Below are 72,089 nucleotides of genomic sequence, written 5' to 3'. Positions count from 1 at the left end.
CAGCATCTAACCCTGGTGCAGAAGAACGTGGGCTTCTTCCTACTCAGGTACACCAGCTGACTGTCGAATACTCAGCTTGGGGTGAGTACAGATGAGCAACCTCCCTGCCCTACCCATCAGAGCTCTTATGACTAGAAGAGGATTCATTTAATGCTTAATGATGATTTGGATATAAAATAATTACCAATTAGTCTTCTATAAACGCTTTCATTGTGGGTCTTCTTAGAGACAGTGCAGGGGTTGAAATGACCTCTTGTAATTCCGTCTTATCCTATGGTCTCATGATGATTTGTTGCAATGACGTCAAAGGGTGGAAACCATTTTCTCCTGACACTTTAGATATCAGCCATGGGAGGAGCTTTTTCTACTTCAGGGTTGTGGCTTTGCTCTGGGAGTTGACGGTTCTATTTTGAGAAATACTAAATTGTTATCTTTCATCCTGGTACCCATCAATGGCTTTGGCCCAGCAACCACTTACAAAAGTAATTGGGCTTGCAAAAGGTCCTTGGGGGAAAATGTCCTGGCTCATACTCTAATAGTCCAAGGAAACAAGAACAGCTTCCTAGCACCCCGACCTTGATGCCTGCCTTGCTGGGGTGAGCAGGAATGATGTTTGCACCGTCTTGTATCTCCGCCTTTACTCCTTTGTGTTTATTCCATTGCTGAAAGACTCAGAACATCACTTTTTCTAGCACATATTGTTTGTCTGAAAATACACCTGGAGAGCTGCCCAATTTGGAAATGACTTAAATTACAAAAAAAGCACAGCTGTCTTTAACAGCTCTAGGAGTTCATGCAATGAGCCTACAATTTATTGAGTAGGATTAGATGCTTATTGCCTATGACACTTTAAATACCATTACATTGAAGTTTATACAAGAAAGTCCAAGTTTAAAACTGGAATCTTAGCAATAACAGCTGGGCCATTTGTTTATGTGATAGGCAGGAAAGAATGACTTCTGTAATCTTCGTATTTGGCTTCAAGATTCTGCTTAGAAAAAAAAAAAAAAGATGGGGGGGTGAAGAAGCTAATTTCGGATTGTCAAGCTGAGCTGAACACTGCTGGCTAATTTGTCCCTCATGTTAAGACCTCTGCCAAGGTTCCTCTTGTCTCCTCTTGCTCTCTCACACCTGACAAACCAGCGCTTGAAATACTGTAGCCCACCTCTCTGACAGCAAGGGGTATGTCGCTAGCTAGCTTGCAGCTCTCTCCCCCAGGCGGCTCACATTCCGCATTTTGTTTCTAGCATGAAAGACTTTGTTTTAAATCATAATAGCAACCAGGCTGTAATCACATTAGAGCGCACATGGAGAACTTGCAAAAAGTCATGTGTTTTGGATTTGACATTCTGATTTATGGTTGTGTGCTCCAGTTACACAGCTGCAATCTCATTTTCCGACAAAGATGTTTTCTATTTTTCTATTACTTTGCTTCACCCTGTCTTTATGTTGGGGAAAATGAAAGCCACCAGGTGAAGTCATAACATAAGTACAAATGTTTTCGTGTTTGGGTTGGAGAGCGTAATAAATGGCGTATACCGGCATTTCAAACACAGCTTGTTATTTTTGAATAAAAGTGTAAAGGGAGTTGCTTACTTAAGGTAATCGCAAATTAAAGAGGTACGTGGAAATTTGTTTGTAAAACCCAGAATTATCCTACAAACTTTCTATCTCCGTCATCTGATATCAATTTCCTAGGAGGGAAGGGATGGCAATGTTCCATTTTAGATATTTAGGTAAATGAAGCCCCCTACTTAGTATGCTCACGTCACAAAATTCTAGTAAGTTCAGGCTTAGGAACTCATAAAGGTAACCTCTGCCAAACTGGACATTGCGCAAATAAGGAAAGTGACTCGCCCAAGGCCACACAGCTATTTAGGGACAAAGATAAGACTACAACTTAAATTTCTTTCACCTCAGTCCAATCCATTTCCCACCACTCTGTTTAAAAGCAAGTTAAACTGTACTTTTTATGGTAAACTGACCACCATCACAAATAATATTCCAAACAAATCTTCTGTTAACATATGAAAAAGAGGGATGGGATAGGGAGAGTGGGAGGGAGGCTCAAGAGGGAGGGGATATGGGGATGTATGTATACATAGAGCTGATTCACTTTGTTATAAAGCAGAAACTAACACACCATTGTAAAGCAATTATACTCCAATAAAGATGTAAAAAAAAGATTACCTACCACAAAAAAAAATAAAGGTTATACTCCATTTATATACAAAATATATATATATATGAAAGAGAAAATTCCTCTTACTCTTTTGGTTTTTGCTTCAAGTCTAAACATGTTCTTGTTGTTGTTGAGTGTGGTGAAAATTCAGACCTATACCTGGTTCATCAATACACATGGCACAGTGTTCTGTCTTGCTCTCATATTTGGAGTACATTATTGTCAACAAGTGTAGCAATCTTGAACTCAAATATGTTAAGATTTAACACATTTCAGTTCTGCATATTTGAACAATTTCAAATATAGTTATGCTTTTAGCAATTCAACAAAGTCTTGATCAAAGGATAAAAATTATTTGTATAAGAAAAATTTAAAAATACATAGTATGAAGGTACGCATGGGTACAAATGGTCTGATTGACATGGAAATCTCTAAAAAGAGTGGAAAGAACATTAGAACTCTATTGTTTGGATCATCATTTTGGTGCCCATTTTCCTCTCACATAGATTTGGTCTTTGCTTTTTTGGAGGATTTTGGATTCTGGCCATTAGGTCACCATAGTTTTTCTATAGAGAAGAAAATCCATATACATAGTGATTAAATATAATCTTTATTAGTAGGATTTTCTACTGTAGATAAGGATTCAATTTTTTTCCCTTTATTCAGGGAGTGGAGAGAGAATGAGGGACAAACAATTTTACTTACTATTTTTAGCTGAATGCACATGAGCAGATTGCTATATCAAAGTTTTAGATTCTCTTAGCTGTATGAGAATAATACTTAGCAGGTGTAGTAGACATATTTTTGGTGCTGATACCCCTCTCCCCCCAACCTCTATTCTTCCCTTTTCCTGCCAATAGCACCAAGATTTCCTTTTGGTGAAGTTCCTCCTACCTCAGTCTCATCCATGAGACAAACATCACCTTATGTGGAGCTCAAAGGGTGAGCTGATCCCTTAGGCCAGTCACCTTGTCTCACCTGCTCCTCTGTGACAGTGATGGCATATGGGTGGACACGTGACAAGGTGGGCCAAGAAGACGGAATCTAAGGGCTTCTGAGGACCTTGCCATTCAATGTGCTGTGGTGAGAATGTGAGGCCTGGAACTTAGCAGCTATTTTTTTTTTCTTCATACATTTATTTATTTATTTATTGGCTGCGTTGGGTCTTCGTTGCTGCACGTGGGCTTTCTCTAGTTGCAGCGAGCAGGGGCTACTCTTGGTTGTGGTGCACAGGCTTCTCATTGTGGTGGTTTCTCTTGTTGTGGAGCACGGGCTCCAGGCGTGTGGGCTTCAGTAGTTGTGGCACACGGACTCAGTAGTTGTGGCTCGCTGGCTCTAGAGCACAGGCTCAGTAGTTGGGGTGCAGGGGTTTAGTTGCTCCACGGCATATGGGATCTTCCTGGACCAGGGCTCGAACCCGTGTCCCCTGCATTGGCAGGCAGATTCTTAATCACTGCACCATCAGGGAAGTCCCAGCAGCTATTTTTTTTTTAATCTCAAGGGGAGAACCTGGACCTTCTGAGCAGCTAACATTGAGGAAGGCAGAATGGAGGGACAGAGAAGAACAAATTTCGTGTTATGTGGATTGAGCTGCTGGATCAAGTTTCTGCTGAAGGTGACCCTACCTGGATTTCTAGTCACATGAGATTTAAAAAAAAATATCCTATTTTAAGGTTTTCTGGCATTGTAACTGGAAGGCTCCCAAACTCCTAACTGATATACCAGGGAAGTAGAAAGAGTGAAGTTTCAATTTGAACCTAGATATCAAGATGGTCTTTTAGGAAGAAGTGCCTTTGTGGAATCTCATCTATCTCATAGCAAGGATTGCGCTTACGTACGTCATCAGCACAGTGACTGACCAGAGTGGGTGCACCTATGAATTGTAGCTATTGTTATGATGATGATGATGGTGATTATGATTGCTAGAGTATCGGTTAGAGAAATTATTTGGCAAATACGGAGAGAAGACACTGGGAAGTGTATCTTTGGCTGACATGATAAAAAAAAAGCAAGATTACTGTTAATTAAAACAATTTTACTTTACCACAATGTTTATGTAAAGACAGACTTTAAAATTTGCCTAAATTTCCCTATTCAGTATTAAAAAGAAGGTCTGCTATTAAGTTATTCTCGACCGCTCATTGTTTCTTTCATGGGTCTTTAGTGAATGGTGAGTTCCCCTTCACCCCACCCGCCATTATATTACGATAAACTTAAGGCTGGCTCAAGATCCACATTGTTCCAAGACGACAATACCCTCAAATATAAGCAGCTTTTCTTAAACCAAATCCAAAGTACTATTTCGATTGTCCTTGCATTTTTCAGGGAACGTCAGTGTGTGGTTTCTGAAGGTAGGGACACAGCTGGGAAATGCTGCAAACTCCATTAATCCCCCTATTAGTGCATGAGAAACGATTTCCATTTCCTACAGGTAATCTGCCGATTATAAAATTTGTCAACCAAATCATGTATAAAATTTGTATTGACGAACTCTTACAAATAATATAACTCTTGTTTGAAACAGTTTTGTCAGAAAATTGGAACTACCTGTATCCACAAAATCTGTGGGTCCTCCAAAGTCACTGAGTTTTTTACTTGTTTTTCTTTTAGTGTGTATTACCATGACCTACAGGATAGATAAACAGGATGTATGCTGTGTTGTTTTTTTTTTAACATCTTTATTGGAGTATAATTGTTTTACAATGGTGTGTTAGTTTCTGTTTTATAACAGTGAATTAGCTATACATATACATATATCCCCATATCTCCTCCCTCTTGCGTCTCCCTCCCACCCTCCCTATCCCACCCCTCTAGGTGGTTACAAAGCACCGAGCTGATCTCCCTGTGCTATGCAGCTCCTTCCCACTAGCTATCTATGTTTTTATCTTAGAATAATTTAGGGCAGAATCTGTATTCATATACCCTTATTTATCACCAATCTTATCACCATCATCATAGGTCGGTAATGTTTACTAAATTACCCAGAGTGTTATGTGACTTAGCTAACAGTGGATATGAGATGATTAAACCACCTCAGGTGCAAATTTACTGATATGACACACTGCACAGAGGGACTTACCAAGAAGATAATGAAACTTAAGATTTAGGACCTTATACTTGCATGTCTTTTCTAAGGACCTGAGATAGACCCTAGCAATTTTTACTTGTAATTTTCCATTTGCTTTCCTAAAAAGGGCTTCCCCAAACTGTGTAAGCCTCAGGTGTCACAGAAATAGGGAATATCTAAACTCCGTGTCTCTTTCCAGAGGTATGAGAAAAGGGGGAGCAAAATCCATTTTAGCTGGAACCCCCAGTCACGGTGACTTTTCTACGAACAGAGTGTTTAAAATACTCCCCTTTTCTGGGGGTGCAGAGAACACAGCTTCAGAAGCAGCACCTTAGCAAGCAGCTCGTGTCAGCGAGAGCAAGTTGCAAGGCTGTGCAGCCATTCCTGGCAAATAGGCAAAGCTGTGGGCTCTGCTGGGTTGTGATGGTGCATTTTATGCATCAGCTTGACTGGGGTAAGGGGTAAGCACATAGCTGGGAAAGCATCTCTCCGTGTGCCTGTGAGGGGGTTCCTGGATGAGATTCGCATTTGAATCTGTAGACTGGGTAAAGGAGAGCACCCTTACCAGTGCCGGTGGGCATCATCCAATCCACTGAGGGTCTGAATGGAACTAAAAGGTGGAGGACAGGAGAATTTGCTCTCTGCTTGAGCTGAGACATCCGTCCTCTTCTGCCCACAGACATTGGTGCTCCTAGTTCCCGGGCCTTCAGACTCAGACTGGGACTTACACCATTGGCTCCTCTGGTTCCCAGGCCTTTGGGTTTGGACTGAAACTACACCACCAGCCTTCCTGGGCCTCCAGCTTGCAGATGGCAAGTCACGAGGCTTCTCAGCTTTCATAACAATGTGAGCCAGTTCCTCATAATAAATCTCTTTCCATATATCTATATCTAGGCTCTTAGTTTTGTTTCTCTGGAGCACTCTGACTAATACATACAGAGCTGTAGAGAGTAAGGACTTCTGTGATTTGTCATCAGTCCTGGGATAGGAAAATGATAACACAGGGCGAGTGTAGCATGCAGGCGTGAGGACATTGAGAAGAGGACCCATGGAAACAGGAAGAAAGTGAGTGTAACCAGACCAAACAGAGATCTCTGTTTTCAACAGGCTTCTTAAGTGTCTGTGTCAGCCTTTTGTGAAAGGAAATTGGCAATTAGCATCAGAACCTCTGCACATCCTTTGGAAACTGCAGCTTTAAGCTAATTATATAGTGTCTGGATAGTAGGATAACCATATAATATAGTACTCTACTATACCATATATGTAGTAGAATGTATTTATCATTTTACAGCACAAGTCATTTATGTAAAACATTTCCATAATGGTATTCACATATGAATACGAGCTCACTTAACATACACTCAGACAACACAAATAAAGGAAGAGTCCACTCTGGGCTGTCCCCCTTCCTCCTACATCCCCTGTGTTAATTTCACTCATCTCCTTAAGAGGGGTAACTCATGTCATCAGTTTGTGTTATGTTCTTCCACACCTTTTAATACATAGGTTTACATTTGAACTGCAGTTCAATGTAGACATTATTTTGTTGAACTTTTAGTATCAACTTAAAAGAAATAAGTATAGAGTATACTACAATACAGGCGCTACAACTTTCATTTTAAATTCAACAATATGTATTAAAGATCTTTCCATATCAGTACATGTACATATCTTTTATAATTAACTGCTGCAAAATATCCTATAGTGTGACCATACCAATACTTATTTACATATCCCCTAATAGATCTTTTGCTCTTACAGTTCATGCTGCAATGAATATTTGTGTGTATTTTTCTGTGTATTCATGTGCGAATTTCTATAGGGAAGATTACAAAACAGTAGAATTACTGGGTCAGTGAGTCCTTATATCTTGCTAGAAGCTATCAGATTGTTCTCCAAAACTGTTGTTCTAGTTTACACACCCACCATATATGAGGGTGCTCTGTTCCCCCATCTCCTTAATAGTACATGGTGTTATCAATCCTGTTAATATTTTGCTAATTTGATGAGTATAAAGGGTTTTCTTAATATTGGATTATTTAATTTCCAAGTTAATATTTTGGAATCTTTTTAAGTTCTTCATTAAAGAACTATCCTAAGTATTTTTTTATATTTAGATACTTGTAGTTACAGCCTATCTATTATGGATGAGATTCTGGAGCCCAAAATTGCCAAAACAAGGTAAGCAGCCCTTTCAAAATAGAGACATAGCAATGTATATTTTTGGTTAGCTGGGCTGTGTATTATTACATGTTCATCAGAGATGGTCTCTACCTCAATATTCCAAGGGAAGACGGGAGAGATGCTTAAGTAACTAACTTTAAATACATCTAATAGACGTAATTAAAGTAGGTTTAATTTTACAAACATTTATTCAGCAATTATTATGTTCACAGCCCTCTGCTAGGACTAAAAAGATAAAGAGGTATGATACTTAACTCCAAGTATTTCACAGTTTACTAATGAACACTGATAGACTGAAAAATCAGTGTAATGCTAAGAATATTTCAGTAAGGATCAAATGACATATAAACTGGTTCTCCAGAAACTTCAAGGAAAGAATTGGGATATCTTTTCTTGAAGTGGGATATCAGGGCAGGCTTTAGAACTGGTGTCTGGGCAAGACCTTGAAAACATACAGATTTCATGTGGCAGGGGGAACACAGAAGGACATTCAAGGACAGTCAAGGCTGAGAGAACAGGGGAAGAGAATACACGTTGGACTATCCATCATCCTCTGTGGCCCAATGTGTGAGTGTGTGCGTGTGTGTTTGAGTGTGTGTATGTGTGTGCATGCATGTGTGGTGTACACAGTAAGAATGGGAGTTGAGAGTTAATGTAGGAGCTAAGCCTGGAAGGTGAGTTGGGCCTGGGATAGACATTATTATGCAGTACAGTGTTTCTCAAAAGGCAGATTACCAACATCTGTGAACAGGTTAATCTGCTTATATAAATTGCACATACCTAGCCTCACCCAACCAGATTAAAATATCTGAGATATGGGGCTAGGGATCTTCATTTTGAACAATATCCCCCAAAGATTTGGGATTTTTGTTTTTGTTTTAATGTGCACTAAATTTGAAAATCAATCTTTCAGACAAGGGTGATCCTTTGAAAATTTTGATCTTCTTTTGGGAGGGGTCTAAGGAAATCATCAGTTAGGGAACATCCCACAGTTAGTTGAGGGAAAAGAAAGGGAAGTGACCCTGAAAAAAACCCTACTGTCTAGGTGCCCTTGGGACATACTGTCCTTAGGATTGCTCTAATATCAGGATGCATGATGGCCAGAGCAGCCCAGGTCAAAAGCAGAGATGCATTTAGGACCATTTAAAACCAATCTTAGCCTTAATGCTCTTTGCAAAAGGCATAATTAGGAATGTACAAGTCAGGTTACCTCTGATTAGTGAGGAACAGAGTGAAGGGTGAATCCATTAGAAGCTACTTGTAAGACATTCACACTTTAAGAACATTGCTTTGATGACTTTGAAGGGGTTGGAATGAGGGGGAAAGGCAGCAGAACCAGTTCCTACTTCAAAGACCTGTTATAGTGTTTACCTTTTTAGCGCAATACTCTTAAATGTTTTGAAGAGTAAAAGGGTAAAAGGCTCTTTTAATCTGAATATGATTGATTTGGCCATTTACAGGTAAATTTTGGTTGACCATAAGAGTGACTCCATACTTTGAATCAACTAACATTTTTGAAATTGTTTGAATTTGCCTGTATGCATTTATATTTTATTTGCATAATTCCATAGGCTTTATGCATTTTCAAATATATTAAAGATTCTAATCCTTGCTACCAAGAGATATTTGGGATAGGGATCTTTATTTCCCATTTGCGAATGAGACAAAAGTTAAGTGGTTTCCATCATTCAATACTAGAAATCAGGTCCTCCAATTCCAAGTTCAGGATTCTTCTCTCTAAACTCCTTGAAGACAATTAAAATATGACAGGGAAGCACTGTAGCACCTGAGGAAATTGGTCTCTGTCCCCTGCAGATACAAGCACTTGGAGAAATACTGCAATCTGAGAAATGGAGGAGAATCATGTACAGAGGATTTTGAGAGATGTGGCTGTGAGGACGTGGATGTGGTGAAACAGGAAGAGGCAAACTGCTGGACAACCTTAACATTCTCCTTGCAGAGAGATGTTTGAGTGGGATTTTTGGTTGCTGTAGCTGAAGCAGAAGATGCTTCACCAAAATATCCTTCAACAGGGGAATCATCTTGTGTAGAAGATACTAGATTAATGATAGGAAGGAAGGACTGAATGAGAGTGGGGAATGAGCTTAGGGAGGTTTTAGGGGGAGAGGAGATTCTTAGACTGGGCCACGGTGCAATAAAAAGAACCAAGAGTTTAACAACATACATGGTGTACCTACCAAGTACTGAGCACTGTGTTATTTACATACTTGGGAACAGGAAGAACAGATAGGGTCCAGTCGATGTAAACTTACAAAAGTTGTCTCACTGAAGGTGCTGCCAGAGTTTCCATTAGCAAATAGCTTTAAACAGCTTTCTAAAATAAGAAAGGGATCCCTTTTCTCCACACCCTCTCCAGCATTTATTGTTTGTAGATTTTTTTATGATGGCCACTCTGATAGTAGCACAGGGAGGTCAGCTCGGTGCTTTGCGACCACCTGGAGGGGTGGGATAGGGAGGGTGGGAGAGAGACGTAAGACGGAGGGGATATAGGAATATATGTATGCATATAGCTGATTCACTTTGTTATACAGCAGAAACTAACACAGCATTGTAAAGCAATTATACTCCAGTAAAGATGTTAAAAAATATAAAAATTAAACAATACAATAAAATAAGAAAGGGATATGGGATGTAAGAAGCATGGCAACAGTCACTAGAAATGGCAAACATGGCTAGAGTTCATGCTGGTGTTGATTTCAGCGCATGGTCCTAGAAGCCTAGTATTTTTTAAATTGCCTTCAGCACCTTGATATTTTAAAAATATTCTTGACACTTCCTTTAATCCCTTCTCTGAATATTCATAGAGACATCGCTTAGGGCTATGAGCTCATAAATGAAATAGGATCCGTTCCTTGATGCAACTGCGTGGGAGGCATCCAAGAAAAATCTGCTCCAGAAAATGATTTGGTGACTCAACATGCTGGCACTCTTTCTTCCGAACCAGGCCTGTGCCAGCTTTGGTGTCAGGGGCCACTGCTGGAAGGACTGGCTTTCAACTGAGTTACAACATGGAGTCTTTTTTTTTTTTCATGGTTACAAATTTTTACTTGTGATGAGAACTTTTAAGATCTACTCTCTTAGCAGCTTTCAAATATACAACAGTATTATTAACTATAGTCACCGTGCTGTACGTTACATCCCATGACTTATAACTGGACATTTGTACCTTTTGACGCCTTTGACCCATTTTGCTCACCTTCACCCCCCCACCGCCCCACCACCACCTCTACTCTGGCAACCACCAATCTGACCCCTATAACTGCAAGTTTGGTTTCTGGTGGTTGTTGTTACAACATGGAGTCTTAGTCTTCCCTGGTCAGTAAGGGTCCAGCAGTGTTTTCTACCCATTAGGAGACCTTCACTTCAATCATTTGGCCAAAATATAATTTGGGTAATCTACCAACCCAGAATTCTCCAGTAATTTCACTTGGATAACACATTGCGTTTTTTTATTCTCTTGGCCACCTCCCCCGCCAAACTTGCATCACGTTACATACTATTAAACATGTTTCACCACCAAGCTGGCTGAGGCAGCAGGTAGCACAATAATTGTGCTTTGCACTTACCACCTCCTTTCAGAAGCCAAGTTTATAAACCACTTGCCTATCTGGCAAGAATGCAAAAGGAGGATCTTTCATTCTATCTTTCTTTATTTCTCACCTTTGAATTGCATTTGTCCTAAAGAATTCCACAGATAATGAATGGGTTTATATGAAAGGCCATTCATAACATATTGATTTTTTCAGTGAAAATTTTTTTTAAAAAATTTGTCTTTTTGTTGCTGAATCAGGGAAGTTAAGGCTGGAGCATATTTAGACCAGCTATTGTTTGCTTTTTAGAGATATCTGTCTAGGAAACAAGTCTTGAAAACCGGTAATAATAATTTCTAAAGTATTCTTCTTGGAGTAAACACATTCGACTTGGCTTTTTGATACAATTAAATCCATATTTATGATCAGCATCCTTAGTCCCTAACAACATTCTGGGCTTTATTGAGGACAAGATGAAGAAGTCCAAGGTCCTATGCTTGCCCCTAAAGGATCTACACTCTCACTGGGGAGCCTAAACACACATGAAATGGTGACCCAGCAGACAGAACATACGAAAATGCTGTAGAGAGACGTGGTGTAGATGTCACACTGACTGGATTTCAATCCTCATTCTATCACTTATTAGTTGTGTGATCCTGGGCAAGTCACTTAACTGCTCTATGCCTCATTTTCCCATCTTTATAATGGGAATAATGATGGTTAATTAACACATCTAATGTTCTTAGAATAGTAGATCAATGATAGCTCTTAAATAAAAAGATGTATGTAAACAAAGTGTGAATTTTTGAAGGGGAGATTTCTTTGAGTTAGAATACTTAGGGATATTTCCATGGACGCTTGGATGAGGTTGATTTTGAGCTTTGAAGTTCAAAACAAGTAGAAATATTATTGTTTTTGCACTCACTGACTCCCTTCTGAAGCCAAGTTGATATCCCACTGACCTATCTGACAAGAATTTATCAGTAGCAGGTCTTTTATTCCATAATCAGAACTTTTAAAAATTATAAAATAATGTTTACTATAAAACATTTAGAAAATATACAAGGAAGAAAATATAGTTTCCTTTATCCCCTATTGACATATTCTTGTATTTCCTTCTTGTCTTTTCTTTCCTATGCATGTATTTTAACCAAAATATGGTGATGGTGAATATATAGTTTTGTGTTCTACTTTTTCACTTGATTCCATGGGATGGCATTTTGCATTGCTATCAATTATTCTTTAAAAACATTGCTTTCATGTTGACATCATATTCTATTACATTAAATCCCTTGGTCATTTATTGTTATAACTTAGATTATTTATAATTTTCCTCTATTATATAAAAATGACGATGAGTATTTTTCCCCATGGGTCTTTGTGAGATTCTTTAATTATTTTCTTAGGATAATGAACCTTAGAAATGAATGTATTGGGTTAAAGATTAAGGGTGTTTTTAAAACTTTGAATGGTTTCAGAAAAGTTAAAATAAGTTATACTCTTGCCAGCAATGTTTAAGAGTTTTATACATCTCACTTTATATTCATTAAAATTAGTATTATTTTAAAATCTTTGTCAGTTTAACAGATGAAGCATAGCATTTTCCTTTAATTTGTAGCTATTTGCTTACTAGTGAGGTTGAGCTTTTTTCATATGTTTCTTTGCTTTGGATTTCTCCATTTGTGATAGTCTGTACCCCTTGTTCATTTTTTTTGGGGGGGTGTTTTTGTCGTTTCTATCTACTCAAATGAGCTCTTTACATAGCAGTGATAGTAACTCTTGGTCACATTTTTGCCAAATTATTCCTGTTTGGTTTTGATGCCCATGAATTTTCCATTCTTATAAAGTCGGTCTAAAATTTTTTTCCGCTTGTAATTTCTTTCATTGTTTTTCAATCTAGAAAGTCTGAAATTTTGTTTATCTTAAAAATCTGTATAAGAAACTAAATTTTTTACCAACGAGAGGTAGAAGAGATGCTTCTTCATCATTATGCTCTCTTTTCTCCTGTTCTTTCTCCTCCTACTTCAAATGAACCTATGTTAATCAAAGGCAATTCAAGACCAATGTCTGGAAAATATGTTTTTGTCAATTCCAAAGTTTCTACTCTTGGTTCACACCAGTTTCTTGTTGAGTCTGTGGTATATCCAGTAGCCAGGTTAAGTAGAGAATATTTTCCCATAAGCTGGTAAAAAATCATGGGATATTGCTTGACAAAGATTCAGACTTTGGAAAAGCAGTTAAAAAATTATATTTTGCTCTTGACTCAGTTTGCCTGTGACTCGACAGAATCCAATCCTCTGTTGGATTTGCTGTTTTTGCTGTTGATTAAACCCGGCTCTGTGGAGAAATCTAAAATGAACATTGTCTCATCATTCACTTTCCTGGGAAGACCGATTCCTACCCTGTACATTGCTTCTCCGCAGGTCTGCCATAAGTGGGGGAGAACTGGGGAGAGCCTACACAGTCGTATCTCACAGGAGGTTTGATGTAAAAAGATTAAATCTTAACATTGTTTCCCAAATTATTTTGAGTGTCAGCTTAAAAGGCTTTTAAGGTTTTTTTTAAAAAAAATTTTGAACGGAAGTATTAACTGGAACCACCAGGGGTGGTTAGTTTGAGAAAAGCAATACTGTGCATCTTAAATTGGGTAGAAATTTTTATGACCCAAATTCTTCCTTTATTATACCCAGATGGTGAGAGCAGGCTGCTGTCTCTGATGCCCTGGTGGAAATAAACCATCAAGGAATCCTTTTCTAAGATGGAAGCCTCACTGAGAAGTTTAAACATGGTGCCAGCATTGCCTTTTATTTAGCAACTTGCCTGGTGCTTTATAACAGAGCATCTTGAACTTAAATAAAATTCATTGAATTCCCTGAGGTTTAAAGTTCTTCCTGAAAATTGCAGTTGCCTATATATGCATTGGGTAAGAAATTAACTAAAGGTGTTGCTTTATCAAATAACTACCCACCTGAAAAGATGAAGTAATCATTTGTTCATTCAACAAATTATATGTTCATTAATAATTAAGTACAAGGTATCCTAATGGAGTTAGGAAAAGAAGTTGCTGTATAAAAAAGTTAAGTATGAACTCTGGAGAAAATGTTTAAAAGTACAATTTATGTCATATCTTAATGGAAAATTCATTTTGAGAAAACCTTTATTTAAAAATATAGGTTAAATATACTTGTTTAACATAGCATCAATATTAGCTTCACATGTGTAGTCCTTAATAATTATAAAGTATGTTTACATAGGATTTCTCTTAATTTATACAACTCTTCTGGGGACAGGTAGGAAAGGCATTAACCATCGTCATTTTACATGTTGATGAGTTGATAGCTAAAGTTACAAGGCTAGAAAGAGATGGAGCCAAGAATCAAAAGCAGGTCTTTTGAGTCTTAGGCTGACCTCACTCCTTCTCTACTATAGTGCTGAAAGAGAGGAAAATAATAAGTAGCTACATTTGCATGTGTGACACTTTAAAGGTTAGGGCAGCATTTTAGTGGTAATTGCTGTCATAATTTTTCTTTTTAAAAATTAATGTAAATTAGGGTATTGCTAAGCTTTCATCTCCTAGTAAAAATGAAAGAGTAGCTATGGTTTAAATATAGTAAGACTGTAGAGAAATTTCATAATATAATATTTCAAGTTTAAACAGGGAACACATATTATTAAAAAAATTTTTTAGGAGGGAGATGCCCCAGATTGTCTTATCCAAGAAGTGCCTCAGGATTTCCTTTGTTTTTGGTTTTTTCTATTACATTTGATAATAAAGTTTATCAAGGGATGCAAAGCTGGACTGGCAAATAATTGTAGTCACAATCACCTTAATTGTGCTCTTCCTCAAGAGAGAGGGTTTCCTCTCTGAGGGTAGTGTGGGTAGACAATGACAGGCTGGGTTGTATGCTGCTGAAACCACTGTTCTGTGCTGGAAAAATGAGCAACAGATCCAGAATGTTTGTTGTTTGACTGAGTATGGATTTTGACTAAACCCAAAGCTTGAGAAAAATTTTAGTCATGGTCCCGTTGTTCAGTAGAAAACAGATGGGAAGAAGACTGTCACCATTTATACTTGGGATACAGTGCAGCATGGATGCAGACCTGGAGAACAATTGTCCAAAGGTCATAAAACCAAGGAACTAGAACATAATCAATTCAATTCAACCAGTGTTTATCAGGTGCCTCCTCTGGGTCAGGCACAGGGCTGGGACCTAGGACAGTAGTAGAAACCAAGTGAAATATAGCCTCTGCAGCCATGGAACTATAGGACAGGAGAATTACTGATATTAGACGTGTGATTGATTACAAGAATGATAAATGTCATAAATAAGAAAGGACAGGGGAGACTTCCCTGGCTGTCCAGTGGTAAAGAACCCACCTTCCAATGCAGGGGACTCAGGTTCAATCCCTGGTCGGGGAACTAAGATCCCACATGCTGCAGGGCAACTAAGCCCGCGTGCCACAACTACTGAGCTCGTGCGCCTCAACGAGAGAGCCCGCGTGCCATAAAACTACAGAGCCCATGTGCCCTGGAGCCCGTGCGCCACAACTAGAGAGAGAAAACCCGCACACCACAACTAGAGAGAAGCCCACACACTGCAACAAAAGATCCTGCATGCCTCAACGAAGATCCTGTGTGCCACAACTAAGACCTGACGCAGCCAAAAAAAACAAAACAAAACGAAAGGACAGGGGACTATAGGAATGAAGAAGACTAAGGGGATTTAATCTGGTGTAAAGTTTGAGGGAAAACTTTAATCTTTTAATCTTTAAAAAATTCTTAAAGACAAAAGCAGAAAGATTTAGGAAAACCAAGGTGTGATGGCTAATTTTATGTGTCAACTTGACAGGGCCGTGAGGTGCCCAGATATTTGGTCAAACATTATTCTGGGTGTGTCTGCGGGGTGAGATTAACATTCTGGATGAGATTAACATGAGACTGAGTAAAGCAGATTGCCCTCCCTAATGTGGGTGGCCCTCATCCAATCAGTTAATGAATTTAAACAATGTGTTTTAAATGTCTTTGTATCCTGGAGCTATTTTTTCTCATGTAATTAGGTCATGCCTTAGAATTAATATGATTTATCAGAAGTATGAAGTTACTGAATATTAAGCTAATAATTTATTAAAAATTTAAAATGATTACTGAAGTTTGACAACATTGATTTCATATTGCCACTCAGTTGGTAGAAGAATCTATCAACATATACATATCTGTATATAACCATATATATGTAGAAAAATCTATCAACTATATATAACCAGAGTTATATCAATAACTGGTTGCTGTAGAAAGGATGAATCTTGCAGATAAGTAAACAGTTATCCAGGAAGAGTGTGAGTTACCAGCCATTCAGTAAACAGTAGTAAATATGATGTCATAGTATTGGGAATAGTGAATATTGGTGAAAACAAAAGAAATAGAAAATGTGGCATTTTTCCACATAGAGCTTACAATCTAATCCTGAACCAGATCAAGTACCTTGACTACAACCACTAGAGGACCTTTAGAATAGTACAAATTTCAGCTGTGCAAACTGAAACTCCCATGGGAAGGGATGTGGGGCAAGAGTGCACAGAGTTAGGTGGGGTTAATTCACTCATGACATTTTTATTAAGAATAAATCAGGCTGAGGCATTCCTGTCAGCCCTGGGGATTCAGCAGTGAACAAGAGGCACAGTCCCTCCTGGAGGCTAGGCTTACGACACAACTATGAGCTAGTAAACAAAAGTCATCCCCCAAATTAGTCAGTGATGCTTGTTATAAGTCTCACAGAGAAGAAGTCTGGGTGCTGTGAACATATATGAAGAAGGTTAGGAAAGGCTTCTTAGAAGAAGTGACGTTTCAGCTCTGACAGAAAGAAAGAGTAGGAATTGACCTGATTGAGAGAGAAATGGGAGAGACTTGTTACCCACAGAGGGAAGACCCCCATGTGGAAAAGAGATCAACACCTTTGGAGAATTGAAAGGTTAGTATGTGTGGTGCACGGTGAGCTAGAGGGAGAGCGAAACAAGATATGCTAGATGATGTGGGCCTTGAAGGATCCTAAAAATATGGGAAGGCCACAACAGGCTTCAGCAAAAGGATGACATGATCAGAAGTTCATTTTTAAAAGATGGGTCTACCATGTGGAGAATGGATTGTAGGAGAGGAAGAATGGAAACAAGATCAGCAGTTCAAATTGTTACAGTTGTGCAGGCATCAGGTAATAGTGGATAAGCCTGGGGTGTTAGCGGTGAACATGGAGAGAAGAGGAGGGATAAATACATTTGCTGCCAAGGTGAAATCAATGGAGTAATTACATGCAGGGAGATTTGGAAAGGGAGGAACGAAAGTGGTTCCAGAGTTTTGGCTTGAGTATCTGGGAAGGTGGTAGAGTCATTTACTAATCTGTGGAAAAGGACAGAGGGGTTCGTTTTGAGAACAAGGTATGAATTAAACTGAGGATACCTCTTGAAGGAGTTGAGAAGTGAGAAAGCACTCCATAAACAATGGAAGGAAATGGTATTGAAGGGCATGAAGGCAGAAAGAAGGCCATCAATACATGTGTCTGCTTGCAGAGGAGTGAATACAGAGGAGGAATCGATTGAAATGGAGAAAAGTGGAAGACCATCTCAAAAGAAAGTCAAATATACTTGAATTCAACCTGTTGTACCTAAGAAGAGATGGTACTGAAGACCACTGCTTAAAGGTTAGGTTAAAGATTTTCCTAATGCCTTGCTCAGGATGGATCCCATGGGCAGATAGGAGGGAGGCACCCTTTCCTAATTTGACACCCTGAGGACATCAAACAGTGACAAAAAATGAATAGAGCAAAATGCCACTCTAGGATATTCAGTCCTATCCAAATATTGGAATGGGGAAAGGGGTTGTAAATAGTGGGGAGAAGGACTCCAGATATGAGAAATCCTCTAGGAGTTGGTTTGAAAATAAGAACAACAGCAACAGTAATAGAAATGAATACAAGTACCATTCATTGTGGTTTTAATATGTGCTCACTAAGCACTCACCATGTTCAATCTCATTTAATTTGTGCAATCACTTTATGAGGTAGGCATATTTTAAATCTCCACTTGCAGTTAGAAAATAGAGTTCAGAAACATAGTTAACTTCCCAAGCATCACGCAACTAAGAAGTGGCGGAGGCAAGATACAGGTTTAGATTTGATAAACTCTAAAATTCTTGTGCTTTACAGCTAATCACTCCAAATCATTTCTGGCCTCCAGAAACATCAGGCGGCCCATGTTTTGTATCCATTCTAGGAAGAATCTGGAGATGGCTCTGAGCGACCCATCTATACCAACCTTATAGATCCGTCTGGGGTCCCACTGCAGTGGAAATAGCTGCTTAGGGATAAAGGATATATGAGAGGACTGGACATAAGAATAGGGAAGGAATCGAAGCCTCGCCATTCCTTCCCTGCCCCCCGCCACCCCAAGTACTGCCACAATATCTATAATAAACCTCGATGCATTGATCACTGCCTTGGGTTTCATTCTCTGAATCTCTAGGGTAAGGAAGACTCTGTTCCGACAGCCCTCCTCCACCATCCCATATGCCTTCCGAGAAGTGGTAGCACTGGTAGAATGCCAGTGTACATGGGCTTCCCCACACACTACCCAGCCCTTTGTGAGGCTGGGGGAGGTCGAAGAGGATAAGGATGAGGACTGCGGAGGGACTTTTAGCTTAAACAGCCAGGGGACCACGGCGTCCATGGAGGGTTGTGACTAGAAGCTAGAAAGTACAGAATTTAAACTATACTCCACTGGCCACAGGTAATAAATGACCTCCACTCGTTTCTCTTGTATGGAAATCCAGCTGATGGCATATATCACAGGAATGTCAAAAATGACTGTTCTGTGGCCTCAGCAATTTCATTGTTAAAAGCCATGCACCAAAGTAGAGGATGGTAATTATGGGAGAGAAGATGGGTTTTACCAAGACTAACTCAATCTAACATTGGGTCTTAACAAATCTTGAGTTTCAAACCCATTCCACTCATTGGGAGTCCACGTTTTCATGTCTTTGGAACACTCAGCTTCCTGCCACTATGGAAAAAGGACTTTAAAAGACTTACAAGGCTTCATAGACTTCAAATAAATCTTATGAAACAACATGTTCACGTGTTAAGTGTAAATGAGTCAGAAACATAAGGATTAAATTTCCCTTAAAATACACAGGGGTTTGAAAATGAAGGGAAAAATGCTAAGGGCAAAACGTGTTTTGGATTTTGGCAAACCCAAAACATTTGAAAAAAAATTGGTTTGATGTTTGATGAACCCTAAATACAGCAGAGTTTGCTCATCTCTCGTAATGAAGACCAATAGACAATTTTTTGTGTGAGAACACAGAATCCCATCGGAGTGGCCTCTGGACTCCTCACTACTGTAGAACTTGACTGATTTTCATCTCACTAATTCACAAACTTCTTTACTCAAACGATGGTTGGTGGTCTCTCCCACACGAGTTCTCAGCGAAGACATAATAAGAGAATGCTGGAGAAGACGTCTGGGATTACTAAGACTTCATTAGTCTTATAAAACGCACTTCAGGGCATAACCACTGTACAATAAAACATTAACATAAATCATTAAAATGGAACCATGCCTTGTCAAGATAAACAAGAGGAGTGTATTTTATGTGGCATTGTCCTTATTTCTTTAACTTGGTTCATTCACTCGCTAATTTGCAAAACTGAACAATCAGACATTCTGTGGTATGAATTAAAGCAGTGGGATTACTCCATTCATAGATTTCCCATCAATAACTCTGATTTCTATCCAAGTTTCTAAAGTTGTAAAGCTGGGAACAGTCTGGTGGATGCTTTAAGGTCGTGGCAGTACTATTTTTCCTCCTGAAGTGTTTCTGGGGGCTATGAGAGATCAGAATTGGAAATGTCATTTTTGCCCCTTCGAAATCTTAGATCTTTGATGGGCAAACAGTGGCTCCTCCATTAAAACTATTCTCTCTGTGGTTATTTGTGTTGGCTTTTGATTTAAACTGAAATTTCTTTATCCTTATACTGCTCTGCTAGTCAGATTTGTGTGACTTTTAAAAGACTCTTTCATAATGTGTATCAGGAAATGTTTCAAAGACAGGTTGCTATAAAAATAGCAACAAGAGGCACCATGGATTGAGCGAGTGCTACGTGCCAGCCCTGTGCTAAGCTCATTGCATACCCTTCACTGTAGAAAGTTCTATGACGGAAGTGCGATTATCTCCATTCTGCAGATGAAGAAATGGAGGTTCAGTGAATTAAGTCATGGTGGTAGAGTGGCTATTTCAACCATTCATTTATTTAATAAACACTTATTAAACCATTGATTTGTGTCAGGCATTATTCTAGGTGTTGGCGATATAATGATGAATAACACATCTCCTGCCCTCACAGAGTTTATATTCTAGATGGAAGAAGACCTTTCTTTCCTGAGAGCCTGTTCTTGACTGTTGTACCCATTCTAGGTGGTTTTTAGGTGTAGAGGGACAGGAATAAAAACTTTATATTGATTTCTTTGGGATTTGGCTCATATGAGAGTGTTTAGTTACAGGAACAAGGCTGTTCATGGGATATTGTTCTCCGGATAGAAAAAAGTTGCCAAAGAAGGAAAGAAAATGTCTTATGAAGAAGTTACCCTTCTCCATTTTGCAAATTAGGTTACTCTAAATTTAAAACTGTTTCTAGATACATTGGTATGGACTTGGACCTTGAGTTTTTAAGAACTGATTTTAAGAACTGTAGGTCTGGAGGATTTTCTCTCCTGCCTTACGTGTCCAACTGAAAAAGAACTTTGCTTTATATCTGTCAGCAAGTACTTGCTGGCATCCTTGTGACTTTCCTAACTGACTGATTTGAAATTTTATTGATTTGAGGGTAAATTGTCAGTGAAAAAAAATTTAACCCAGAAAGCTTTGGAGTGAATACCTCAGCTGCATTTTTAAAACTTTTTAGGGTTTAAGAATTTGGGGATGGAAAAGGACCTAGACCAACTCTCTCACTTTATAGAAACTGGGAAACTGAGGATAGAGATTTGAAATACACACAGCCCTCATGAGGGCAGGCCTGGTCTAAATCTCATATGAAAGAAGCAATAGAAATTTTTCTTAGACTAAATTTTACTGATTACTCACATGTTCTCTGTGAGTAAGGGTAAGGAGTTACCCTTACACTTAAGATTGAGATAATATTATCTAGAAACTCCATTCCCTGTTTGTGGAGAGTAGAGTACCTTTCCCAAGTTTTCTGCAAATTTCCAAGGGCTCACATTCCCATGGGCACCTCTGGTTCCAAGTTCCCACGTTAGTTCTGTTTGTGGTTGGTCACGTCATTCCTCACATTATATTCCTATTCCATGGTGTGTTGACCTACACTTGGAACTCTGAGCTTTTACTTAATTCCATCCCTTACACACAAAGAAAGACCCAAACAAACAAACAAGCAAACAATTTATATGAAGTCTTTATGTATTTATCAGACTTCACTGAGGTTTTGGTAAGATGGAGAGGGTTTAATATTGCAACATCTTAACATGGAATATTGGACATCCTTAATCTTAAAATTATCCTTGTCCCTTTCAACAAGTAAGGCTCAGTCTCCAGCCATGTTGCCCCAAAAGCTCTTTCTTTCTCTTCCTGCTCCTATTTCCTTTTCTATCTCCTTCCTCTTGGAACAAAAGCCAAGTTCTTCTATGGTCTCTATTATTTTTTAATTGAGATACAATTCACATGCCATGAAATTCACCAAAGTGAAAAATTAAGTTTTTTTAGCATATTCACTAAGTTGTGCAACAATCACCAATACCTAATTCCAGAATATGTTAATAACCCCAAAAGGAAACCCCATATCCATTAACGATTCTCATTTCTCCAACCCCGCAGCCCCTTGCAAACATTAATCTACTTTCTGTCTTTATGGATTATCTATTCTGGACATTTCATATAAATGGAATCATACAATATATAGTGTTTGGGGTCTGGCTTCTTTCACTTAGCATAGTGTTTTTAAGTGTCATCCATATTGTAGCATGTATCAGTATTTCTTTCCTTTCTGTGATTAGCTAAAATTTCATTGTATGGCTATACCTCATTTGTTTATCCATTCACCAGTTGATGAATGGATGTTTTTAATATTATAGCCATTCTAGTACATGTGCACTGATATCTCTTTGTGGTTTTGATTTCCATTTCCTTAGTGGCTAATGATGTAGAGTATCTTTTCATGCGCTTATTGATATTTGTATATCTTCTTTGAAGAAATGTCTATTCAAATCTTTTGTCTATTTAAAAAATTGAGTTATTTGTCTTTTTTAAATTTTCAAGTTGTAGTGTTCTTATATATTCTGAATGTTAGCCCCTTATCAGAAATGTGATTTGCAAACAATTTGTTTTCCATTTTATGTGTTGGCATTTCACCTTCTTGATAGTGTCCTTCGAAACCCCCAAGTTTTTGATGTCGTTGAAGTCCAATTTATCTATTTTTAATTTGGTTGCTTTGTTTTTAATGTCATATCTAAGAAACCATTGCCTATCCAAGCTTACAAGGATATACACCTGAGAGGACCTGAGAGGGGTCCTCAGCCAATAGCAAGAAAATGGGGACTTCAGTCCTAAAACCAGAAGGAAATAAATTCTTCCAACAACCAGTGAGCTTGGGGAGGACCCTGAACCAGCCCTGCCACCCACCCCCCTCCAAGAGAACTGAGGCTTCAGCTGACACTTAGATTTCTGCCCAGTGGACCTGACCTAAAGAACTATGAGATAATAAATGTGAGCCATTTTAAGCTGTTAAATTTGTGGCAATTTGCTACATGGCAATAGAAATTCAACGAACCATGTTACAAGAACTTATTTGTGGCCTTCTCTGTGACTCATGGTGAGTCATTCTTGTGAACAAAATATTATCAGTATCAATGTTTGTATGCATAGTATACTTTATGTAAATCTTATGAGTTGTATTTTCAGAAATAACACATTTGGAAACAAAATAAGTCACTAAATTAACGATTTTGACGTATGATTCTGTGTAGTGCTGATAATCTTGCTAGGATACCTAAATGTTAGGTTTTTCTAGCATTATCCACTAATTTTTTCTGGCACATTTTCCAGGTTCTGATTATTCAGTATAGTATATAGGTCTTTATAAATATGTACTACTAAAAACCACTACTAAAATACTTTTCCTTGGTAAATACTACTAAAATAAAGAATAACTTATGATTTCAGGAATTCACAAGAATTACTGGGAATTCTGATTTCTTGTTTCCTAAAGCTTAATATCTGTTGGGAATTTGGAAACATTGTTTAGTGTTGCTATAAGGATTAAATAAACTAATGAATGTGAAGGGCTTAGGCCAGGGCCTGGATGCGGAAAGTGCCGATACACGGTACTCATGCTTAAGACACTCTGGTCTTAGACATAAATAACAGGAACATCAAATTGACTATTTGGGCATTTATGGATTTAATTGACTGCATTTTAATCTGAATTTACATAGCACAGATGAGAGGAGAGTAAGGGAATTTAAAGCAACTGGTTAAGAAGAAATCGAAAGGGATTTGTCTTAAAGGTGGATCAGCAACCTGAAGATTTTTTGCCTCGTGGGGTAGTTTGATGCATTAAAGAATTTATTGAAAGGAATCATCATGATGTATAGTAAAGCCACTTGATGGAGCTTAAAGAAAGATGAGACAATAAGAAAGCAAATGATAACCTTCCCCCCGAAACCCATGTCTATCTTCTTATAAGAGAGAGTGAACTGAGTTTGAACAGTTTGATCTGATTCGATTTGCTTGTTAGTAACAGAAAAATACTTTGCAGTACCTAACAAGCAACACGATCTTTATAACTTAACCACAGAAGCCATATCTACTCTTCCTCTACTTGCGAGGAGGAGGGGATTGGGCTGCAGTTCAGATGGAGGGAATAGAACAAAGAGATAAAATGGATTGAGCTTCAGGGTCTTAACTTCCTCCATTTCCACTAGAATATCCTCTCTTCTATCCATCCAGCCATGTTATCCTCTCAAATCTACCTAAAAATTCAACTTTCCCTGGAAAAAGTATCCCTGACTGACCTCATCATTCTTTTCCATTTTCACTTAGCCTTCGGGGACTTTACCCCTCGTTTGTGTATTTCCATCTTCAAGACCTTCTGTATTCTTTGGTCTGTGGGAGCTATTTCCCCCCATTAGATTATGGGGTCCTGTGACAAAACAAGTCTTTTGTGTGTTTGTTTTTAATTTTCAATTTATAGTGTCCCACACAGGTGGCATTTAATTGGAGGGCATCTATTCACTACAAATGTGTCCCAAATAAGGGTTAATGGTACATGGTGAGAATGTCAATTTAACAAGTAGGGAATGCTTTTTTTTTCAGTTAGGTCAAGATTCTCACTCAGTATGAGGCTCCCATTTTTCTATGCAATTTCAAGTAGGATATTTTCCCTCTACAGTCATTAAATCTTTGCTGTTCTCAGACTCCCAAGCTCTCCCAACACCCATTATATTCCTAATACAAATGAGAGCTTGACGAGAACATAAATTGACAGATTGGAGATATTTCAACACATGGCAACCCTTGTTTTTAGAAATAACATAGTTGTCATATTTCACTGGACAAGTGATGGGATTCAAGAATCCCCCAAAAGATTTCTTTTACAACTAAGTCTATTTTGGTAATTTTGGAGTTTTCTAGCTCCTGCTGAATGAATTTGATGGAGTTTCACCATCTTAGGAGTTTGGCATTCTAGGAGCTGATTATGCTGTCTTTGCCACTCTTGGGTCCCAAGTGTGGGACACATAGGGTACATTTTAGCAGGTGTCAGCAAACCCCACACATGTGGTTTCTTTCCCCTACCCTTTACACAAACAAAAAGTATTTCCATTCGTATTAATTCAGTCTTGAACTTATTTTAGAAGCAGCTGGGAAAAGCCACATTTATCTTTGTCGTTATGCAACCGGCTGAAAATTAAGGAAATCATGTGGTTAGATGATTGCTGAAAAGACCCAACTCATTAGAGATGGGCAAACCTTGAAAGGATTGACTAGGTTCTGAGAGGGCTCCTGAAGTTTGGCTACTTCTCTGAAAGGTAATCAAATTAATAACCTGTACACAGTGGAACAGGATCTCTTGGAAGGTTATTGCCCCATGAGATTATCATCCTTTCCCATATAATTGTCTTTCCCAGTGAGGGTTCCGTCATGGGAGAGTTCAGACCAATAGCATTATGCTGTGACTTCTGGCAGTCTCCTTCCCCAACCCGACCCTGCCTTTCCTTTCTCAGAAATGGTTGGCCCATTGTCTGAGCAACAGCAGAAAATTCAGAACAAGAAAAAGACCACAGGATCCAAACCTTTATTGCTATTTTGTGGGGATGGTGTAAGTCAAATATGATGCTGATGCTGACGATGACTGCTACTCTAGAGAAAACCTTCTAGGTGACTTTTAGAACAAAGCATTACACATGGTCTCCAATGAGAGGACTTTCTAGGCCTATGGCTGGTGGTAACTTCAAAGTGAGGTCTGTGCACAGAGGGAGGCACTGAGAACATTAGAGACCAAAGTGTTATATGACCTCAAATGTTTCTCTTGCTTGCTTTCTCTCTCTCTTTTTCTTCTGCGCCTGACAAATAGCCTCTGGAAGGCTTATTCCATTAAGGAAGTTCAAGAACCATTGAATTTTCCTATTACTAAAACACTATCTTTCAACATGATTTACAGCCATTTCTTTCACTCGAGTAAAATGAGTCCAGAGTGGGAAGTAGCCAGCATGTGACAGAGCCCACCAAGCAAGACTGCTAGATTTGCCCTTCATCGTCCAGATCTCTCTGTGCTGCCACTCTCATGTAAAACTGCAGATACTTTCATACTTTCATAAATGCCAGTATCACAAATCAAGTAGACTTTCTTTTAGATGTAAGTGTCTTTTGGTTTGCTAGTAGGCATTATTTCTAATGTATTTGCTCGAATCTTCAGATGTGTAGCCATTTGGGGCCATGAAACTTCACATCTAATTACTTTGAAATTTGGTACCCTTTTATACTCGGAAAACAACAATGAAAACATTGTCCAATTCTATTCACAATGAAAATATCCCTCAGTAATTTGATTTGCAGGAAACGAAAAGTATTATCAACAGAATATGCTTTTCAAAAATTTATAATCCTTTAAATAGGCAAATCCTTTCTCCGGGATTAGTAGTGTGGTTTGTGTCCTAGGGGCCAAATCCTATTCTCTGATTCAATCCTCAGATCCTTTCTAACAGTGCCTATATTGATTTCAGACCCAGTTTGGCTTAAGAATCTGAGGACAGAATTTGGTCCTGTGTTTAGAGGTCCTTAATAAGGATTTCTTTAAAAATGGAGTTTATCTAAAACATAGCCTTTAGTTCCAAAAGCTAAATTCTGATGTCTCAATGAATATAACAGATGTGCTTAATTTCTAGGTCATCTTTGGTTTTCTCCATGTCTAGCTAAACTTATGCTTCTCTGATCTGGAGGCACAATCTAGAAGGTTGATGCTGAGCTCCAAAAGTTACTGGTGACTCTGAGTGTTTCCTTAATCCCAAATATTGCCCCGGAATATGTGTATAATTGATCTCCCTACTGTAATTTTAGTGTTCTAGGGACTTGTCCTTTTTGAACACAATGTATATGTAAATGTATATTGTACACATTTATCTTCACAGAGGTCAGATGCTCTCTGTAACGAAGAGTGTAACCGGTGTTCTGCACCTCTAGGAAAGATGAAAATAAGTTCTCTTAATGATGATACAGAGATATGAAGACAGTAAAAATCCTAAATTGACTTTTTGAATCACTAAACAGTGTTCACATTACAAGGAGCATAGTTTTACTAAATGTGTTCTATGTTAATTATTTGACAAATGATTATCTGTGTATGGTATAAAGCAGAAGATTTGTTTAAAATCAGGATACATCATTCCCTACCTAGAGGAGCTAACAGAATTTGCTGTACCTGTCTCACAAACTTTTGTCTGAGAAAAAAAACATATATTCAAAAGTTCTCAGAAATGTAATATGCGCTATATTAATTCAAGAAACCAGAGAGCAGAGAGATAGTAAGAGAATCATCAAAACATGGCTATATTATGAATACCTAAGTAGAAGAGAATCTTAAAAAGAAAATCAAGAGATTACAGTACAGTTAACCATAGTGTATATGCAATATGCATAATAAAAACATTTTTGAATGGGTATTGTGAGCCCAGAACAGCAAAAATATGTATAGGAATTGTGTTGATTAATTCTCAGAACTACCCTATGAAGTATGATCATTGTACACCTAAAGAAAAGGAAACTTAGTTAACATGGAAAAACTTGTCCAAGATCACGCAACTGAGTGACTCAGGCTGGATTTGAACTCATTTGTGTCAAACTCCAATCCCCATGATCCTAACTAAGCTATGTGCCTCTTTCACCCCCCTCACCTCACCCCCGCTCAGTCCTTGTCTCCCAGTAACGTGCTCTGTACATCCCCCCTCTCTGCTCTGTCATCAGTTCTAACCATCTCCTAGTGCACAAATCCAACAATTTCTTGGTCTCAGTCCTTGAATTCTCCGTTACTTGCCTGAAAGGTAATGAGGATAATGCATGGGCTTGATACAGCATTTGCAAAATGATGGTCATAATATAGAAACTGCTTCAGACATAATGTTGTTATTAAGGTAAAAGAGGTTCAGGATGGAGGTTAGGAGCTCATGCTGTGTGACCTTGGATAAGTTATTCACACAGCTATGGCCCATCCTCCTCAGCTGTAAAGCATCAATGATAATAGTACTTGCCTCATTGGAGTGTTGGAAAACTTTGCTAGGGCAATGCCTTTAAAACCGTTATCACTGTGCTTGGCTTGTAACTACTATTCAATAACCATTATTCTACGGCAGTGCATATTTGTTAGGATTATTATGTAAAAATATGCTGTGTAAACTCTTCTTTCTCCTTGAAATTCTCTCTCTTTGATCTCTGTAAAATGACCCTCTTTTGTTTTGCTGCCTCTCCGATGATTCTCTCTTATCTTCTAGCTTCTCTTCTTTCTGCCCCTGTGATATTTTTTTCAAGACTTGATTCTTGGCCCTTTTTTCTTTGCCACCTCCAGGATCTCACACTCCCCAGATACCCATCTGATAATAATGCCCTGTCTTTCCCCCTTGTGCCCACCAAGCCAACCACGTCACTATGTCCTCACTACACCCTGGAATTCTGCCATCTGCACCCGTTCCCCACCTCTGTCTTTACTTCCTCGTTTCCAGCCTGGGTTGGCTGGACAAATCCTTTCATGTGAAAATCTCTCCTCTACAGACTTGGCTCTTCCAAGCCTGTGATCTCCATATGCCCTATCTTTAACCATTCCAGAAGGCGGGTCATTCCTGGAGGTTGTACTTGGATTCACCACAAATCCCTGCTGTTGCATCTCAGTTGGGTGCCCAGGGTTAATTGGATATCCTTTTATTCATGTCTAGTTAATGCCACATCATATTCCCCATAGTAGCATTTCTAAATTTTTCCATTTTCCTGAAGTCTCCAAAGAAACTCCTATACCCTCATTCCTATTTCTTTACCGCGAACATCAAGGACATCTGACCTGAGCTCCCTCACATTCACTTTTTTCCACCTCACAATTGCTCTGCCAGTGTTGTTAATCTTATCCCCCTTTATCTTCCTCTGAATTCTCCTTCACCAATTAGACTCTCTACTTACTATACATTTTCAATCTCGCCTTCTCTAGTGCCTCCTTGTAATCACGTGTGTTTCCCATATAGTGAAAACTTTTTTTTTTAACCCCGCTAACCCCTCCAGGTATCACCCTCCATGTTTCCTTCCCCTTGCTTTCATATTTCCCCAGAGAAATGTGTCCTTCATAACTTTCCTGAAGTGCATGACCTTGTCACATGCCCCCTTTTCTGTTTTTTCTTCCATTAGCATCCATGGCACCTCATGGTTCTGTCTTCTTAATTGATTCCTCTTCTATTTAGTCTAATTTAATTCAATCAACATGTATTCACCATTCATTTATTTCAACTGAGGTTGAAGAAGCAAGACACTTTCTGGCTAATTCTGCCAGTATGGGGTATGGCTGATAGTAGCACTGCCACCAAATTATCAAGATTTCCTTTCTCTAAAACGAATTGACTTGGAATAATGAATTATGTCCTCTCCAACTCCAGGACTTGAAGATTTGGTTGATGGTGATGACAATCACCACTGAAATAACCTCACAAAATTTGCTTTGTGCGTGTGTAACAGGCATGGTTATGCCGGGTACATCTTATTTTAACAAACACTACATCCTGTGTGTAACCTGCTAGGTATTATTCCCAGTGCTTTACAAAAATTAACTCACTGAATCTTAAGTGGGTTACACCGTCCTGCAGATAATGAATGAAGTACCTATTGAAATAAAGCACAAATTGCTATTGTTGTTTTACTGATCTAATATTGTTTTTAGTTGGATGGTCTTTATTACAAAGTGTTTGATTTCTCTTCTATTTAATGGAGAACTTCTCTTTGGTGGATGTATATATTCTCTTTTATTTTGTTCTTTAAATAATAAAATTTAAAAAGCAAAAAACCCAGTGGGTATTATGATTAACCCCATTTATGAAGTAGATATTATGATTAATTCCATTTTATAGATGAGAAAACTTAGAGACATTTAAATAACTAATCCGAGGTTGTATAGCCAGCAAGCGACCCAGCTGGAATTGGAACCCAAGCAGTATGGTTCCAGATTCAGTGCTGCATAAGTACTCAGTAAATGATTATTGGATGAAAAAAACACTTGAAGAAGTTATTTTCTGACTACTTCCAAAAGCTAATTTAAGATTTTTACTTTCATTTAAATTATTTCTAATATTTTGCATGTTCTTGCTGCTTCCCTTAATCACTTGAGAAAAAACTGTCCTTAAAATCTGGATGTGGAAGTGTGTCAGTGGGACAAAGTAAGTAGATCTCCAGATAAGAAAACCATTTCAGAATTTCCTTTTGCATTCTTGTTCTCATTTTAGGCACACCTGGCATGGCACTATTGGGGAATCTTTCGAGAAGGTACCGTGCAGGAACGGTTGTCCTCTCTAGGGAACTCTGTGGTTGCTACTTCTTCAGCAGGTCTCAGCACACAGACTCCATCCCGTAGGTACCGTGGTGGCCGTAAATCCTGTTGTGTTGGCACTGCTGTCAGGAAAAGGTTAAGACATCCTTTGCCAAGTGGCCTTTTTTTGTGTGTGCATGTATTAGCTATTATTCCATCTTGTTTGTATACCATGCATAAGTACCCGGCAATTCTCAAATCTTTTAAGCATCAAGGAGTTCCTGTCTGGGTAGAGAAGACTGATCAGAGTGATTCACCATCTTTCGGCTGATCACTGCTTATTCTGCTATATTATTCTGTCCTAGAATTATTTTCTGACCACACATATGAATGGTGTGAACCAGACATGTTTGTATTTTCTAAATCATTCATGGCATCTTCATGTTTGTTCCACTGCCAATGACAATTATATGACAGTTTTCTTTCCTGATTTTTCCATGCTATAAACATTTCTTCAGTAAGATTCCCTGTGATGATCATTGTTTGAGATCCAGGAACCAGGTAAAGCAGAAACCTAGTTCAATTCATCTATAATCCTAAATGCTGCCAACCTTAAAAAATAAGATTTCTTGTAGTTTCTGCTCATCTAAATATCTGCTATATGAGATACGAAGGAAGCACATTTAATAACATCACTAACTTTTTGTGAAGAGCAGAATATAATTTAAGGAAAAGCTTTTACAGTAGTATAGCAAACAATTATATAAAGGTTATAATTACAGTAAACCTAATCATCATTATTCTGTCCTGTATTATTATTTAAATTTTTATAAACCTGTGTGCATTTGAAAAAAATATAACATTCTTCCTAAGTTATCTAGGAAATGCACTTTCTCTTAATATTTGTGTTAGTAGTCAAACTCTATTATAGTTACCTATTAGAAAGTTATTAATTTTTTTATACAAATTACTAGCTATTATAATCATGAATAATTAGTAAGGTATTTTACTTTTACAATGATAAATATATTTCATATTTGAATTGAGAGATATTGTATTAGCAGATAAAGCAAATAAGGTAATTTATTTTTTCCTCTAATGATATTTAGCCCATTGACCCACACATGAAAGTTAATATTGAGATATTAAAATTGTCTAATTATGTCTAATCTGCTTTTGGTGTCAAAATATGAAATGAATTTTATGAAATGATAGTGTTGTCCTTTCCAACATACTTACTTAGCAAATTAAAAAGTTGGCACCTCTATTAAAAAAAGTAATCCAAATGTCACGTTTTGGTCATCTTACTAGTGCTGTTATGCTCAATGGATATGATTGTAAGACACAATCACAGGGTCACTGATCATTTACAAGTTCCAGGATAGTGAAAAATAATATTGAAGTAGACATTCAGCTACTTGGTCTTCTAGAACCTGATGCTGAAGGTAATGCCAAATACAAGATTGAGCCTGAATCCTGAAGTTTAGTGCATATTTAACATTTGTCTTTTTCCTTCCCAAATCCATTACTTCCCTCTTATTCTAGGTCTTGATTCCCTTGGTGTCTTTATTCCTAGGTGATCTGTCTTTTTTCTCAACTCCTGTAGATCTTATGAGAGGCCCCACTCATTTAACATTTAATCGTTATACTATTTCTTTGTAACATTTCTAGGTCCAGTGTCTTGCCTGTCATTTAATTTTTGTGTGCATACTTCTACTATCCCCAGATCAATAATAAACTCCTTGAGGTTAGGCATGGACATTACTTTCTTTAGATCCCCTACAGCCCTTAGCTCTGTGTTTTGTGAATGAGTAAATGAATGACATAATTCAACCTTTACAGAGCATCCAGAGCGGAAGAGTTGTTGGGTCTGTCTTGTGGAGGGGAAGTTCTAGTGCCAGAGAGATTTTGCCAAGCTTACCATCCCATGAATTAGAGTGGAATGAGCAAGCTGGCCTAAAGCTGAGTCCCCCGTGACATATCCATACCCTTAGATCTTGTGGCATGGGAAATCCACAGCTGTTGGATAACAAACGCAACTTAGTAAGTGCTGGGTCTGTGCATATATACTCTGTTTCAGAGCATCTCTTGATAAATAACATGTATATGGGTTCATATACTCCAATTAAATATAAGTGAAAGTGACAGAGCCAGGGTTTGAACTTAAGCAGTTCAGCTCCTAAGTTCCAGTTTTTAATTGTTACATTACATTGCATCTTCCTGATGTATACACAGAACAATCATCATCTAACCCTCATGGCTCTAATAGCTAGAGAGATCAGCCTAAAATCCTAGGAAGTGCCACAGTGCCCTGACAGGGCCCAAATACTTATTTTCTAAGACCACCAAAACTAGTCCTGGAGGGAGGATGATCTGTAGCCTCGAAGTGAAGTTCTGGAAGAAGCTAAGGTACCCTCAGGTATGTGGGGTGGTTCAGAGTTGGTCTGAAAGGATAGCTGAGAGTCAGTCTGCCCTGTCTGTAGAGTGACCGTATAATTTACCATCTAAACTAAGATATTTTTGAGTGTGAAAGGAAATTCTGTAATCATCACGATGAAACTGCAACTACAAAGCGATACTCTCCCAGGCAGTCTTTACTGGCTGAGTCTGCCAAAATCTCTGAGAAAAGGGGAAGAAAAATGTAAGTAAACGTGTTAATGTGGGAAGTGAATTATCTGAGGGAGAATAAAGTTGAGGTAAGAGCATTATACCTAGAACAGAAATCAAATGCAGTTAATAATGTTTAGAAAAGAATCGGGCAAGTACGTATGACAGAAAGAGGCAAAAACGTATCTAGACACACAGAACAATATGGTAGTTTGTGTGAGGGTGAGAATAAGTCAGGGGAACAAAGGAAGCTGAGAATGGATTTCAAAAAACATTTGGGAAGTGAGGCCCAGATTGATCTAATATCGGGCGCGGACATCATTGCCGTACCTTCTGGGTTCAGGATTTCCCCTATTTTTATCGGATCATGTGCAGATATATCTTCTCAGCTGGCTGAGTTTTCTGAAACCTCCAATGAAGGAACAATAGACATAAGTAAACTCGGAAAACTTGGAAGCCAACTATCTGAAAGAGGATAAGATTGGGACAAGACCAGTACACCCAGGAACAAAAAATGAAAGCAGTCAATGCTGTTAAGGTAAGAAGTGGGTGAGTACATATGAGAAGAAGAGAGCTGAGATCCAAATGCATGTTGAATGTGAGTCAGCAGTTCATTTCCAGATCTAAAGTGACAGGAATTTGACTTCACAAATTTGAAAGAAAACTCTGATTGCTCCAAGACTTGCCAAAGGACCTTATGGGAGCAGTATGCAGTTCTGACTTCTACAATTTTAAAAGATGCAAAGAATTAAAGTCCAGAAAAGTATTACCAGATAGATTAGAGTGGTGGGAGCATGGCCTCTTACGGAATTTAGTGGAGAGAGAGAGAGAAAGCTAAGGGTTGATTTCACGGTTTTCAAGTATCATAAATAATATAGATACTCATTTGGCTTCTCCACAGTAGATTATAAAGAAGAAATGAGCTGACACTGCAGCAAAAGATATGTTAGTAATGCTTAAGGAAGAACGTTTTTTGACCAAATACTGGGGCAAAGAAGTGCTGAAATGTCTGACCCTGTAATCTTTTTATGATAGGACAGAAGATCACCAGTCCTGGGTTGTCATTATACGTCGTATTTGATCTAGGAGGTCCTGAGGGGTGAGTGGAGGAATCTGAGAGAGTGTGAAGTTGTCTCTTGACAGATCTGGAAGTTCTGAAACTGGTTGGAGGGGAGAAGGAAAAGTCAAAGTCAATTAACCATTAAAAACAATAACACGATCTCTATCCCTGGGTCGTGGATGTGTTGAGATGATTCCTGACATGGGGCAGTATCGGGGAGCCTCCACTGCTGAAATCCAGATGGTGACACTCTGCCATTGTCCTGTGACTTCACCAATTATTCCTCTTCATTCTACTCTAATCCCAGGTGATTAACCTGGGTGGAGGCCCTGCCTTCAGCTGTGAGTTGAGCATCACTTCTCCCTTTTGAGCTAGGAAGAGCAACTTCTGTAGCTGTCCCTCCCAGAAACTCCACAAAGCTTCCTTAAGCCCCAGAGGCTTTCTCTGTCTGGTCAGAGACCCAAGACAGATGTTTACTGTGGTCTTGTTTGGTACCCTGTTCTTCCATTAGGAGAGAAGGAATGCCCTTGCATCAGGGCAGCAACCAGCATTGAATCATCTTCAGTTAATGTTCAATTAACTGATGTAGCAGGACCCCTGAAACCTTTCTTGCCATCACAGAACACCAGGTAGAGCTCCACATCCAGACTCTCTAGGCCCTCTGACCACTAGACTTGAACCTCCCTCACTCAGATCCTGAAGCCCAGAATCTGCAGAACCAGAACTACACAGCTGTCCACAGCACCGAGGGGCTGGTCTCCTTAGGTGGATATGCTATTTTCTGCTTGTTAGGAAGGCAATATAAATGGAGAAGATGTCACTGAAGAGTCATGGTTTGTCATTGAGAAGTAGGTCAGCAGGAAAGAAAGGATGTACAAACTTACCTCTTGTGATGGGGGTCTGTGCATAGTCACCCTGATGTTTACTCTGAAACCACTAAATTGAGTAAAAATGGGGAAATGTAGCATTAATCGAGCTCTTTACTCCATGATGTGGCTCTCAGAAAGGAATCCTACTGCGTCTAGATCCAAGGCACTGTTTTTGTCCCTATGGTCAGCACTAGATGTGCTGAGCTCAGTGGCCACTATGCTCTTATGTAGGCACTGGAGATAAGACAATAAGACAATGTTTCACTCTCATGGGGTTTTATACCGAGTGAGAGGAGACAGACTATGAACAAATAAGCAAATAAATAGACAAGAAAATATAAGATGGTGATAGGTGATAGTAAATCAGAGTGATTGATGGAGAGTTAGTGCTGGGGTGTGGGAATAACTTAGCTTGAGATGTTGGGGACAGACTAACTAAAGACGTTAATCGGTGACTTGAATGACAAAAAAGAGCCAACCGGGTGATGATGCAGGGAAATGGCTTCCCTGCGGAGGGAACTGCTAGTGGAAAGACCCTAAGCTGGGAAGGAGCTTAGTGTTTTGGAACAAACAGAAGAGAGACCCATGTGGCTGGAGCTGAGTGAGGTTGGGATACATGATGAGGTTGGAAAGTTTGTCAGGAGCCAGATCATGAGGGATCTTGTGGGCCAGGGGAAGAGCGAATCCAGAATGGTCCTAGAATTGGATTAGACCCTAGCATGCATCTAGTTTGCCCTTCTTACTTCAAAAATGAGCAAACAGAGCCTGAAGAGATGAGATTTTGTCACTCCATGTCCACCAGCCAACCTTGGTTATGCTACAACTGGAAATAAGATCTTCGACCCACAATCTTTGTCACTTATCATTAAATTCTTCCTGAATACTAAAAAGGTGGGACTCCTGAGAATCGTTGAACACTTAAACACCTCGTCTTTAAAATATGCCACAATTGTACTGTCTTCTTGACTCATATTCGACAATGAGAAAATCACAGAGGCAAAGTCAATATTGTAGATTTCTATTTTCCATAGAGAGGGATAGTTTGAATATTTGATTCTCATTTCTCATTAAGAATGAAATTTTATAAGAAAAAAACGATTTTTTTCACCAAGAGCCTATGTTCAGCTGCCATGCTTGCCATGAAGAATTTTCATAGCCAGGATCACACTTCAGACTTCTTGGTAGGCTTGGGTATAACCTGGAAGAGCATGAGGGGAGGGCAGGGGAGTATGTGTGGGTATGAGACAAACATGGGTAAGGGCTGGTCAATTATTTTTAAAAAATCAGGGGACTTCCCTGGTGGCTCAGTGGTTAAAAATCCGCCTACCAGTGCAGGGGACACAGGTTTGATCCCTGGTCCAGGAAGATCCCACATGCCACGGAGCAACTAAGCCCATGCGCCACAACTACTGAGCCTGCGCTCTAGAGCCTGCAAGCCACAACTACTGAGCCCGCGTGCTGCAACTACTGAAGCCTGCGTGCCCTAGAGCCTGTGCTCTGCAACACAACAAGAGAAGCCACCGCAACAAGAAGCCTGCGCACTGCAACGAAGAGTAACTCCCGCTCGCTGCAACTAGAGAAAGCCCACGCGCAGCAACGAAGACCCAATGCAGCCAAAAACAAAAAAACAAAAACACAACAACAACAAAAATCAGGCAGTATGGCATAGTTACCGAGCACATAGACTGTGGCTCTAGACTAGATGGGTCTGAAACCCAGCTCTGTCACTAACCGGCTGTGTGAATTTGGGCAAATAATCTAATCTCCGTTCCTCATTTTCTTACCTATAAAAGGGAGTCATAATAGTATCCTCCTCATAGGGAATTAAACAAATTAATATCTGTAAAAAACACGTAGAACAATATTTGTTGCATAATGCTTGTTACATAACAAACACTATATAAATGTTTCAAAGATTTAAAAAGGGACATGAAAAGTATGGAATTATCCTTCACCCACCTTGTAAAAAAAGGGAGGGGGGCTTATAAACATCTTTGTAGACCAGTTATGCATTGTTTCAATAGTGAGTTTGACTTAGTTTGACTTTAGTGTCATAGTTTGACTTTAGTGTCACACACCAAATGCAACCCCATCATTCTAGAATTGGGATGTATTCCTACTACAGGGACATATGGGGCTGCTTCTATGTCTAAGAGGAGTTATCATTCTACTGTACATACATTCACAATCAGAAAATCTCATTGTAAGTTACCTTTACACAGGACATATGTGCATATACATGTCTTGGTTTTTCAAATAGCAGTGACTTTGCCTAAAGGAGCAGTGGCTTTCACATCCTCCTCTGGGTTGGGAAGAAGGCTTTATTGATGAGGGAATATAAATGGAGATTTATTTGGGACTAGCTGAGATCTTCAGTTCTAAAAGGATTTGAGGCTGGCTTCATTAAGCACAGACCCACAGCAAGAGATGTGCTAGTGGAATAGAAGCTTGTTGTCACTGCTCTAGCCCCTCATTCATTCAGGATTTATAACCCCAAGACCTGCTGCCAGCCAGGTGCAATGGCAAATGACGCCCTCATTCTCTGGCCTGGAGTCCCCTAGATTTCATGCTACCGCCCCTTATGCTTCCTTTCCATTAACTAACTGATAAGCCCTGACAGACTTTTTGTTTTCTCTCTCTTCTATAGTCTCCCCTTTTCTCTCTATCCTTGAAGGAGAAGGTAATGGATAAGAGTCCCACTCCTTTCTCTAGGAGATCTTGAATGGACAGAAGAGTGTCCTTCTTGTCTTTGTCTAGGGATGAAAGTATAAATGAGGGGACAGCTTCAGATCCAAAATGATAGGCCTGGAAGGAACTGCAGAGTCCATTGGAATACTTCCTTACTTTGGGATTTTTAGGCACACGGTAGGAGGAGTTAAGGCTTGCACAGTGAACTAAGGTAAACGGAGGAGATTGCTTATAGCTGAGGTGCCAAGCTGGGCACACTCGCTGCCCTGCTTGGCCACCCTGAGGGCTGAGGGGATCTTCAAGAGATCTGTGATCTTCAAAGCCAACCCTACATATCAATAGCTGAAGGTGAGGAAAAAGAGAAAGTGGAGGGTCATGTAGAAGGATTATGATGCAGGCCTGATTGCCCATTGCCTGACCCTGGTTCACATTTCATTGGCCAGTACTTGTCATATAGACACAATTGACTGTAAGGAAGACTGGGAACTGGGTTTAGCTTGTGTGTCCAGGAGGAAAGGATACTGATTTGGTGAATAGCCAGTCAGTTTCTACCATAGAGAGTATGTGGCCAATGGTGCTCCAAGGACAGTGGCAGAATTGAAACACATTTCTTTTTTTTAAATTAATGACCTTTTTTAATTGGTGACCTTTTGATGGCAGAGGACTGAAAACTCCACCCCCAGATCGTGCTAAGTGCCTCCACTTTTATTTATTTATTTATTTATTTAATTTATTTTTGGCTGTGTTGGGTCTTCGTTTCGTGCGAGGGCTTTCTCTAGTTGCGGCAAGTGGGTACCACTCTTCATCGCGGTGCGTGGGCCTCTCATTATCGCGACCTCTCTTGTTGCGGAGCACAGGCTCCAGATGCGCAGGCTCAGTAGTTGTGGCTCACAGGCCCAGTTGCTCCGCGGCATATGGGATCTTCCCAGACCAGGGCTCGAACCCGTGTCCCCTGCATTGGCAGGCAGACTCCCAACCACTGCGCCACCAGGGAAGCCCGAAACACATTTCTTAAACCAAAGCACAGTGCTCTTCTCACCAAACCACACTCTGCCATCTCTCTCATAGGTTTCTTACCTTAGGGGGATAAAAAACCCCACAGCCCACAAAAGTGGCTAAAAGGGAGCCAAGAAGAAAGTTGTTAGTCCCTTTTCTAAGAAAGATTGGTAAGAAAGCTTTGTTACTGAACCAACTTTGTTTTGCCTGGCGCTCAGCAAGCCAAAACGCTGAGACACCCAGGCCTGCAGCAAAGAGAGGGCTTATTCGCAAGGTGGACCAAATGAGGAGACGGGAGACAAGACTCAATTCCGCCTCCCCATAGGCAAGGGGCTGGGCGTGTTTATGGGATAACGAATATGGAAGCAGGGCATCTGAGGCATGGGGCATGTGGGGGGCGTGGGGGGCATGGGGAAAAGGTGCGGTAATCGTGGTTCTGCGCAGGTGTAACTAAGTACAGGCCTCTGTAGTTCAAAAGTGGAGGCACTTAGCACGATCTGGGGGTGGAGTTTTCAGTCCTCTGACATCAAAAGGTCACCAAGAGGACACTCGCACATGCCCAGTTGGAGGGCCGGCAGTCCTATCCAGTCTTTAACCAGCTCAGCTTCAACTAGTTGCAGCTGAGACTCCAAGTTCCTGGAAAAAACTCCCCCAAACATCTTATTGTTTAGGCTGCATGTTGCTTGGAGGACATTCAGGTCTTAAAATGACCTTGATTAGTGAAGGCAGGTGAAATGGATTTGACTAATCATTATGCAAGGTTTCAGCATCAGCTATGTTCAATATTAGAAGTACAAGAAACAATACTCTCAAGGACTCAAGGAACCAAAATTGTATCTGATGGCCTCAAGTGTCATATTTTTAAAGTGAGCCTTGTTGATCTACAGAAAGATGAAGTTGCACTTAGAAAATCCAAGCTAACTACCGAGGATATTCAGGGCAAAAACTGTCTGATCAACTTCCATGGCATGGATCTTACCCATGAAAAAATGTGCTCCATGGTCAAAAGAATGGCAGACCATGACTGAAGCTCAGGTTGATGTCAAGACTACTGATGGCCATTTGCTTTGTCTGTTGTGTTGGTTTTACTAAAAAAAACAGAAAAAGAAACAACCAGATTTGGAAGAACTCTTACACTCAGCACCTACCTATAGGTCCGCCAAATCTAGAAAAAGATGATGGAAACCATGACCCAAGAGGAACAGACAAATGATTTGAAAGAAGGGCTCTATAAATTGATTTCAGATTGCACTGGGAGAGACATAGAAAAGACTTGCCAATCTAGAAACACCGCTTTATGATGTGTTCATTAGAAAAGTAAAAGCGCTGAAGAAGCCCAAGTTTGAATTGGGAAACTCATGGCGCTTCATAGTGAAGGCAATGGTTCTGGAAAAGCTCCCGGGGATGAGACTGGCGATAAGGTTGAGCGAGCTGATGGAGATGGGCCACCAGTCCACAGATCTGCCCCAAATTCAGACTTTTGTTTTTTTTAACATCTTTATTGGAGTATAAGTGCTTACAATGGTGTGTTAGTTTCTGCTGTACAACAAAGTGAATCAGCTGTACATATACATACATCCCCATATCTTCTCCCTCTTGCGTCTCCCTCCCTCCCTATCCCACCCCTCTAGGTGGTCACAAAGCACCGAGCTGATCTCCCTGTGCTATGCGGCTGCTTCCCACTAGCTATCTATTTTACGTTGGGTAGTGTATATATGTCCATGCCACTCTCTCACTTCGTCCCAGCTTGCCCTTCCCCCTCCCCGTGTCTTCAAGTCCATTCTCTACCTAAAATTCAGACTTTTAATGGTGACAAATACAAGTCTTATTTGTGGGGGGAGAAAAGAAAAGCACAGCCCCTTAAAAACAATTCTGGTATAGAATCCAGTCAAATTCTGCTCACAGGAAAGGCCCGGTGCAACACGTGGGAATCCCACAAAGAAGGGTCAGCCTTGCCTCTTGATACGACAGAGCATCTGCACTGTACCATGAACCCTTTGTAAGAAAATCGGCCTCCCGAATCCTGAGCCTTGCTTTTTCTCACTTCTTTCGGACCTTCCCCACTTGGTTCCTTCCTGCGGAGTGGGAGCCCAAGATGAAGGTTATTGCACGGTTCACCGCGAACACCTGTCTCTCGGTTTTACCTCAACCTTTGATTCAGATGCTTTCCTTCCCTTCCCTTCTATATTCGGCCCTTTGGTCTGTCCCCCGAGCTGACTTTCATCATCCAACTAGAAACAACACCCTCTTCTCGCTCCCAGTTTCTCTGGGAACCACAGGGAGTAACCCCCAAGCCTCCCGCCCTCCCCGTGGGGCTAGCAGGGCTTCAAAGGCGCATGGCGGCTGCCCCACCTCACGGCTGGACTGCCTTTCTGTTTGAACAGCTTCCATTGCTCACTGCTGATCGGTAACTCAGTGATTCATTAAACACATAAACAATGAGTGAATCTGTTCCATTAGCGAGGCCACCTGTTGATCTCAGCCGCTCCGCCGCTCGCAGCTGAACTCGGTGCACATGAACAACAGAATGCCTCTGTCAGTCGAGCGCCCCGTCCGTGTTTGATGGCGTGTTAGAGCTGGAAAAGCAGAGTCCCGGCTCTGCTGGCGCTTTCGTGCCCTTCCTTTCATCTGGTGGCAGGGTTGCAAGAATATACTGTGAATACAATGCACCTCTCTATAATCAACGGGAAAACTCCAAGAGTTTGGTCATTATTGCCCCCGTAGGCTTGCGGAATGAGACAAAGAGGAAAGAGGGAAGATCCTGTACCCTTTGGCCTGCAGGTGCCGGGGCAACAGAATTAACCAAGGGCTACACAAAAACAACAAAAAACCCAAACCAAGCGAAGCCAACTATCTGTAAAAAGCAATCCTATTGATTGCGATGACATCTTCTCTCCCCTGGAAATAATACAATCTTTGCTACTTGGCTGCTGGTTCCCGCAGCTGCGCCAGGCCTTGAGGAACTGGTCTACTAGTGTGTACCAGCTGATTTTAAATCAAGACTACTAAAAATCCTACAGAGCTGAGTTAAGGTTCTCACACAGGCATCACAGTCAAGAAAACTTGATATTATTATTTTACAATACACCATTTTCTCTTATGCATAACTAACTCCTCCTATTATTATAATAAAGAGGGGGCCTTTCATAAGATCAGCAATGTTTGCTTGGAGCCTGAAAGCTGTACATACCAAGAATATGGAAACATAATCTTTTCTCAGCTGAGTATTAAATTGCCTCTTTAGGGTGAATTTAGTTTTTGAATGCCATAGTCGTTAAGTTTTGTATTGCATACTTCAGACTTGTTAGGTATACATCTCCCTGTAGTGACACTTCGATGGAAATATTTGATTACATAGCTCAGGTTTTATGTTTTTGATAGGTTTATTCTAGTATATCAGTAAAAGCTTTGTTCACTGGTTTTTTAAGAACATGGAAGATGAAGAAATAAAGGGAAATGACTCTTCAAAGCAAACTCCAGTTCCTATCAGCTTACCATGTAAAAATTTTTTAAAAAATCAGTTTCATTACCATACAGATTTCAGAGATTACTGTTGCTAGTGGCTGTTTTACTTTCATTTTTGTAGCCCTGGAAATGACAGAACTCCAGGTGAGGAATTCAATTTGTGCCTCTTTCATGAATATTATTTTGCTTTTAGAGGATGTACTTTGAGCTACAAACATTCAGAGTGAACAAGGTAAACAGACTGAGGCAGGCAGATCCCACTACTTGGGTTCTCTAGGCAGGTGTGAGCATATCTCCCTCATCCAATACATAAAAGGACCACGTGCATTTTCAAAGGGATTTCTGCAATCCTGGTCTTTTGACAACCACCACTACGGTTTGATTGCCAAATGCAGGTGGTCGTGCAATCAAAAGAATCCTCAGAGTCCTCCATGCAAAAAAGAAAAGCACAAGAAGTGACTTTTAAAAAAGACTAAATAGGGGACTTCCCTAGTGGTCCAGTGGCTAAGACTCTGCACTCCCAATGCAGGGCGCCTGGGTTCGATCCCTGGTCAGGGAACTCGATCCCACATGCCGCAACTAAAGATCCCACATGCCACGACTAAGGATCCCACATGCCGCAACTAAAGATCCCACATGCCGCAACTAAGACCAGTGCAGCTAAATAAATAAATAAATAAAATATTTTAAAAAAAGACTAAACAGGAGATAGCCACATACAAACTAACAATTAGATGGAAAACTCAGAGCTATCCTCTCATGTGATTAGACTAGTACCATCCAATAGAACTGTCTGCAATGATGAAAGTGTCCTATACCTGTGCTGTCCAGTGAGATAGCCACTAGCCACATGTGGCTACTGAGCACTTGAAAGGCGGCTAATATGACTGAGGAACTAAATGTCAGTCTTAGTTAACTTAAATGTAAATAGACACATGTAATTAGTGGTTACTGTATTGGACCAACAAGGATTATTCTGTAACTCAGTGAGGACATAGACCAGGTTGGTCTTGATTGTGATATGCCCAGTACCTGGGTTGGTTTCCTACCTTCGTTGTAAACAATAAATATTTCTTGCATGAGAACATAAATCTGATCATGCTGCATCCTCCCTTAATAGTCTTTGGTGCTTCTCCCGGCCAGAGAGCTCTTAAGTCCTGGCAGGCCCTCAACTCCACCTACCTTCTGCTCCAGCATATACAATTTTTTAATCCATCCTTTGACTTACCCTCATTTTCCTGTCACTCTGTTTTTGTATGTGCAATTTCCTTGGCCTGGAATACTCTTCTTCCCACTCGTCCACCTCGGCAGATCTCTGCTTATCTTTCAAGACCGGAAGTATGACTTTCTTTGTAAAATTTTTGCCAACTGCCTCAGACTGAGTTAATCACCCTCTTCTTTGGGTTCCCATAGTGGCGTAGTATAAATATCAGAGCAGGGGTGTCTTAGGGCAGATTCTCAGATCTGTGAGCAAATATTTGTAAGGAAATTCCCAAGGGAAACTAGGAAAGTAGTGGGTGGGGGCAGAGGGCAGGGAGGGGAGGAAGCCAAGTAAGTGTGCAATCACAAAGTCACACAGAGGGTGGTTTTTGCCCGATCTGCAGACAAACTTATTAACTCTATAAATCAAGCCTTAGAGTTGTCCTGAATGAAGGCAAAGAAACTAGAGCTTTCAGACGCTCACATCCATCAGTAACTAGTTAAGGACCACCCAGGGGCTGTGTGTGCACTCCCAGGCACTTTGGTCTCTCCATCTGCGTGTGCCAAGGAGACTCAAAGGATAGTTCTCCAAGATAGAGGGCAGGTTCTGGCTGTGGGAAGTGAAGCCATTAGACATTCGACATTACCACTACGAGGGGTGTTAGAATTGAGTCTATCTGGTTGCAAACCCAGATATATCTTTTCCTAGAGAAATGTGACAATTGTTTTCAGTCTCAGTTTCCTCCTCTGTAAGATTTAGAAAATAATTGTATGTAACTCTCGGGCTTAAGGTGAAGTTTAAATAGGATAATGTGTGGAAAGTATTTAGCATAGTGTGGGGTAACTCATAAAAAAGTCAAAAAATGTTACATTATTATAACACAGCATCTTATTATGATTGCATATCACTCCTCCACAAGCGTTGAGATTTTCTAGGGCAGTAATTGGCCTCATTGGTCTTTAAATCACTTGAACCTAAGCCAATGCCTGATCTTGAGTAGATGTCAGATCAATCAATATTTCTTGAGTAAATGAGTGATACTCACTTTTGAACTAATCTCTCTTATCATCTGTGATGATACATTGAAATTCTCTCTTCATGTGTCTATTTTGCCCAGTAGACCACATTGGTAAGGTTTCTTATTCTCTTTTGATTCCCTGAAATATGGCACACACTGATACATGACAGTTGCTAAATAATTGTTGAACTGACGTTTGTTGGTTAAGGGTTCAGAATCCTCTAAGGGTAAGACCATTATAATCTGAAGGGTTGTTTTCTCTACTTCAGAAGAGTTTGTTTGCAGACAGTGATCTCAGGTCACTTACGGTTCAGTATAGGAAAACAGAAACTCCTCTAGGTTTTCAAGCAGAATATGATTTAATAGAGGGAATTAGGTGCTATAGCAGGCAGAGTTTCTAAAATGATCCCCTAAAGAAGTTCCCCCACTAATCCCAGAAGCTCTGAATGTGCTCATATATCATTCCTGTGATTATGTTGTGTTATATGGCATAGTTTATCTTAAGAAAGAGATTACTTGGGTGGCCTGATCTAATCACAAGAGCCCTTAAAAGCAGGGCATGTTCTCAGCTGAGAACAGAAAAGAGAGTCAGAGCAGAAGTGTGAGGGCATTTGACCTGAGGGTCCTGTTGCCGGACACGATGTTCTAAGAAAGACTTCATGTGCCGTTGCTAGTTTGAAGGTAGAGGAGGCCATGTTGGGGGGAATGTGGGTGGCTTTTAGGAGCTGGAGAGGTCTCTGGCTGACAGCAAGCAAGGAATTGGGGACCTCAGTCCTAAAACCGTAAAGAGATGAATTCTGCCAACATCCTGAATGAACCTGGGAGGAGATTCTTTCCAGAGCCTCCAGGTAAGATCCCAATCTGTCTGACACCTTGGTTTCAGCCTTGTGAGACCGTGGGCATAGAAGCCAGCTGAGCCTGAACTTCTGACCTATAGAGCTGTGAGGTAATAAATGGGGGTTACTTCAGGCTGCTAAGTTTGCAATAGCTTGCTACACCGCGATAGAAGACAAATGCAGTGCTTACCAGATTGTGGAAAAACCTGGAGTCAGGAAAGCAAGGTGGGCTACTCCCAGCTTTCAGGTTATATCCCCACAGGCTGCCACCCAAGATCAGGAGCTGCAGGAAATTACAACTGACTCACAGCCCTGAAGCGGGGGCCTGGCAGTGAAGGAGACCAGCCAGCTGCCTCACTGGCCACACTTACTGACAGTCACGCTCAGTTACCCACACCGCTGCTGACAGAGGAAGAGGGGCCCTTGCTCTCTCCCACCTTACAAATAAATTCCCAAATGAATTTTATTGTCAAACATGTCATATCCAGAACCTTGGTGGAGAGGAAGTCTGGGATATGTAGTTCCCAGGCATCAAGCACCTGAGATATAGGCAGCAGTTGGGGACAACGCTACCTGACAATGAATGGTACCCAATATGGCTCTTCAAACTTTTAAAATCCTTTCAAGTCAGCCTTCTTGTAGGAATTATTATTTTTATTTTACAGATCAGAAAACTGGGGTTCAGTTGGGTTAAATATCTTGCCTAAAATCTCATAAATAGGAAGTAGCAAAACCAAGATTAGAACCCAGATCTGTTTCTACCCAAGCCTACATTTTTCAGCCTCCGCAGCTGCTGCTGGCCTTGGGATGGAATTTATATGATTGCCTGACAGTTGGACCCTCTGGGCCCAACTGAGGGGGCAGTAGAAGTGGTAGCAATTCCATTTTCTTAAAGAGTTCCTTTGGTTCCTGGTCTGAGGCTGCTGTTAGTCTTATGTTGGGGGCCTCTCTCCTCCTCTCCCCTCCCCTCATTCCAGCTTCCTCCTTGGCCCGTAGTCTCTGACTTTGGACACAGCCCTGGCAATGTGTGCTCTGACTTCTGGGTTTATTTGGGGGCATTCCCTGCTGTCCTTCTGTCTTATGAACACATAGGATTGGCCCTTCTCTGGGCTCAAGGTCTCTCTGCCTTTCCCCCATGGGGGCTGGTGCTGGGCTAACAGCAGCGTCAGAAGGAACGTTCCCTGAAGAGAGGGGTCATGGAGCATTTCCCCCAGACAGCTCTATCTTCGCTGCATACCAATCCAATTACAAACAAATTGGCCCACGGGCTCAAGCACGAGAGCAATTTGGCCTTCTCTCTTCTCTTGCTGACAGTTTTAAACCTGCTTTCTTTAAAAACCCAACTCTGTGAGATTTTAGCACCCAAGCCTAAGAGAGGTGGGGTGCAATTATCCCAAATACTGTGGTGCAGGGAAGCTCAGGGGAGAAGCTCTGCATAACATTTTTCAGGAAAAATGGAAGAGAAAGAGACAGGTTCTCTGGGATTTCCCATGACTGCAGATTAGAGGCTGGGGGAGCTGGTCTTTCCAGATCTGCCTCGACCAGCTCTCTGGGTTCTCTTTTCCCCCTGGCTGGCTCCTTTTCTCTTTTGGACTTTTCCTCAATGGTGAGGAATTCATCCCTGGGTTTCTACAAGAAAGAAGGAATGCTTCAACAGTCTTCAGTATGCCTTAAAGGACATCTTTTTTAAACATATGCTCACAGTTTGATACACCTGAACTCAAATAAAAGCAGGGCATCTATGTCAGAGATAAGTGTATAGCCCACCTATTTAGAAAGTCGAGGATCAGCCAGGCTTTCTTCACTTGGATCCCATGGGAAAACTGTTTGGAGGGAGACACGTGAAAGAATGAGCTCCTTCTGCCTTGTTAAAAGTCTATTTAAAAACACTTTAAGTGGAAGACCCAACTTAACTAGAAAGAAAAGCAGATATAAAGTAAGGTTGTACATGTAGTTGGTTTTTTTGATTAAAAATTCCTCAGTCCAGGTTTCCGTCAGTGGTATTATTCTGGGTTGCATACGGACATTGCTGGAGTAAAGTCTGCTCCATTTGCTTCCTTCCATCCCCTTGTCTCTTTGGGAAAGATCACTTGTCACTTTCGATCATCACACCACTCACACATCTCACGTGAGGACCTGCATGGAGTTTCTGGTGCAAATCTAGTTCACTTGGGCTGAGGTGCCTGGCTGGCAGGGAGCTGAGACAACTCCCTCATCGCAGGACCAATCAGGAGAGCCTCTTCCACACCACTCTTCTTTTCACAGAGATGTCTCAGATGATTTCCAGGGTGATCCAGAAGATCTTACTGAGATGCTTAAAAAGACAAAGTCAAACGATGGGTCTAGAAATGGGCATGTTCTCGGCTACGCGCTGGGGGATATGCCAGTGACTTGGGTAGATGCATTCACTGTTCCCATGGAGTCCAGTGGGGGAAACAAACAAGTGCAGGCGCTTACCAGTGACAGCCATGCTATGATGGGGAGAAGGATATCATGAGAGCACAAAAAAATGGATGTGTAACCCTGATGTAGCAAGAAGACGTCCTAGAAGAGATGGAGATTGGGGATAAGGATGCTAATGATATTGCAGAGTCTCTGTGATGAGGCCTCAGAAACTGACTTGAGTAGAGAATAGACCTGTGTGTCACTGAAGGACATTTGCCGGGGAGTACCTCTATTAGATCCACTTGGATAGATTGCAACACTACCCTGGCCGAGCCGATGGATTTCGCAGCTGCACTTTGATGGCTTTCGACTTCTCCATCACTAAGTCAGTCAACGAGCCAGAGCTCCTCCTTATTTATTTCCTGCCTCTCTTAAACAACAGCTGTGTAACTCAGTGCTCTTAAAGGGGAAATGTTGAAAAGTAGATAGGAATCCCAAGAGGAATGTGTGGTGAGGGGAGTGGGAGACCAGGCTGATTCTTCCCTCGGCTCGGTTGTATATGGCACCTGCCTCACCTCATCTGAGTGTTCAGCCTTCAGGTCATGATGAAAAAGAAGATGCTGGGATCATCCTGTCAAACTGTCAAATTTGGGAGTGAATGAAATATCCACGAGGGATCTCCAAGAAGACAGAATAGTCATATTTACTTTCGACCAGGGAGAATTGGAACCTATGTCTCCAGATTTGGAAGTCTAGGATATTAATTCATTGTGACATCTGGTCCTTCTCTTTGATATTTTAAAAATAGGCTAGAAACAGAATTGTGAATCCATGCTCTAAAGCACTACTCTCAGATTCTGGGAAAGAATGCAACTCTGAGTTTATCTTGTTTATCCAACTAGTCTCTGGTCATTTGTGTAACACGATATTCATCCATTGGATGCTCTAAGCCAATTTCTAGCACAAGGTTTCCATTTTGTTATAATCATCCATGAAAGAAAAGAATGTGGAAATGTCTGTCTTGCCATTTTCAAGGACTGTGGTGGTACCAGTAGCTGGCTGCTTCTAGTCTTTGCTGCAGCTACTTGAGAATGTGAGATTCTCTAAGAATCCTAGAATTTTGGAACTAGGAAGCAAAATCAGCAACATGTAACAAGGACCATAAAGATGCTCATACCCTTTGTTCCAGTCAATACACTCCAAGGAACTGCAAAGAAATGTCACTCAACAGACCCACAAATATACATTATCAAAGATGTTCACTCTAGTAATTTTTTTTTTTTTTTGGTAAAAGTAAAATAATGAGAGACCACCAAGATGTTCAACATTATGGATCTTGTTTTGAAAGTTGAGACACATTCACTTGAAGGACTATTATGCAGTCCTAAAATAATTAAGACATCTATAATTATGAAAGCAATTATTCACAAATGTTGAATGAATGCCTACCATGTATCTCTACTCTGGTACAATAAAGGAATATGCAGATTTCAAATCTATGTACGCTATGATGTTAGCTATGTGCAAGATGCATGCCTGTGGAAGAAATTGTGTAGAAATGTTATTCGTTGGCAGGGTAATGAATAATATATAAGTGTCTTGGAAAATTTTTGTTACATTGTCTTAGATGCCAATTAATATACGTGAAAATTATGATAGGAGTACAGAAGAAGGTGCTGCTAGCTTTGGGGAAGACTTCTGAGAATGTAAGAGTGACCATCCATTCATTCTTGGTTCATATATTTATTGAGCAACTACTATGTGCTAAAAATACAACAGTGGTTAAGACAGAGTCACAATCTTCACAATTTTTAGTCAGATCTGTGTTTTACTTTACTTAATTTTAATTTAATGAATACTTGAATTTTAAAAGTCACCTTTAAAATAATCTATGCTAATTTCCGTCTTTCCTATCTCCTTCTTCCAAAAACACTTTTTGTTAGAGGTACAATTTAAGTTACAGAGACAGTAATTTCCCCGAGCTCACACCGCTTACTTACAGCAAACCTGGTACTTGAATCTGACTCTCAGTTTACCTGCTACCTCACTCCCCTCATTTCTCTCATGGTCCTCTCATCTCTTTTAGAAATAAGTTGTTAGAACAACAATGGAGGATCAGACAAGCCCTATTTAGAACCATGTTTTAACAAATTGGACAGGAAGTGAGAATGGTCTAGACCAGTGCTTCCCAAGATATACAGTACATTGAGATCACCCTAGGGTCTTGTCTAAGTGCAGATTTTGATTCTGGAGTCTGGAGTGGGCCTTGAGAGTCTCCATTTCTCACAAGTTCCCAGGTGAGGCTGATAGTACCTGTTCTTGAGTAGCAAGGATCTAAAGGATGGAAACTGTCTATGTACAGAGGAAATTCAAGTTTAATGTGTAGCCAGTGCTCTTTCTAGTTTTATCCCAGGGAAGTAAAGATGTCAATTATTTACAAAGTCTGTTCTTTCTGTTACTAACTGCTGACATGCTTTCTTTCCCTCTCAGCTCACAATATGACCATGAAAGGCAGCAAAATAGTCTAGAACTATACCCCTAAGAGATAATGGAACAGGAGTTCACACCTGGCTCATCTGACACCCAAGCCCCTTCTCTTAACTACTGTGATGTGCAGTACTCACCATGTGTCCCCCACCCTGGCAGTACTCACCATGTGTCCCCCACCCAAGTGGTCAAGGGCCAGATTTTTGGAGTCAAGACCAAAACTTGGCTGAAACCCAACTAAGCACTTAATACTGGGGACAAGTTACCTCCTTTATGTGTGTTTCTATTTCTTCAGCTATATATGCGGTCAATAATAACATCAATCTCATTGGATGGTTGTACAGATTAAATGAGATAACGTATACTAGTCACTTACCTCAGTGTCTGGCATGGAGCAAGGCTCAGTAAAAGTGGATATGATTATCATGGTTAGTTGAGTCTGAATCTCGTTCTGCATTGTTATCCTAGGGGAATTCACACGAGCCTGGTGCTTGAGGCAGACAGGCTATTAAATAATTATATTTATTTCAAATTTAATATTAATTGAACATACTCTAAATATAAATAATAAATAAAATGCTAAATAAAATATATACATTATGAATATATGCATATTTAGATGACCATATAGATATATTTAAATAAAATTTAATATATCTAATTAATTAAAATATTGATACAATAACTATATATGGACAAAATATAAATCAGAGAAATAAGTATTTAAAGTTTAAATAAAAATAAAGCTATAACAAAAATGTAATATAATGTAAATAAATTTAATATATTAAAATCATTTAAATACATTGTATATCATTTTTATATATGCTATATATGTATGTGTGTATATATATATGTACATGAATGCAACAATTGTTAATGCACAAATTTTTGAATACTATGAGAATACAGAAGATGGTGTAACTGACTTTCGGGGATGGTGGGAGAGAAAACTTTTGAGCTGAGTCTTGAAGGATTAATTTGAGGTTGGGAAAAAGCATTTTGGGCTGAGGGTTTGGGGTGAGGAGGGCGGTAGGCAATAGGCTGTAATGAAAATTGGTGCTAGTTTGTAAAGAGCCCCTAAATCATGACCTTTATCTCTGGGAAGGTGGTTTTGAGCAAGCCAGGCATGTGATGAGATGTGTGTTATAGTAAGTAGGTCTGTAGGGTGGATAACTTGGTAGAAGAGCTTTGGTCTGCTTCCATCAGAAGTCTAAGCATCATCCAACCCTGCGATCATCTTTCAAAACTGCCCTCCCCAGTGAAGAGGAAAGGGGGAAGCAACCACTGTAATTGGGTATTTTCTAGTCAGTGTGTCTCTGGGTACTAAAATTCACATTCAGTGGTAAGGTCTGAGGCATTTTCCCTGAAGAGGAAAAAAGAATTGTTGATGCAAAAAATGTATGAAAGGAGGAAAAAGTGAACACAGAGAAATGCCTTATTCATGTTCTTATTCTCAATACTAATTTCTTATCCTTAGAGACCCTTCCCTTTAACCTGACCTTGAAAAGAATGAACTCTGAATGTCTCAGGAGTGTTTATGATTGAGGTGAAGACTGAAGGTAGGGTGCTCTGATGATGGAGGGAAATTTTAATTCTCTTCCTTCATCGCTGGCTACATCATGCAGTTGGAGAAGGAGAGGAAACATTTCCTTAAAAAGAAAACATTCTAAAATTGGAATCTGATAAAACCCCTCATATCATCTCCAAAGGGAATCACTTTATAGGGTGTTTCTTGGCAATCAGATGCATAGATCTGCTTATCTTTATTGGTCTTGCTCACAGGGATAGCATCTTAAAGTCTTGTTCCATAACATATCATGCAAAAATAAATGATAATTATACTTGACAGTTCCTTTCATTTAAGGATCGTAATCTTCCAAATGTTAATCAATAAAGACTCATAACACCCTATGAGGAAGGTAAATGTTATTGTGCTATTTTATGGATGAGGAAGATGATTAATAAGATTATTAAGCGGGGCTTCCCTGGTGGCGCAGTGGTTGAGAATCCGCCTGCCAATGCAGGGGACACAGGTTCGAGCCCTGGTCTGGGAAGATCCCATATGCCACAGAGCAGCTGGGCCCGTGAGCCACAACTACTGAGCCTGCGCGTCTGGAGCCTGTGCTCCGCAAGAAGAGAGGCCGCGATAGTGAGAGGCCTGCGCACCGTGATGAAGAGTGGCCCCCGCTCGCCGCAACTGGAGAAAGCCCTTGCACAGAAACGAAGACCCAACACAGCCAAAAATAAATAAATAAATAAATTTATAAAAAAAAAAAAAAAAAGATTATTAAGCAATTTGCCCATAACAAGGTGAGTTAGTAGATATGGGAGTCAAATTTCCACCCTCTGAGACAAACACGGTAATTGCTAAACCAAGATAAAAGCCTTTACTCTTCCTTTTAAAATGATTGTGCAAAATTGAATCATGGCTTTTTGCTTCCAAGTTACCCAAGAATCTAGAGATCATCCAAAATAAAAATATGATGATACATTTTTCAAAAAGGGAGAGTCCCATATTTACCATGTGTGAATTTGTTTCCTCATTGGTTAACAGAACCTCAGGACTGCAGTGAGCTTTTATTTAGGATTATTTATTTTATTTTTATTGAAATTCAGTTGATGTACAATATTACATATTACAGGTGTACAATATAGTGATTCACAATTTTTAAAGGTTATACTCTCAAAAAACTAAAAATAGGGCTTCCCTGGTGGCACAGCGGTTGAGAGTCTGCCTGCCAATGCGGGGGACACGGGTTCGGGCCCTGGTCTGGGAAGATCCCACATGCCGCGGAGCAACTAGGCCCGTGAGCCACAACTACTGAGCCTGCGCGTCTGGAGCCTGTGCTCCGCAACAAGAGAGGCCGCGATAGTGAGAGGCCCACGCACGGCGATGAAGAGTGGCCCCCGCTTGCCGCAACTAGAGGAGACCCTCGCGCAGAAATGAAGACCCAACACAGCCAAAAATAAATTAAAAAAAAAAAACAAACTAAAAATAGAATTACCATATGACCCAGCAATACCACACCTGGGTATATATCCCCCCAAAAAACCAAAACACTAATTCGAAAAGACATGCAGTGTTCATAGCAGCATTATTTACATCAACAGATGAATGGATAAAGAATATGTGGTATATATACACAATTACACAATGGAATACTGCTCAGCCATAACAAAGAATGAAATTTTGCCATCTGCAGCAACATGGATGGACTTGGAGGACTGTAGTGTTTTGTTGCTTAACCAATTTGTAGCTGCATCACAATCTTTACAAAGAAGGAATGAAGTTTGTTATTACTTGGAATACTCACTATTTTCTAAATCTGTCCTATATTTAGATCTATGTCTTGTAGGATGCACCTAACACAGTACTTGGGGCTTTAGATGAGAATAATTTCATACCGCTTATTAGGATGTAGCGTTCTAGTGTGTTTTCTCTAATAATACCAGCTATACTTTATTAAGCACTTATTATGTGACACACACTTTGCTAAAGGCTCAACATAATTCACATTATTCTGTAAACACTGTGAAGAAGGTTCTATCTGCATTTGACAGATGAGAAGTCTGAAGCTTCAATAGGTTAGAAAACTTGCTCAACCAGGATAGCATAGCTAACAAGTGCTAAAGCCTGGAATCTCCCAAGATTGTCTGATCCTAAAACCCGACTATTCTGAATATCAGATTGCAAGCAAAAACATCAGATCATTAGAACTCCTTCCTAAAGAATAATAGAAGTTTAATACATGTCTTTTTCTGTGCTTTAGCTTTCATTAAAATGAGATTAAACATTTGACATACTTCTTTACCTGACCAAAATGGCAGTGGAAATTTGTAGGTGGATCCTGCTATAGGCTCAGATACAGAATTCGTAGGAAACAACTATAGCAAAACATTAGTCTTTAGATAAAGTTTCTCCAATCCCTGGAGTTCTCATTTTTCTTCACAGACTGAAGTAAGTAAGTATACACTGCTACTTTCTGTCTCCCTGATCATACCAAGCATCTCCCCCAGGACACATACTTAGTAGTTGTCAAAAATTCATTTTGTTGTTTCAAAGGCTTTTTTCTGTTCAATATTCAATTTTAGTTCCCTTTGCTTTTTTGACTTCTCTATAAAATGTTGGCAACATCTGAAGTTCCATTCTCTTCTGATCATGATGACATTCCAACTCTGTTACTATTTACCTCGTTGGTTCCATCAGGGACTTTTCTAAAGGTTGTTTGTTTTGCTGAAGGACTGGTAAATGATGTGTTTCAGAAGTGACATTTTGACTTGTAGGGGCCAAGCAATCTGGACATGGAGAGACTTTCTATAAATCCCACATGTTTTTCCGTATTTCAATGTTGTCATCTTAAATGCAGCATCTGTGGTGTAAAACTGCCAAAGAGGGTCATATTTTTATTTTTTACCAATAATTCTAGGCGACCTGCTTTTGCCCAGATCCAACAACTTAGATTATTTACTGACTTTTCTATTAAATTGGGCCATTTTTTCTGAACACTAAAGATTTGATGTAGTATAAAATATCTCTTTGGCACTGCCACTTAAAAATGTATACACATGCTACTTCCAGCAAACAGTCTTCTTGAAGAACAAGATGAACATTTAATGGAAGCTTTAATTCTAACTTAAGACACTTAAATATTACACTAGCAAAAAAGAATTCACCAACAGCTGCATGTCTGAGAGACCAAGGGACTGATTAAATCTGTCACATGGACAACATCTAACTCTTTGAATGGTAGGTGTGCACTACAGCTTGGAGTAAGTCTGTTACCAGATGAGCCAACTTCAAAGATAGTGGTGGGCAGCGCAGCCGATAGTAGGAGGTGGGGAAGCATTAAAGCTTCAAAGAAAGTTGAGGTTAGTTTGAAAAAATAAAAACTTAAATTCACTGAACACAAAGATATTTTGAGGTATGTTGATAATGACCTGACATTTATTTTCAGTTTTTGTGACATTAGTATGCAAAGACAGATTAAATAAATAATGCAAATTAATTGCATTTATATTTTAAACAGAAGAGTACTTCAAATGCAAATAGGAGACATCCTGTCTACAAGGATATTTAGCCAATTGCTTGATGCATGTGGTTGCGAAGCGTATTGAATGTTGTCCAAGAGGCACAGATGGGATGATTTAGGCACAAACAACTTTTATTTTGTTACTTCTGTGCAAACTCTTGGACATACCTGCCTTTATAAAAATTATATTCTTGATGTACATATGAAAAGCCTTAAATATACATCAAGAAATTATATAGAGAGCAGTTTCTTGGCTAATATCTAGGGTTATTAAACTTTAATATATTACAGATCCATATTCCTTACAGATTTGTTATAATTTAGGAGCTAAATGTTGACAGTTCCTAGTTACAGAACTTTTATTTAAGATTTCTATCAAAATAACATCTCCCACCTGATTTGAAGCAGCAATTTCTGGGATTGTTTCTTTTTTTATGCATACATATTGTGAATGCCCTAGATGATACAGTCAGACTAAAGTACTTTTGATACTAGGAAACTCTTATGCCTGAGATGTTGTGAAAACCTTTTCCTGAGCCCCCCAACTCCCCACCAAAGTATTTGTTTGCTTTTTCCAGTTGGATACTAGGAGGCTTAGAACGATGTTTGTGGCCCACCCCCAATAATGTATAGGATTTCATGTCAGGCATGTTTCTATACTAGTTTCACTCCAGGTTTGAATTTATTTTCCTACTCCTGTTTTCTTTGTAAATTTTCTTTAAAATTTTGTTAATATTAAATCTTACAATTTCAAATAGTTTTCTTTTAAATTTTACTTAACCTTATCACAGTATATAAGCCACTTAAAAAAGCTTTCTCAAACTGAATAGAGCAGCAATGAATGAAATAAAAAATACAGCTGCTTTGATACCTAGAGCTAACTCATGATACAAATGCCAAAGCTTTAACTGCCTTTTTGCATGGATGGCACATGGTTGCCTAGATTTCCAAGGGCAAAGTGGAATTAGAAAGAATATTATTATAAATGATTAACTCATCCAGGTCATAATGAGGATAATTATTTTTGTGTATCTTTATCCCTCTGGGATATGGAATAATTGCATCAGTGCTTTGCCAAGTAATATTTAAACATTGTTATTGGTTGAAACAAAATGCAAGTCTTTGTCTGGCCTGATCCAATATGTCCAAATGCAAAGAACGATACAGAGAAGGTAACGCCCAGATTCACATTTACTAAGGGATTCCAAATAATGCCCTAAATGACTATTTGGAGCTCAGTTACATGCAGGTGCTAGGAGGATTTATGCTGTGAATGCCTGAAATACTTTCTCCACGGAGGGGAGATTATTAAGTACTAGTGAGCCTGAGTGTTTGGTGCCAATACTAACCATTAACTTTTGGCTCTGAGCCATGACTGTCTACTCTGCAGTGGATTCTGCCACCAAGGGGAAGGTCATTAAGGGCTGTTCTTTATTCTCGTTAGTATGTTCCAACATAATTAACAGAAGTTGTTCACCAGATGGTTTCCTTCCTGTCAGCAAGTACCTCAAGCTTAATGGGCTATGCAGGATTCTTTACTTTAAGTGGGTGAGGCGGGAAGCAAATTTAAAATATACCATCTTTGATCCTCCCACTTCTAATTAGTTCTAAAGGCTTTAGATAATAATGTAAAGGGGGAAGGGAAATGAAATCATTCTAGAAATCAAAGAGTCACAGAAGGCCAACAGGAGTTTTATACATATCATGGAGTGTTTCTTCCTCTGTGCTAGGTCTCTGCCCAGCACCAAGAAAAGTGCAGAGACTATTGTCAGCTTCCTGCTGAAACATGTTCATAGAGCCTTAGAGCTGAAATGGATTTAAAATATGATAATAAAATTCAATAAATGCTAACTTGGTTCCCACTGGGTCTCAGAAATTGTACTGGGTGCTGGGGATATACAGCAAGACCTTGCCCTTGTTGCTCCAGAGGTTGGAAAGTAATGGGAGGTCAGACACATAAACTGACGATTTACAGAAGTTTGGTAAATATGGAATTGGAAACTAATGGCTTCTAATCCCAGTGCCATTCCCCCTCTTTGTGCGATAAACCTTGATCTTGTTCAGGTATGCCCTCTCTTGCACATAGCACTGGGTGAAAGTGGGGCTGCTCTAAGCCAGTCTTCAACTGTTCCATTCCCCTTGCCAGTGTATGGTTTAAGAATTGCACATGGAAGTCACCTCTGGCCAAGAATCATGAAAGGAGGCTTGATTGGGAGCTTCTGGGAAAGGCATTCTTGCTCCTGAGAAAGCACTGGAAGACATGGCCTCCTTTTCTTCCATTGTTGAGGTTGTAATACTAGAAATCATCTAGCCATATGGTATAAAGCACAGTAAGCTACATTCTATTAGCTCAAACTAAGTAATTTTTCTCTGAACTTGTTACATTTAGGAAATGGTTTTATTATAAGGAAAATAATTTAAAATATCCCATTCTTATTCGTTTCTCAAATGACTATTATAACAACCTTGTAAATCACGTGAGACAGAAACCATCCTCTTTGTAGCAGATGGGGAAACTGAGACTCAGAGAGACTATAATGGGGAAACTGAGACTCAGAGAGACTATAATGTGATGTGCCTGGACAAAACTTCTGAAGTTAAGTACCCCTTCTACCCAACCATTCCACAGAGCAAAAACCTCAATCCCACAGGCCAAGGAAACAATGAAATTACAAAACTTTTCTTTTTTTGGCCTGAAAAATACTAACTCTGTTTTCTCTTGAACTGGAATTCTAAACTCTAAATTCACTTGCATTTCCCCTATATTTTTACATGGAGAAATACTTGAATTGAAGTAAGGTGAAAAGGGTTTTCTAATGGGGGTAAAATACCATTAAAAGTCAGTCTAGACTACTAATGATCAGACATGGTTTCAAAAGATTTTGAGACACAACAAAGGCCTTCCAGTTTCATGCACTGCATGCCATCACTCCACCTAGGAGGGCTTGCAACAGTGATGCATGGGCTGGAAGGCTGAGCTATAAAAACTCTGTCCAGGGTAGTTACAGGCTTAATAATCATGTGTTGTCACTCAGTTGTGAAGATAATTTCATTCACTCACTGTAGCTTTTAGAACTTCTTCGTTTACAAGTGACAGTAAGCCCAACTCCATTGGTTGAAGCAAAACAGGGACTATATTGGCTCATATAATTGAAAAATATTCAACAGTTGGCTCTGACTTCAGGTGCAGCTTGATTTAGGGCTCAACTTCCGTCACTAGCCTCCATCTATACGTTCTCCTTTCTCTGGGGGAGCTCAATTCTCGCTCTGAGTGGTAGTCCCAAACTGTAGGCTCATTTCACCATAGCACCACCGGAAATGGGGTTTGCTTCTTGTAGAGCTCAAATGAAAGTCCAGGAATTGAATTTCATTGGCCTCGACTATATCATTGTGGTATATTGAGTTATTTCTTGGTCATAATTCTTCACTCTCTTGTAGCTGTTTTATACATCTACCTCCCTACCATGGTCTCATGGTAGGCAAAATATACTCCTCTTCCCTTGGCCATGGGCTTGGCCATGACTTGTTTGCTGTATGTTATGCTGTGTGTCTTTGGCAGGTAACATTCCCTCCCAGTGTCTGCTGCCTCATCTGTAAAGTGGGGATGCTTCAGTGTAAGAAGAGTTGTTGGAGAGTGTCAGAAATAATACATGTAGGGGACTTCCCTGGTGGTGCAGTGGTTGGGAATCTGCCTGCCAATGCAGGGGACGTGGGTTCAAGCCCTGGTCCAGGAAGATCCCACATGCCGTGGAGCAACTAAGCCTGTGAGCCACAACTACTGAGCCCATGTGCCACAACTACTGAAGCTCCCTAGAGCCCATGCTCTGTGATAAGAGAGGCCACCGCAATGAGAAGATAGCACACGGCAACGAAGACCCAACGCAGTCAAAAATAAATAAATAAATAAATAAATAAATATTAAAAAAAAGAAATAATACATGTAAAACCTGGCCCTTTGTAGGTCCTCAATAAATGTTGGCTATCCTAATATTAGTGATGTCATTATTATTAGATTTACAGCTGATCCTTAAACAACACAGGTTTGAATTGCATGAGTCTACTTATGCACAGATTTTTTTCAATCAATATGTAAGTACTATAAATGTATTTTCTCCTCCTTATGATTTTCCTAATAACATTTCCTTTTATCTAGCTTATTTTATTGTAAGAATACATAAAATATACAAAATATGTGTTAATCGACTGTTTATGGTATTGTAAGACTCCTGGTCAACAGTAGGCTGTTAGTAGTTAAGTTTTTAGGGAGTCAAACAAATTTTTTTTTCTTTTTTTAAATTTTTTTTCTATGCACACCACCCACCCCCAACTTCCCCCAGTGGAACATCTTAGCAAAATTTTAAATATTTAGTTTGACATCTTTATCTAATATAACCTAGGCTAAATGCTCACTTTTTAAATTAGCTGGTAAGGTGATAATATAGAAATCATAGGCTTCACAATACTGTTTGGAAGTTAATTAAAAAAAAGTTTTTTTTATTGGGGTATAGTTGTTTCACAATGTTGTGTTAGTTTCTTCTGTACAGCGAAGTGAGGTAGAGTTCCCTGTGCTATACAGCAGGTTCTCATTAGTTATCTATTTTATACATATTAGTGTATATATGTCAATCCCAATCTCCCAATTCATCCGGGAAGTCAAAAATTATATGTGAATTTTCAACTGTGCAGAGGGTCAGCACCCTAACCCCCATGTTGTTTAAGGGTCAACTGTATATTAGAAAAAATGTGTGGAGCTTAAAGGAAAGCCACTCCTAGCTTTCGAAGAACACTTAGCACTGTCCAAAAATAGAATGGGCTTCTTAATGTCATAGTGAGTCCCCTGTCCCTGGGAACTGTTCCAACAGAGGCTGGACTTGGGGAATGGAATATACAGGACTTTCTAGGAGTGCCAGGAGGCTACTTTATATGATTTCTAGGGTACCCTCTAACCCTGAGACCCTAAATTCGATGAACTGTGAGCCAGCTTTTTTAACAGAAGTTTATTAACTGAGCAAACACTAAAAGGCATTACAAGTGGGGAGAACAAACATCTGGATGTACTTGGAATAATCTGGATTTAGACGTATTGTCCTGGTGCAGTTATGAAAGCATCCCCTTTCCTTCTCAACAGTGTCCCAGTTTGGATGATAAAATGCTATAGTCACCCAAATTATACCTAATTCAGTGAATAGAAGCCAAGCATATTCTTGTTATTTTCTAAATAAGTTACCCCCCTTTAGTGCCAGAATTACTGCTCTTCCTGGGTTCCCCTTCCTGGTGTAATGGTATTATCATCGTCCTATTAACTCAGCCTCACGCCTTTGGAAACCACTTGAGCATTTCTGCCATCCTCTCCCTGCACCTTCAGTCAGTTGCCATACCCTTTTGATCCTATCTCCAAAAGGTCTCCCGTATCTGCCCCTTCTTTTAAGTCTCACTGCTTTAATTCAGGTCTTGTTACCTCTTGCCTGGAGCATTGTAAAATCCTCCTAACAGCCCGACCCATTCTATTATCCTTAAACCCTGCTGCCACTAGAGTGTGCCTTTTAAAGCGTGCCACCAATCTCACTGATACTTTTTATTAACCTAGATAAATAAAATTAAGTGTCTGTTGTCTGAGTCTTCCTGCATCACAAAAAAACAGTTGGAAGGATTTTCATTAAATGTGGAGAATGTGTTTAGGATGGTATGATTTAAAAAGTAGAGTTACATGGACTACACAAATTTCCCCCAGAGGCACTCAGGAGGGCATCTCAATGGTATAGGTCGTTAACCGTCAGAGCAGCTGGACCCTGCAGCTGAACCAACCCGCATGGTCCTGCATGGAAGAGGCAAAGCTAACAAAATCAGCCATGGACAAAGAAAACAAAGAATGGCTTCCAGTCTGAGCCCAGATTGAACGTTTAAGGATAGGTCTTCTGGATTGCAGATGCTGATTTGGAATAGGTATTGATTTTCCATGGAGTTGCTTCTCTCGTGGGCAATTTGAGCTAGTATTTTTCTGGTATAAATATACAATGTTAGTGAATGATTCCCTTGAGCAACACCAGAGAGATCATCTAGGACAGAAAAAACTGCCCCTTTCTTAGATGGGCATTCGAAGTTTTCCCACATGTCCTCGGAGTCTCCACTAGCGCCGTGTTTCCCGGTACACTGTGCAGACCACGCTCCGTCTCTCACCTGTGTCCACATTCCCCTTCTCCCTTAACCAGGGCTCAGGGGTGCTCTTCAGGTGAAACACTCCCCCATCACGTCTAATGGTGGGAGCGCTCCCCATTAGTCAGGGCTCAGCTCAGACTTCACTTCTATAAGGCTTTGCCAGATTCTCCTGGGGTCATTCATTTCCTCCTTGATGACTATTCACTCTATGCTTTTTTTATGTAGCTATTTGCCTATATACATGTCTTTTAACCTGTAAGCCCAGAGAGGAGAAATAATGTTTTATTCATCTTGGTATTGTCTTTAGTGCTTGGCACATAAGGGTTTTCAATAAATGTTTATGGAATTAAATGATATTTGAGAAGAGTACCTTAATTGGGTTGGACAACTTTCTCCCCATGTGGAATTGAAGTATCTCCTAGAAAGGGGATCATAAATGCAGTACTATACCATTATTTGATCAGGACAGGAGAGTACCCCTTCTGCTGGAGAAATCTATTTGCTTTGCAGTTAACAAATAAGAGGCCTATAATCAACTTTTTGAATTGAGGGTTCAGAAATTTTTGAAAAGCTATGGAATGCTAGAAAATACAAAGTATAAAACGAATCCTAATACTTAATTCCTTGTTATCCTAATACTTAAATTCTTAAATTTGGCCTGTAACGTGTGAAATATGCTAAAATGCATGACTGATGGAGCAACTTGTTACTTTACTCACCTATTTTGGGCAATAATCTCTGGAGAGTATCAAATCTTCTGCAAAGTTGTTGGCCTCAATCTAAGCAATTTTGAATTACCTTATGGATTCCAGTCTGTGGGATATCAGATTGCTTCCTGTGAATGCCGGTTTAAACTAACAACCACAAGGGCCTATCTTTGAAGCATAAAACACTTGGACATTAAAACTTCTTTTTGGCACCATGCCTGAGGTCAGAAATCTGCATTTTCAGCACACATCACCTGGGATTTCTCAGCACACATGGCCTGAGTTCCACATTCTCTCTCAACTTCCAAGCATTCAGCTCTGTTGGAGAGAGCCCTGTTTTGGAGTCTATAAGGAAAGGAGAGACAAAAAAATGGGACCTCAAACTGGGTGACCAGTGAGAAAAATATCTTCTTGAAATGAAAGAGCGTGGAGACCATGACAGGGTTATTAAGAAACCACTGGAACTGCTCAAGTTGAAACTAAGAAAGGTACTTGCATTTAGATGAACACAGAAGAGGAGTTTCCATGAAGATAGTGAAGGTCAGACATTGGGAGAATGTTACAGGGAGAGAGTAGAAAGGGTTCTTACTAGATTTTAAAATTCTGACCTAGAATCCCAAGGCACAAAGTCCTAAAGCACGAAGAGACCCCTAATTTAGAACTAATAGAATGAAAGAGAAGAAATAATTAGGTAAACACTCAGCCCTTAAAGAATTGTGGAAGTATATGATCGAACACGATACTTGGTTAATTTAAAAGGGATGGTCAAGGCACTACCGTGTGCCTCTTGAAGGAGTGTGAAATAGGAGGGTGGCAGAGAGTGCAGGACATTGTGGGGCCGGTGGCCGAGGGCCCAGAACCTGTAGGAAGTACTCAAAGGGGCCAACAGAGGAGCTGAGTGTGGATGAAATCACATCCACCTGTGATCCTTGCCAGCCATGCCCAGAGTTCTCAATTTTTCCTCCTAAAAACCTGAGACCCAGAAGGGACCTTAGAGGTTATTTCATTCGACACTGTCAGTTACAGAGAAGGAGGCTGCCCGCAGAGAGGATGAGTGGGGTGCTGTTTCCTCCAGCTTACAGAGCTGGGTCTTGAATTTAATTGTTAGATTCCTCACCTGTGTTTTTTCCCTTGGGGAACGTGCCCTCCAATCAGATGGTACCCTAGCACCAAGCCTCGCTTCCGCCCTGTGTGAGCACTCCCCTGAGCGCTTTCAGGTTTCACGCAAAGAAAAAGAGGGCCAAGGGTTCACAAAGGAGCCGCAAAAGAAGGTGTGCGCCAGGTGCTTTGTCACTGTTTTCTTCAAAACAACCCCAAGAGGCAGCAATCATTGCTCCATTCTACACAAAGCTCAGAGAAGTGAAGGATCTTGTCAAAAGCAACAAAGCTAGCAAATTTGGGAGGTGACAAGTGAGTTCGGTCAATTCGACTTCAGAATCAATGCTCCTCACCTCCATGGTGAAGCCACCCAGGATTCCACCCCCCAGAGCCAGTTCCTGCATGGGCTTCTTTTTTTTTTTTTTTTAATTTAATTAATTAATTTATTTATTTTTGGCTGTGTTGGGTCTTCGTTTCTGTGCGAGGGATTTCTCTAGTTGCGGTGAGCGGGGGCCACTCTTCATCACGGTGCGCGGGCCTCTCACTATCGCGGCCTCTCGTTGCGGAGCATAGTCTCCAGACGCGCAGGCTCAGTAGTTGTGGCTTACGGGCCAAGTTGCTCCGTGGCACGTGGGATCTTCCCAGACCAGGGCTCGAACCCGTGTCCCCTGCATTGGCAGGCGGATTTTCAACCACTGCACCACCAGGGAAGCCCTGCATGGGCTTCTTGAAATCACCAAAAGTTTGCTCTTTCCTGTCCTTCTGCTGACTCCCAGTTCCAGACCCTCAGCTCTGTGGGGCTCAGTATAACACTCACGCCGCTGCTTAGCACGTAGTTTCGGTCATGCTGGATCCCTTGTATTGTGGAGTCTCCCTTTGGGAGCTCAGTTCTGGACACCTGTTGCCTCTTTTGGGTTGGTCTTGGGAAACCATCAAATCAGGGACACCTGGTCAAAGGGAAGCTTAGGGAGTAGGTGTGTGTACTCTGGAGACCAGAAAGCTCAAGGTCAGTGAAAATCACTATGCAGGATTGGAAAGTGACCACAGGGAAGACAATGCCTTCCTCCCCCTTCCCCCTAAAGACAAAATACCTGGAGGAAGCCTTAACATGCAACAAGAGGGATATAGCCAGGGCTAAAATTTAGAAAGCACATAACAGGTCAACTACCCCCAACATTACTCTGACCCTGGAAGTGCCTGGGCCAACCTCACATAGAAGATTGTACAAATGAGCATGGATCCCTTCAGAAATTTGGATATTTAGTGGCTTGAACCATGACTGTTGGATGGTACAAGGAGAAGGCTGCTGAGGAGAGCGTGGGGTTGGCAATGAAGAGTCTGCATCCTGGGCTGCTGGGGTAGTGAATAGCAGGTCCTGGCTGGGTGGAATGAAGACTGGAAAGGAGGTTCTGGAATGCAGAAGTAGGTTCCTTTTGCATGTGAGCTTAGTTCTTTCTGAGTCATTTTGCATTAGAATGATTTCAGCTGTAAGCAATAGGAACGCCAACTGAAACTAGCTTATACAATAAGGTTATTCTTCAGCTCACATACGTGAGGAAAATCAGAAGTAGGGGTGGGCTTCAGCTTTAGTAGATCAAGAAGTTCAATGATGTCATCAAGGACTCAGCGTCTTTTCATCTTCCACATTGCTGTCCACAGTGTCAGTTTAATCCTAAGGCAGTTCCTCTTGGGGCTGTGGGATGGCTGCCAGTAGCAATCATCAGGGGAGCGTCTGCTTTCCCATTGCTCTCTCTTAAGAGTGAGAAAGCACTTCCTCGGTGGCCTCCAGAAAATCTCTCTTTGGTCACATGCCCATTCCTAAACCAGTCACTGTCATGGGGGATAGCATAACTCCCTAGACCAGTTAGATCTACGCTTTGAGCTACTGGAAATTCCACAAACTGCTTTGATACCATCCATGAGGGGAGGGATGGGATGGATGTTGCCTGTCAAACCCAGTGTCCACCATACCCTCCTGACACCTAGACAGTAAATTGCACATAGCAATGTCAACAAGTCTTTGTTGATGGAATAGAATTCATTGTGAAGTGAATTTCCTGTGAACAGAAGTGGGTCCAGAAAGTCACCAAAGAAGAGCTAAGGCTGAGAAAGACCACTGGGCTGGGAGCTAGAGACACTGCATTCTCTTCTTGACCATTTGTGACACTAACTCTTTGTGCAAGCTTTGGGTATTCCATATGCAAAATATATTTAATCCCCTCTTTCCCATAGTTCCAAAGGGTTGTTTTAAGATTAAAAAAGATGTATGTCAAAGTACTTTAGCTTCCTAGGAAGAAAGAAAATGTGCTATCTATTGTTATTTCATAATATTTTGTCACGAGACGGGAATTTTCCAAGTACATGAAAATTATCTCTTGTTAAGATAAAAATCTCCTGCTTATGACAGGTGACCAGAGTACTACTTTTAAAACTGAGCCAAAATATAATGGAACTCTAAGCAGTATGGGAGAACCACCCATGTCTCTGAGTCGATACTTGGCCTGTCTTTCCTAGGCTTGGACTTCTCATTTGATTTAATGAGGGCTCGACTAGAATCTCATTCTTTAGCTTCTCTGTCTGCTCTTGGGGGATTTGAGCTCGCTGGAGCAGTGGTATTAGAAAACATAACCCTTTTATTAAGTTCATCAAACGGCCGACTCTCAGGACTGGACGCCAGATTGTGCTGGTCTGTTATCATGACTCTGTTCCAGTACTTCCCATAGCAGCTGCTTTCAAACACATTCTTGGGCTCATACTTAAAGTATGATGTTAATCCGTTTGTTCATTCAACTATCTGTTGCTGTGTAATCTTGATCACTAGCAAACCCCAACATATTTAGTAGGCCTAGATCCAAGAATAGCACTGAGCTATGTTGTTCAGAAGGAATTACTCAGATATGTTGCCTCTGGGTGTGATCCTCAGTGGCCTCAGGGAGCTCTCTCTGTGCTTCATTCTTTCATGACTACATAGACCACCTGCAACTCTTATTTTTTGAAAGCCCTTCATTACACTCATCATGATCACCATGTTGGGCTTCCAAGCCTCCAGCTGCCCCATGAGTCCTTGGGAGAGGTTAATTTATAAGCCCTATAGGTCCTTCACCTAAGCCTGACAGTGAGAAAGCCAGTGCTTGGGCCAGTATCCACTTGCTACCCACCTATCCTTCACTATGGGTCCTCAGCTCCTACATTCAGCAACAAGTCTAAAATTTCTAGATCATGTCTTTCCTCCTGGTCTATTATGATCCTGGTTATATATCCCATAACCTGTAAACTACCAGGCTAACTACCACCAGTACACTCTATATAAACTAAAAGGGGGGAAAGAGAGGAAGAGAAAAATTATTTTTAAAATAGAAATTATATATATATGGAAAAAATACAGGTCCACATATCTGCAGCTGGTTAAAAACTATAGTAAGTGTTTATGATTTGCCTATTTCATATTCTCTTTGCTTTCAGGCAGTTTTCTCTTAAGTGGGTGAAATTATATCTTCATACCTGAAAGTTCTGAGACCTTGATGGTCTTGCTTATTCAGAATTACTATAATCTTCCATTAAGTTTTCTAATCTTTGGAAACTGATGCTATTTCTTCTCTAAATGTTAGAAGAATTCACTAGGGATGACATCTGGGCCTGGAGTTTTCTTTCTGGAAAGTTTTATATTACAGATTCGTTTATTGAATACATATAGAGCCATTCAGATTTTTTTGTTGTTGTTATTATTCTTGAGTTTATTTTGGTAACTTTTTTCTTGGAAATTGTGTGCTTATTCAGAATACTAACATTGTTGTATTTTTTAATGTTGTAGGATGTAGAGGATGGGCCAATATGAGGATCACAAATTGCATTTAGTTGTTATGATATCACAAGTTTTGATATGCTGTATTTTCATTATCATTTAGTTCAAAATATTTTCTAATTCCCACTAAGAATTCTCTCATCCATAGACTATTTGTTAAGTGTATTGCTTAATTTCCAAACATTTACATATTTCTAGTTATTCAGTTGTCACTGATTTCTAACTTAATTCCAATATGGCCAGAGAATATATTCTGTTGATTTCAATCTTTCAAAATGTATTAAGACTCATTTCATGGTCCAGAATGGACCAAAATGAACATTTTAGTAAATGTTCTGTGTGCTTTTGAAAAGAATTTGTATTCTGCATCTGTTGGATGTACTATTCTATATATATCAACAAGGTCAAATTTCTTTCAGACCTTCTATATCTTTACTAATTTTTCCTCTCTATTCTTTCAGTTACTGAGGGAGGTATCACACTATGATTCTGGATTCTGTGTCTATTTCTCTTTTAAATCTTATGAAATTTTGCTCTATATGTCTTGAAGCTATGCTCTTAGGTACAAACAAATTTAGAATTGTAACTTCCTTGTGGATGAATCCTTTTCTATATATGAGTTTTCCCTCTTTGTCCCTTTTATCTTTAGTCATGTTTCTTGGCCAATTCTACTTTGTAAATATTATAGCAACAGCAGCTTTCTTTTGGATAATGTCAACATTGTATCTATATTTTCTCATTCTTTCACTTTCGATGTTTAACTTTCCTTATGTTTAAGATGTCTTTTTTAAGTAATGTGTACTTGGGTTTTGTTGTTTTAATTCAGTTTTAAAATCTTTGTATTTTAATTGGATTATTGAGTTATTTTAAACTTAATATAATTACTCACATATTTGGGTTTATAACTATTTTTTTTCTATTTGTTCTATCTAATCTATAATCTTTTTTCTGCCTTCTTGCAGGTTTTTTTATTAATGAAGCATTTTTTACTATTTTATTTTTCTATTAGTTTATTGTTTATGGTTTGAAAGAGTCAATATTCAATTAGATTTGACAACATAATTACTCCATTCCTTGATCTTTGTTTTTTCTTACATTTCCATGCTTTTTTTCTGATATTAACTTTCTTTTGCTTAAAAATTCATTTTATTATTTTTTTGACTGCAAGTCTGCTGGTGATGAATTCTCACAGCTTCTGTTTTCTGGAACTGCCTTTATTTCACCTTCAATTTTTAAAAAAATTTAATTTTAATTAATTAATTTTATTTTTTAAGACTATTTTTTCTGGAGTAGTTTTAGGTTCTCAGCATAATTGAGGAAAGGGTACAGAGATTTCTCATATACCCCTGTCCCCACACATGCATAGCCTCCCCCGTTATCAACATTCCCACTATTTGTTACAATTGATAAACCTACACTGACACATCAAAATCACCCGAAGTCCACAGCTTACATTATGATTCATTCTCGGTGTACATTCTATAGGTTTGGACAATGTATAATGACATGTATCCATCCTATGTTATCATCCAGAGTATTTTCACTGTCCTAAAGATCCTCTGTGCTCTGCTTGTTCATTCCTTCCCCTCCCTCCCAACCTCTGGCAACCATTGATCTTTCAGTAAAAAGATCTCCATAAATTTGCCTTTTCCAGAATGTCATCTAGTTGGATTACACCACATATGGCCTTTTCAGATTGGCTTCTTTCACTTAGCAATCTGCATTTAAGGTTCCTCCATATCTTTCCATGGCTTGATAGCTCATTTCTTTTTAGTGCTAAATAATCCATGTGTGAATTCACCACAATTTATTTGTCCATTCACCCAATGAAGGTCATCTTTGTTGCTTCCAAGTTTTGGCAATTATGAATACAGTTTCTATAAGCAGCAGTGTGCAGTTTTTGTGTGTATGGACCTAAGTTTTCTACTTCTTTGGGCAAATACCAAGGAGCATGATTGCTGGATTGTATGGTAAGACTATGTTTGGTTTTATAAGAAACTGCCAAACTGTCTTCCAAAATGGCTGTACCATTTCATATTCCCACCAGCAATGAATGAGAGTTGCTGTCACTCCACAACACTGCCAGCATTTGGTATTGTCAATGTTCTGGATTTTGGCCCTTCTAATAGGTTTGTAGTAGTATCTCATTGTTATTTTAATTTGCATTTACCCAATGACAGATAATGTGTTCATATGTTTATTTGCCATCTGTATTTCTCTTTTGGAGAGGTGTCTGTTAAGGTCTTTGGCTCATTTACTTTCAATTTCGAGGGACATTTTCATTATGTGTAGGATTCTTGGATGGTGGTTATTACTTCAACACTTTAAAAAATGTCATTCTTTGATCTTCTGGTTTCTCTCTTTTTTGTTACTTTTGGTTCTTTGAAAGTACTACAGCCTCCCTTGACTGCTTTGAAGATTTTCTTGTATTTGTGTTTAGCTGTTTTTTAGCAATTTTGCTATGATTTACCTGGGTGTGGTTTTCTTTGTATTTATCCTACTTGAATTTTGAGGCATTCTTGAATCTGTAGCTTTTGTCCATTTTAGAAAATTCTCTACCTCTATCTAATTAAATATTTCTTCTGCTACATTTTCTCTTTCTTCTCCCATGACTCCAATTGCACAAGTGTTAGATCATTTTACCCTATCCCATATTGCCCATTCTTTCTCCTACTCTGTTTTAATATGGATAATTTTTACTGATCTATCTACCAAATAACTGCTTTTCCTTTTCCTGTATTTAATCTGCTTTTATACCCATCTATTGTATTCTTAATTTCACTTGTTATATCTGTTAATTCCGTTTGATTCTTCTTTTTAAATAGATACAGTTTTCCGGTAAAAGTTTGTATTTTGCCTTTAATCTTATAGACTATATTAATCATGGTTTATTTAGTGTTTATGTCTCCTAACTTTAATACCTGGATCTGCTGTGCATCTATTTCCATTTTTTTCCTGCTTGATTCTGTTTCTTGATAATTTTTATCGAATGTTGGATAGTGTGTAAAATATATTATAGAAGATCTGTATGATGTTATCATTCTTTAAAGAGGCTTTTCTTTAGCATTTTGGCAGGCAGTTACAATAGGAGCAAATCACTTAATCCAATCAGGGACTGATCTTATTCAAGGCTGCCTTTCAGTCATTGTAAGGTTTGATTTATTTCTAGTGTTTCCTTATTTCTAGGGTGTAGTTCTTTGGGAGATCCCAAAGCTTTTGGTGTTTATCAGAGAGCTCTATCTTGTGGGTCCTGAACTCCAACTTCAATCTCCTCAGTTTTATGAAACTACTGATAGTTCTGGTTAATGTCTCAGCCTCTTAGCCTCCACTTACTGCTTGTAATCTCCATCTCTAGGCTTGTGCTACTTATGAATGCCTCCAGGAAAAAAGCAGAAGAATGCCTCACTCACTTTTATGTGTTTTCCTTTCCTCTAATGTGCCGTAGTAGTCTTGATCTCCAATATCTGACTTCCCATCCCTGTGAGACAACTGAAGGTCTACTCAGTTCTCTGACTCTTCACAGCTACTTTTTACTCAGTTTCTTAACCTCTCCAGCCCATTGCTTACCCTTCAGCAAATGCATTAAGAGAAAAAGAACACAGAATTTCTTGACTCACCTCAATAGGTTTCCCTTCCCCCACATCTTAGCTGCTTTGGTAGCTCTCTGATGCCTTAAAACCACTTTAAAAATGTTCAAGCTTTTCTAATGGCCAGTGGGGGGATTAATCTTCTATAAGATAGGCTCCGTAACTAGACATGGAATTCTCTCATTAACTTTCCTGGGCATGACAATATTAAGAGATAATCCAGATGCTTTCCTTCTACACTCCCTTGCCACTGTTATGTGGCGACAATCTTCACTAGGCAGGATCAATTACCTCCGCTAAGACTCAAACTCTACCTTTTCTTTAGAATGTTCTTCCCTTTAAAAAATGGAGCACGAATAACCAGGTGGTGACCTTGGTTTCTAACCCAATGAAACAACTGTTTTGTGTCCTTGTGGAATAATTCCTTCCTTTGGTACCAAATCTCTAACACAGCAGAGTCCATTGTTGTGGGGATGGTAGAGCAAAAATTTGTAAATAAATTATTACATATAATAATGATAGATGATACCCATCTTTCATACTTTGGTTCCCAGACCAATGTATTCTGGCTATGGGAGAATCATCATCCTTACTGGCTATAGATTCAGAGAATAAACCACATCATAAAAAACACCACTCCAGCCCAACAAGGTTGTGTATTGTGTCCCAGCTGATGCTGTAACTGACTCTAAAATAGACCATTCAACTGTTCTGTAAAGTCAGCTCTTCTTTGTGTGAGGTTTATAGGACATCATCTTAAATCATTTGTTCTCAAGTGGGGTGATTTGCCCTGTAGGGAACATTTGGTAATGTCTGGAGACATTTTTTATTGTCAGGACTTGTGGGGTGGGGGAGTATTACTGACTGGCATCTAGTGAGTAGAGGACAGAGATGATGCCAAGCATTCTACTATGCATGGGACAGCTTTCTGCAACGAAGAATTATCTTGCCCAAAATGTCAACGATGCTGCTGTTAAGACACTCTGCTTTAGAACGTTCCCTGTAAAATGAGGTCCTTGGTCAGAAGCAGTGTTGTGCAGGTTAAAGTGACTGAGGATAGAGCATTCAGTGAATCTTGGAATGGTGGTCCTCTCAGAGGGGACCAGAAAAAGCAAATAAAAATTTAGTAATTACTCAAGTGAGGACAGATTTGTATTTCCCCCAAATGGAAAAGATTCGATGTAATTAACTTGCCCTGAGAAGATATTTGGACCATCCCAGATTATGGAATACTGTAAAAGTCTCAGGATTGATTTTTTTTTTTTTTTTTGCTGCTGCTAGTAAGTTGGGCATCCAGCTGGAGTGCAATTACCCATGGCGAGAAGTCTGTACTGCTGAACCTAAGTGTTGCTTGTATTCCTATCACCATGGGCATTTTATATATGATCCCATTGAGCAAATATTAGGGTGACTAAAAAGAAGGGCTAAAATGAATCCACTGGATGGGTCATTTTGTCCAATTGGTTATTAAAAAGATTCTTTTACAGTGGGAACTTTTACTGATTATTCATATGGAACACAAATATTGACAGACTCTGGGACCATTCTAAAAGAGTCATCCCTCAACTTTCTTGTCATTAATCCCCAAGTTAATTCCTTCTAATGCCTGCCATCTGACTAGGCTCCATAAATAAGCTTAGAGCCCAACATTAGGCTATGTCTCTTCCCAAGCAAAGAGAACAAGGTACATAGCGAAAAAACTTGCTTCTTTGGGATGATTTTTTTTCTCCATTGTCTTTTGGGGCCATTTCCATGTGGAAATAAAACACTTAACAATGGTTCATTTCAAACACAAAGTGAATACTAATCCTTGCTTACTGGTACAGAGCCACTTTTAATCTTCATGTCCCCTGATTCCTCCAGCATCCTCTACCCTAACCTCAGCTGCTTTAAGGAAATAGATGGTTAGGGATAGGGCCGAAGTTCCCCTGTCCCCAAGGGACATCAAAAGCTATACATATCTATCTGAGTATGCTGGAAAACTTAGGGAAGGGGAGATCCTCAAACTTGGATGCAGACACTCCAAATCTCTATTCTACCCTGTTCTATAGGGTCAGGGGCACC

General features: G+C 39.8%; 1 long non-coding RNA gene and 1 pseudogene across 3 annotated transcripts; both read left to right on the top strand.

Annotated features, from left to right (window-relative positions):
• Positions 1-15,582: 15,582 nt before the first annotated feature.
• On the top strand, positions 15,583-18,480 carry LOC309626702. Of its 2 annotated transcripts, none has more exons than XR_014243365.1 (3): positions 15,583-16,953; positions 17,546-17,676; positions 18,248-18,480. It is a non-coding gene; the product is annotated as an uncharacterized lncRNA (long non-coding RNA). The 2 variants fall into 2 exon arrangements; XR_014243366.1 differs by having other exon boundaries at positions 18,212-18,480.
• A 19,494-nt stretch (positions 18,481-37,974) lies between these two features.
• On the top strand, positions 37,975-42,356 carry LOC309626731 (small ribosomal subunit protein eS1 pseudogene; annotated as a pseudogene). Its single transcript has one exon. The product of its transcript is annotated as a small ribosomal subunit protein eS1 pseudogene (transcript).
• The last annotated feature ends 29,733 nt before the right edge of the window (positions 42,357-72,089 follow it).

Source organism: Balaenoptera borealis (genome assembly GCF_965194805.1).
Source record: "Balaenoptera borealis genome assembly, chromosome: 3".
NCBI classification, from domain to species: Eukaryota; Metazoa; Chordata; class Mammalia; order Artiodactyla; family Balaenopteridae; genus Balaenoptera; species Balaenoptera borealis.
Note: the sequence above shows the minus strand (reverse complement) of the source record. Positions and strands in the feature narration are given on the sequence as shown.